The 72,089-nt window shown below is 35.8% G+C and overlaps 3 protein-coding genes across 3 annotated transcripts; 2 read left to right on the top strand and 1 right to left on the bottom strand.

Annotated features, from left to right (window-relative positions):
• The first annotated feature begins 44,871 nt into the window (after positions 1 to 44,871).
• LOC141666913 (plastoglobulin-1, chloroplastic) lies at positions 44,872 to 48,931 on the top strand. Its single transcript, XM_074473161.1, has 4 exons — positions 44,872 to 45,485; positions 47,708 to 47,903; positions 48,047 to 48,362; positions 48,633 to 48,931. Exons 1-4 carry the CDS (start codon positions 44,911 to 44,913, stop codon positions 48,635 to 48,637), a joined length of 1,092 nt encoding a protein of 363 aa, XP_074329262.1. The 5' UTR covers positions 44,872 to 44,910; the 3' UTR covers positions 48,638 to 48,931.
• Positions 48,932 to 50,610: 1,679 nt separating this feature from the next.
• On the top strand, positions 50,611 to 52,938 carry LOC141667330 (putative calcium-binding protein CML11). Its single transcript, XM_074473770.1, has one exon. It carries the CDS (start codon positions 51,034 to 51,036, stop codon positions 51,526 to 51,528), a length of 495 nt encoding a protein of 164 aa, XP_074329871.1. The 5' UTR covers positions 50,611 to 51,033; the 3' UTR covers positions 51,529 to 52,938.
• Positions 52,939 to 53,269: 331 nt separating this feature from the next.
• LOC141668551 (uncharacterized) lies at positions 53,270 to 56,963 on the bottom strand. Its single transcript, XM_074475478.1, has 2 exons — positions 56,690 to 56,963; positions 53,270 to 54,170 (listed from the first exon to the last, which is right to left on the bottom strand). Exons 1-2 carry the CDS (start codon positions 56,818 to 56,820, stop codon positions 53,711 to 53,713), a joined length of 591 nt encoding a protein of 196 aa, XP_074331579.1. The 5' UTR covers positions 56,821 to 56,963; the 3' UTR covers positions 53,270 to 53,710.
• Positions 56,964 to 72,089: the final 15,126 nt, after the last annotated feature.

Here is a 72,089-nt window from a genome sequence, read left to right as displayed (position 1 = left end):
GACTTCTACCTTGACCATAACCTCCACCCATTTCAGAGTTTCCCTGGTCATCTTTTTCATCATTATTCCCCTTCAGTGTCTTAACAGTTTTGCATTTGGACTTAATTTCTTTCTCCCCCTTTTTGGCATCAGCAGGTAAAAGAAGAGAGACAAGTAATTTCACTGAGGATTGGATTTCATCAAGTTGAGATTGCTGAGAAGCTTGATTTTTCAAAATTTCATCAATCTGAGATTGTTGCTTCTCCTGGGTTTTCTCAATGTAAGCAACTCTGTCAAAGGTAGGTTGGAAAAATCTTTTCTTTTCAAATTTCTTAGTCAGTTCTTGCTTGAGTAATTCTTCCCGAATTTTATGCACCTCGGCATGAGTTGTTGAATGTAGACCTTGAAGATCTCTAGTACTCAATGCAGTAACTCATAGCTGTGTCTTGAAATCATCATTAATTAGCATCTCATCAGCTTTTGCCAAGTGCTCAGCAAGAATTTTCTCAGATGGAACAAAGGTGACTGTGTTCCACTCCTTAGTCCACTCCTGTCCTCTAGGAGTTTCACTCCAAGGTACTGGTGCTTCCCCTGTAACAAACTTCTTGACTATCTCACTTTTGTGAACAGTTTATTGAGGTGCATGTCCTGATGGACCAGCTGTATTAGCATCTTCTTTTGTAGCAGCATCACCAGTATCATCAGCATTTGCAGCATCAGAACTTACAGAGTCAACATCCTCTGATAAGAGAACAGTATGAGAGGCTATTGAGGCTTCAATATCATCCTCTAAGTGCTGATCTGCTTCCAAGTTCTGATCAACAGCCATATTCTGATGCTCACCTATAATCTGATCATCAATGTCTAGATGCAGAGAAGGTGTTGTAGACAATTCTGGAGTTTCATTAGCATCAGTAATTGGTGTTGTTGATGGATTAATTGGAGCTGTTGGAGCTTCTAAATAGAGAACCTCAGGCACAATTAGGTTGTGAATATCAATCTCAGCACTTGTGCATGGGTCTGCAGTAGATACTGGTTCATTGACAGGAGACACAGGTGGTGTTGATACTTTATCTTGAGCAGTTTCCTGAGTTGGTGACAATGGAGGTGTAGATGCAGTGGCTTCAGCAAATGCTGGCTCTTTTGAGATCAGAGATTCTTGATCTCTTTCCTTAGCTGCTGTTTCCTCATCCTCTGAAACTGACTCAGCCATGTACCTTTGTGCTCTCTGTTTCTTGTATCTCTTTGAAGGTGGAGATTCCTTGGAAGTTTCATCTAAATACATCCTTCTAAGCCTTTTGAGAAGCTTAGATCCCTCAATTCCAGTATCCTTCTGAGAAGAGACCTTCTCAGCTTCTTTGACAACAGGTTCTGACACAGGAACATGTTCCTCACTGTTTGACTCATCTCTCAGAACAATCCTCCTTCTCTTCTGTGGTGTCTGAGATACAGTCTTTGTCCTCTTGGGCTTTGAAGATGAAGGCCTCACAGTATGTGCTGATGATGAAGGTTGAGATATCTGTGAAGGTTTGATATATGTTCTGATAGAGGGTTGAGTAGGCTGAGATGTATATGTGGTATGTTCTGATGGTTGTTGTGGTGTCTGGGATGTGTTGGTGGGTTGAACATCAGGATAAACAGATCTGTAGGTTTGAGGATCAGCATTTACCAGGATCTGTTTTACAGACTGAGGTATCTGTAAGGGTCTAACTACCTTTTTCTTAAGGTCGGCATTTACTAGATCATTAAAAGCCCGTTTTGCAAGTTTAAAGGGTGGAAATAAAGAACTGGCTAGTTGAGGGTCATCAGCATAATAAAAAATATATATAAGCTGACAGAATCTAGCAAAGTATACGACATTCCTATCCTATGTCATCCTATCCCCTATAAAGTCTAGCAAAGCACTTGCAAAATCAAAATGAGTTTGGTGAATAATAGAATACCCGATGTGTTGACTCATAATTGGAATGTCATCAAAGTTGGAACACTTATTGGAGAATGCCTTGGTGATGCAGTCGAAGAAAAAGCTCCATTCCTTTCTGATATGTGCTCATTTCAACTGTCCAAGCTTGGCCAAACTCTTCTCATACCCCAAATTGCCCATGAGCTGCTGGAGAACGGGTTCCTCCGGTGTTGAGAAAATGCAGCCTTCTGGTAAGTGTAGAGCTCTACGAACTGCTCTAGGAGTTACCACATGCTCAACATCATTTACTTCAAAAATAATGGTAGGAGTACCAGTAGCATCACCATTATCAAAATGCCCAGTCCGCCAGAACGTCAGAACTTGTTGGCTGGAAATGACTTGAGGCTGGGTTAACGCATACACAATCTCACTGTGTGCTAGAAGATCTTGCACAAAGTGCAAATCAGATGGAGCTTCGGCATGGTTTAAGATTGCAGCATAGTTGTTGGGTACAAACTTGACTCCATCTATAATCAAATCCTTAGGTGCCATGAGAAAAATTGAGAAATAAGGTTGCCTGTAAGGTGTTTGATAAAATGTCTGTATGAAAAAAAAATGTCAGGAGATGAGAGAGAATAGAAGTAAAGAAAGAGAGATAAAGTGTGAAAGTAAATAAAAGATTTTACAATCTTCTCTCTCTTTTACTTATACACGGTAGAAAAAGTAACTGTTGGACACCTGTCAGACATGCAGCAGTAAAGGATAATTAATGGGCACGGGAATACAGTAATCATTACTTATCACATGCAGTATTTCAAGGAAAAACTGTTCTACTTACCAAGTAATCCCATTAATTAAGGTAGTTCAGTTTTAATTTAAAATTTAAAACTGTTCCCACTTAATAAATTATCAGAGTTAAAATGGTCATCAGAATATGGGTAAATCAGGATTTATAAATGTATCAGAATATCAAACGAGTCAGAGATAAAATCTTGCAAAAATATAAAATTTCATTAATATATTGAGCAAATACATTCCATGAAATTTAAATTACATCAGAAAAATACAAGATTGTCCTAAGCTACAAATCCTAACATCAACAGCTTTTGTCCTAAACTAAGAAGCCTGACAAAGCTGACAGTGAAGAGAAACAGGGGGCAGAAACTATTTGTTCTTCCTACTCTCAACAAAAAGAATAGTGAGACGAATGATTCGCTCCTGCTGTCGAAGACGACGGAGATGTAGTTCTCTTCGAACTGTCAACAGATCACGTTTAATAATCTCTGGAAATTGAATCCAGAGATTGTGAGGGATGTTGTCGATAGGATATTGTTGTGCATATGTTGTGTACTTGATGATTTCATAACAAAACACCTAAGTAGATTTTACTTAGTGAAATAATGTAGCACTCAACGGATAAGAATTATAGTCCCGACGGATAACTCATTGTAGTCCCGACGGATGATGACTTATTATCCATCGAGTGAGTAGCTTATGTAATAATGAGTCTGTAGCACATTCCTGCTTACACCTTTGTATAGATTCTGTAGTAGCATATAAGTCATGTTGATTTTAACTAGATATGCAGAATAGGTTGATTAATTGTACATAGATGATGTCTTGTAATTCTGCACAAATGAATTGAAGTCAAGTGCCAAAATAGCTACCGACGGATGATTAATAAAGCCATCGACGGATGATCAAATGGCTATCAATGGATGTTTTTATAGCAGTCGACGGATGATCAATGAAGCCATCAACGGATGATAATAAAGTCGACGGATGATCATGTACTCAACGGATAAAGAATTCAAACATCAGTTGACAGTGACAACTGGTCACATGCGTCGGGATGTATGCAAATGGAATGAGGAAGCCTATTAACTGGGTAATAGAGAACAAAGTAACAAAGCATTAGACCCGATAGTTTTTATAATGATTCTATTTTTTGACTAAGTAATCTTGGTATTATATAAACCAAGAAGTAGCAAATAGAAACTAAAATCTGAGATACAAAAGGTGAGAAACATTTGTAAGCAGAATTATTAGCATTTCTCTGTATTCTCAGTAGTTCAAATTTGTAAGCAGCTGTGAGCGTTCTTGCACACAGAGTTCTCTCGATATAATATATAAATCTCTGGTGGAATTGTTTAAATCCACCAGAAAGTTTTTAAAGACCCTTGTTTTTAATTACTTATGTTTTGATTCACTTAAGTTTTTATTCTGCATTGTGCTAATCAAAACACTTATATTTGAACTCGAGTTTGAAAATTTTTATTTTAAGAAAAAGGTTCAAGAATTCCATTCAACCCCCTTTCTGTAATTCTTGCTACATTGTTAAGGGACTAACAAATGGTATCAGAGTGAGCTCTTAATCAACAAAGAGTTTAAAGATCAAAATAATTCAGCAAGATGAACAAGAAGGATGTTGGAATCAAGATTCCTTTTCTAGATAAAGATAATTACCATCATTGGAAGGTAAAGATGCATCTTCATATGCTTTCTCAAGATGAGGCCTATGTGGACTGCATAGAAAGAGGCCCTCTGTTCCAATGAGAGCTGCAACAGGAAACGAGCCATCAGTTCCCAAGCCAAGGCATGAATGGTCTGATCTTGACATTGAACAAGTCAGGAAGGATAAAAAGGCCATGAATATTCTGTTTAATGGAGTTGCTGCAGACATGTTTGACAACATTATCAACTGCAAAACTGCCAAGGAAGTCTGGGATACTATATAGATAATCTGTGATGGCACTGAGCAAGTTAGAGAAAATAAGATGCAGCTCTTGATTCAGCAATATGAGCATTTTCACAATGAGGAAAGTGAGTCTCTCACTGAATTTTTAGTAGGTTTCAAAAACTACTAAATGCTCTTAAGTTGCATGGAAGAGTCTATCAGACTAAAGACTCTAATCTGAAATTCCTTAGATCTCTTCAAAGGAATGGAAACCAATGACAGTCTCATTAAGAAACTCACAAGATTATAAGAAGTTTACTTTGAAGAGACTGTATGGAATCCTGAAAACCTATGAGATTGAAATAGAGCAAGATGAAAGGATGGAGAGAGGAAAGAAGAAAGGAGGATCCATTGCACTAGTTGTTGAGTTGGAAAAGGAGAAGGAAATGAAGATGGAAGCTGTTGAATCAACTTCAAAGGTCTGTGAGAACAAGGGAAAGGGGCTTGCAGTAGAAAGTGAAGATTCATTGAGCCAAGATGACATGGAGGACATTGATGAGCACCTAGCATTCCTTTCCAGGAGATTTGCCAAGCTCAAGTTCAAGAAGAACTTTAGAGCAGCCAAGCCAAATAGAAACATGGTGGATAAGTCAAAATTCAAATGTTTCAAATGTGGCTTGGCAGGGCATTTTTCCAATGAGTGTAGAAAGTCAGATTCCAATAAGAAAAAGTTTGAGTCTGTGGATTATAAGCAAAAATACTTTGATCTACTCAAACAAAAGGAAAGGGCTTTTATTACACAAGAAAATGACTGGGCAGCAGATGGTCTGGATGAAGATGAAGATGTCAGCTATGTCAATCTAGCCCTAATGGCCAAGTCTGATGAGACAGAGACAAGTTCCTCAAGCAATCAGGTAATTACTACAAACCTTGCACATTTATCTAAAGTTGAGTGTAATGATGCCATAAATGACATGTCTACAGAATTATATCATTTGCGTGTTACACTTAAGTCTCTTACTAAAGAAAATGCTAAAATCAAAGAAAACAATTTGTTTTTAAGTGAGAGGAATAATGTGCTTGAGTCTCAGTTTGTTGATTTTGAGAAATTAAGAATTGAGTGTAAGATTGCCAAAGAGGAATTAACTGAGTCCTTAAAAAAGGAAGAGATTTTAGGAAGCAGCTCGAGCGTGAACAAGAGGTGATTAAAGCATGGAAAATATCCAGAGATGTCCATGCTCAAATCACCAAAGTTCAAGGAATTGAGTCTTTTTGTGATGAAGCCTGGAAAAAGAACAAAGAGAAACTAGAACCTAATTTGGTAGATGGACTGCTTACAGATGTAGACTCGACGGATGATGAGGACTATCCGTCGGATAACAAAAAGTGTTATCCGTCGAATGATGAAAATTCTCATCCGTCGGTTGTGAGCAAGCCCATTAGCAAAGCCAAACTAATTAAGCTGAATGAGAAGTATGGGTCTGTTTCCAAGAACTTTGTTTCAGGAGAGTCAAGTCAAGTTAAGAAAGGGAAAAAGGCTAATGTTGGTCACATGACTGTCAAGCAGTTAAGTGACAGACTTGAGAAAATTGAGGTAAAAACAGAGACTAAAAGGAAAAACAATAGGAATGGTAAAGTAGGGATTAACAAACACAATAACTACACACCTGACAAATATGCTCCTAGAAAAATGTGTGTCAAGTGTGGTAGTGTAAATCATTTATCTGTTAATTGCAAATCTGCCATGCCTACTCCCATGTCTGTTCAGTCTCAATTTCCTAACACGAATGACATGCCTCCCATGCCTGTTAATGCTATGCCTACACAGAACATGAATGCACAGTTTGCTAATATACCATTTGCACCTAATCCTTATTATGCTGCATATAGTATGCCACAAATGCCATTTAGCATGCCTTACTGGAATAACATGTTTACACCAAGCATGCCATTTCCTGTTAGTCATAATATGCATGATAATTCTGTTGCAATGAATGGTTTCAAAGGTCCAATCCAAATGACTAAGGATGAATCTGAAATTCCTAAGTCAAATGAGATAAGACCTAAGAAACAGAAAAAGAAAGCTAACAAGGCAGGACCCAAGGAAACTTGGGTACCAAAATCAACTTGATTTAATTTTGATGTGTGTAGGGAAACAGAAAGAATCTTTGGTACTTGGATAGTGGTTGTTCAAGACACATGACCGGTGATTCTACCCTGCTCACAGAGTTTAAGGAGAGAGCTGGCCCAAGTATTACTTTTGAAGATGACAGCAAGGGTTATACTGTGGGATATGGCTTGATTTCAAAGGACAATGTCATCATTGAGGAGGTTGCCTTAGTGGATGGTCTCAAACATAATCTGTTGAGTATCAGCCAGCTTTGTGACAAAGGCAATTCAGTAACCTTCAACTCAGAAGCCTGTGTTGTGATTAATAAAAGAAGCAACAAAGTGGTTCTCACTGGTGTGAGAAAAGGAAATGTGTACGTAGGTGATTTCAACTCATCTAATGCAGAATCTGTAACTTGTCTTCTCAGTAAAGCAAGTCAAGATGAAAGTTGGCTATGGCACAAGAAGCTATCTCATTTAAAATTCAAGACCATGAATGAGCTAGTAAAGAAAGAACTGGTAAGAGGCATTCCTCTAGTGGAGTTTTCAAAGGATGGACTGTGTGATGCCTGCCAAAAAGGGAAGCAGATCAAAGCATCATTAAGGAAGAAACTTGATTCAACAATTGAAAAGCCTTTGCAACTGCTTCACATGGATTTGTTTGGACCAGTCAATGTATTGTCCATCTCAAGGAAAAGATTTTTCCTAGTAATTGTAGATGATTTCTCAAAGTTCTCCTGGACATATTTCCTAAAGTCTAAAGATGAGGCTAGTGAAATCATCATCAATCACATAAGGCAATTCAACAATCATCCTGATTTTAAAGTTAGAAGAATCAGGAGTGACAATGGAACTGAGTTCAAGAATTCTGTCATAAGAGCATTTTGTGAGGAAAATAGGATTCTGCATGAGTTTTCAGCAGCAAGGACTCCACAACATAATGGAGTAGTAGAAAGGAAGAACAGATCACTTATTGGAGCTGCAAGGACAATGCTTGAAGAATCTAAACTACCAACATATTTCTGGGCTGAAGCTGTAAATACTGCATGCTACACTCAAATAATTTCTCTGGTTAATCAAGCAAGATGCATGACTCCCTATCAATTGTTCAAGAACAAGAAGCCAACTCTAAACTTTCTTCATGTCTTTGGCTGCAAATGCTATATCCTGAGAAATCAAACTGATCAAAATGGGAAGTTTGATGCTAAAGCAGATGAAGGAATTTTTGTTGGATATGCTGTTGGTAAAGCATATAGAGTCCACAATCTAAGAACCAACATTGTTGTGGAATCTATACATATTGTGTTTGATGATAAAAAGATTGAAGGACGAAAAGATGGAGATTACCATGAGAGCCTCAAATTCGATAATGTGGAGATGGTTAGTGATGATAGTGATGATGAAAGTGATCAAGAAACAGTATCTAAGGATAATGCAGACAAATCTACTACCAATGAAGCACAAAACTCAACATTTGTCGAGTTGCATAATGCTTCATCCGTCGGAAGGCAATCTGCGTTATCCGTCGGGAGACAACCTGCCTCATCCGTCGGTACTCAAAATTCACCATCCGTCGGGTTATCAAAAGGAGCAGGAGGTCAAGACAGATCGCCTATAGAAAATTACCCTTTCTTAAATCAAAGATCCACAAACTCAGGGGGAGTTTCTAGCAATCAAAACTCAATCACACATCAAGACAACATTGAGGTCTCTTCATCTAGAGCTAATCTACCTCAACAAAGGAAATGGACAAAGGATCACCCCTTTGAGCTTATCATTGGTGATGTTTCTTCTAGAGTTCAAACAAGAAGAGCAACTCAGGAAGAATGTCTATACAGCAGCTTTCTATCAAAGGAAGAACCAAAGAAGGTAGAAGAAGCTTTATTGGATCCTGATTGGATTTTAGCTATGCAGGAGGAGCTAAACCAATTTGAAAGGAATAATGTATGGAAGCTGGTACCCAAGCCTAAAGGAAAGAATCCAATAGACACCAAGTGGGTATTCAGAAACAAGATGGATGAAAATGGCATAGTAGTCAGGAATAAAGCTAGATTGGTTGCTAAGGGCTATTGTCAGCAAGAAGGAATTGATTTTGATGAAACATTTGCTCATGTTGCAAGACTTGAAGCCATCAGAATCTTCTTAGCCTAAGCATCCCATGCCAATTTCAAGGTCTATCAAATGGATGTCAAAAGTGTCTTTCTAAATGGAGATTTGGAGGAAGAAGTATATGTCAGTCAACCTCCTGGTTTTGAAAATCCAAATTTACCAGAGTATGTCTATTATCTTCTGAAAGCACTCTATGGACTGAAGCAAGCACCTAGAGCCTGGTATGACACTTTATCAAAGTTCCTTTTGGAAAATCAATTCACAAGAGGTACTGTAGATAAAACTTTATTTTTCAAAAATGTTAATGCCTCTAGTATACTTGTTCAAATTTATGTAGATGATATTATTTTTGGCTCTACAGATGAGGAACTTTACAAAAAGTTTGCCAAATTGATGCAAAGTAAGCATGAAATGAGTATGATGGGAGAACTAACTTACTTTCTTGGTTTACAAGTTAAGCAAGTTAGTGATAGAATATTCATTAGTCAAACTAAATATATTTTTGATCTTTTAAAGAAGTTTGATCTAATGATTGCACATCTGCAAAAACTCACATGGCCACTGCAACTAAGCTTGAATTAAACACTACTGAAAAGTATATGGATATTTCAAGCTATAGAGGCATGGTTGGCTCACTTCTGTACTTAACAGCTAGTAGGCCAGATATAATGTTTGCTACATGTTTATGTGCTAGATTTCAGGCTGATCCTAGAGAATCTCACTTGATAGCTATTAAGAGAATTTTTAGATATCTCAAGGGAACACCAAACCTTGGCATTTGGTATCCTAGAGATTCTGGTTTTGATCTAACTGGTTATTCAGATGCAGATTATGCAGGTTGTAGAATTGATAGAAAGAGTACAACAGGAACCTGTCAATTTCTAGGAAACAAGCTTGTGTCCTGGTTCAGTAAAAAGCAAAATTCAGTTTCTACTTCTACAGCTGAAGCTGAATATATTGCTGCTGGCAGTTGCTGTGCACAGATTTTATGGATGAAAAATCAATTGCTAGACTATGGTTTGCAAGTTGAGAGAATTCCTATTTTCTGTGATAACACAAGTGCAATTGCCATCACTGAAAATCCAGTACAACATTCAAGGACAAAGCACATAGATATCAAGTACCATTTCATAAGGGAATATGTAATGAATGGTACTGTGGAACTACATTTTGTTCCAAGTGAGAAGCAACTTGCAGATATCTTTACCAAGCCACTGGATGAATCCACCTTTTCGAGGTTGGTAAGTGAGTTAGGTATGCTTAATTACTCTTAAATTTATCTGAGTTATTTTGCAAGTTGAAATGCAGCCAGACAGTTAATTGATTTTTCTATTCTGGATGAAATTTTTGGCTAAGTCAAAATTTACATCTCGACGGATGACCCTTATCCATCGAGTTTGGTCATCCGTCGACACACCATTTGCTAATAAAAATCAATTACTTTTCTGGAATATCTTATGTATCGAAGGATAACAGTTTATCCTCATCCGTCGAATTGTCTTAATCTGAGCCGTTAAGTCCCTGTACATTATCCATCGAGTATACTTACAGTTTGTAAGCATTACACGACGGATAATGGGTAAAATTTTTACAGCTTATTTTTTATCGGCTATTTTAGGCAATTTCTATTGGTTAATTTACTTTACTTTATTATTTTTATCAGTTATTTTTGAGATAGTATAAAAGCTTATTTCATTGCAATTGTTTTCTTTTATCATTCTCAAATTCAACTGCTCTAATTTCAAATCTCTCTCAAGTACCTACTCTACTTCTCTTCAAGCTTTTATTCTCTAAACAATGACACCTGTAGTAAAGATTATGTCTCAAACTGGGTTCATTTATGAGAAGACCAATTTCACTGCATTGGTCAATAAGGGTATTCAGCAATCAGAGGACTACCACAAGATGATGGACTTTGTGAAGAATTGTAAGCTCAATTACGCCATGCTGGAATCACCCACAATCTTCTGTGAAGTTGTTAAAAAAATGTGGACCACTGCTATCTACAACTCTACTGACAAGACCATCACTCTAACCATCAAAGGTAATGAATTATGTATCAATAGTGATGTGATAAAAGCATGTTTCAAAATTCCTGATAACAATGTGACTTCACCACACAATGACACTGATATTATCAATATGCTTAATTCCATGCATTATGCACTTCCTACTTCTAAACTGAGTGATATTAGGAGAATGGGTCTTAGGAAGGAGTGGAGTTTCATATGTGATGTAATTACTAAGGTTTTCTCTAGAAAAACCAGTAATTTTGATTCAGTGAATATTTCCATGCTTAACATGCTATACATGCTAGTTACAGATAAATTTTACAATTTCAGTGACCTTGTCCTATTTGAGTTAGGTTTTAAATTGGGTGAATTAGCTAAAAGAGGTAAAAATGTGTATTATGCTAGATTTTTCATGTTATTGGCTAACCACCTCTGTGAAGAGATTGTGCTTGAGAACCCTAACAACAAACTGGATTGTTGGGTTCAGGAGAGAAGACTCATTACAGATTTGAACAGGGCTAATCATCACAAGGATGTGCCCATGTTCTACTTTCCTGTAATGCAGGCACCTCAGGTAAGTGAGGTAAGTTCATCCATCCCTACAACTATTCCAACCTCCACTATTTCTTTGAATTCAGGAGTAGCTATGGCAACTGTGCCAATGACCAAACAGTTGCCTACCAAAGCCTCCAAACCTACTACTATTTCCAAAACCAAATCAAAGAAAACCCCCTCTGGTATCTCTCAAAAGATACCAGTTGAAAAATCCACCAAAGCCAAAGAGGCGAGTGTGAAGGAGGGTAAGTTAGGTGAGGGAAGGGGTGAACATCAAAGAAACCCCAAGAATAAGGTTGGAGAGTTGAGTGAATCCCAGCCTAGCCACACTGTAGTTTCCCAACAAACTGCAGTGCTTAAAAAGGACAAAAGCTCACTTCTAGCTGCATCCTCCCAAAAAGATGTGGTTATTGAACAAAGCTCTCAGCCAAGAGCACAGGCTAAAAGGGTTAGGGACACAAGCTCACCCCAAACTTATACAAGAAAGAAGAAATCTAAAACCTCCGGAGATGCACAGGGCACACACACAGTGCAAACTCGTGCTAAAGACACAGTCCCTACACTCTCTCAAATTCAGTTTGATGTGGCTCCAATAAATGTGGAGTCACAGCCAAAATCTCTAGTTATAGAAGCACCTCATACACCATACTCACCAACAAACTCTCTGGATGTGGATATGATACACACATCAATTCCTGATTCCTCTTCTTTAACTCTGTTGGGGAAGCCAAAATCTAGTACAATTGAGCATCATCTTTTAGATGATTTGTTGGCTCACTTGCCAATTCTTTCAGAAACTATTGTGACATCAGTGCCCCAAATATCTTCAATCAGCACAGAGTCAACAATAGTTTCTCTTCCCAACTCATTCATTTCTACTCTCTCGACGGATATTGCTCATCCGTCGAGTAGTGATTGTATCCCGACGGATAAGCCTAACAGCAGTTATCCGTCAGATAGCATTACCACTCACTCGATGGATATCACTCATCTGTCGAGTATCTCTGCACAACTTCAAACTTCAATTATTTCAAGTGCAGAAGATTTAGTGGTTGTACAGTCACTCTTAGGACTGAGAGAGGAGAGTGTCTTGAGTGAGAGGCTGGGTTGCTCCCAGATAAAAGGAGAGGAAATGAGTGAAAATCAGCAATCCATTTATTCAGGATTGGCAAAAGGGAGTGAGAGGAGTCCCACCTTAGTAGGTGAAGGTGAGGGTGTGAGGGTGGGGAGCCAGGGTGAGACCCTGATACAACAAAAGAGAGAACATGAGAGAAAAGCAGGTACAGAGGGTATAAGGGTGGATCCAGCCATTGCTCATGAGTCAATGATTGTGGATGATGCTGAAAAGGAAAGACAATTTCAGTAACATTACAAAGTTGTAATTGATAATATTTCCTTGGATGCTGACACTTTTACTCATCCTGTGTCAGCCTATCAACTGTTGGCTGCTCAGGGCAATGAGGAGGCAGAAAAGACTTTGAATCTGGTGCATACTTCAGAATCTCTACAAAGGGATAAAGCTGTTGTCAATTTAATGCCTCCTACAGCTGGTGAGCCATCTGAAGAATTTGGAGTAAATTCTAATGATGATGACTCTATTTCATTTGATGGAAGCATGAACTTAGGGGGAGATGAAGGCCCAAGTTCTATTCCAGATTTACCTGAATGGGCCTTGACAAAGGAGTCTACACCAGGACAATTTAATGTCTCCTTGGTCAAACAAATCATGTCTATCCAAAAGGCCATTCAGAAGAGCTCAAATGCTGGTACCAAGGCTATTCTTCAAGCTCACCTAGATTTTCTACATCTCATGAAGCTACAGCAGTTAAGACAGAATATGAGTGTGGATGAACTCAAAAAGGATATAGCTGACTTGAAGACCTACAATTCTGAGAAGCTGGGTTCAGTCATGCTGAAAAGAAGCTAGCCAAGTTGGAAGACAGAGTTCAAGTTATTAAAAATTCTATGGCCACCATTCTTCAAAATCAACAGTCTCAGACCAATCTTCTCATGCAACTGGCTAAAGCACAAGGCCTGACTCCTCAACTTGATGATAACAAAAAAGGGGAGAAAGGACCAAGTGAGGGGGAGAAGCTTCGGATATAAATCACTAAGGTAATTGTGCCATCAATTACTGTCTCAAAGCCACCAGTTGCAGATGGTATAGATCTAATTCAAGCAGCAACAGCCAATTTGAAAGCTGCTGAAAAAGAAAAGTTGAGTTTGATCAACTGGGAGAAGATTGATGAGGAAATACAGAAGAAGTTTGAACTTGTCAAGCAAGCAAATCAGTGTGAATGAGATAAGCATGAACTATCTGGAAAGAGGACAATCTTCCTACATCAAGTCTCCAAAGGCTGAAATGATTCTTAAACCAAGGGCAAACTACTCAAAATCATCCTTGAAAAACCCCTTGGATACTGTGTATGAGACACCCAATCCTGATAAAAAGAAGCTTCCGTCAAGATCAATTGTTTTCTATATAGATCCAACTGATTCCGCTTCTAAAAAGAGGATTGCTAAGATATTCAGAAATGGGAAGGAAATTTGTGTGGTAGCTGGACATCCTCAATTTGCTCAAGCAAAGAGAGAAGAAAAAGCCAGATTGAAGCGGGAAAAGAAGCAAGCTATTCTAGATATAAAGAAGGCTAAACAAAAGAAAGAGCAGATTGCTATCTTGGCCAAGCTACAGGCTGTGAGTTCATCACAACAAATTTCCTCTCAATCATCTGAAGCTACTGAATCAAGGAAACATGTTGAAGAACAGAAAAAATCTCCAAGAAAGAAAGAATTGGCTAAAAGAACAAAAAGGAAACTGGATATTGTTGACAAAATTGGATGATCAATTTCCTAAGGAACCCACACCAGCTACAGCTCAAGCATCAAAGTCCTCTGTGGTATTTGAAGATATAAGGGTGGTGGATCCCTACAGAAATATTCATGGTGAACCTGTTGTGCCCAAGGATGAGCCAATAGAATGGGATAACATACCAATTCCTGACTTCAGTCTACCAATCCTTAGCAAACCAAAAAGGACAAAGTCAAGGGCAGTCAAGAAAGTGAAATTGTCACCCCTCAAATCCAGATATGTAGTCAAAGCTCAGCCCAAAGTCAATAAGGGAGACTACTTGTACTTGTGTGACATCAAAGAATTTTCTGATCTAAACCTCTATCTGGATGAACTAGATGCAGTGAGAGGAATTGATGCATACAGAAACCTACCTGAAAGGTTAGTGTTCAAGTACAAAGGAGGAAAGGAGATTCAGTGGCCACTTCACAGGATTCTTCAAGAGAGCCAAGCTGTACTGATTAAAGTTTATTCATCCTTCAAGAAGAACTTTGGGTTCAATGTCACTGCAAGAAGACTAGTATTGAAGAAGATTGAAGAACTAAGGAGTGTTAGAGCTAAAGATGCACTCCCAAAGACTCTAATCATCCCATACACAAGGAGAAGAGTGCATCTAAGGCCCTACTGGCTGATGGAGTTCATAGATGACAAAGGTGTGAGAAGATTCTTCAGATTAGAAGACCAACTGAGTATCTTTAGCAATGAGACTATCTTGGAAATGCAAGAAAAGCTAAATCTCTGAGAATCTGATGAACTGGAATTCCACAGGCAGCTCCAAAATCAGATTGATGAAAACAACAGAAAGCTTGGAAGAAGATCCAGACCTTCAAGAAACTAGAAAAATCTGCTCAGGCTAGAGGTGCATCTTGAAATGACTTTGAGCTAAACTTTGCACATTTTGACTATTTGAAGCACTTTCAGTATTATCTACTTTCCTTTAAAGCTGTATGTGTAGGTTGTTTTGTTATCATCAAGTATCTCTTAATTTATGGCTACAATTCCAGTAGACATAAATTGGAGGAGATTGTTGTGCATATGTTGTGTACTTGATGATTTCATAAACAAAACACCTAAGTAGATTTTACTTAGTGAAATAATGTAGCACTCGACGGATAAGAATTATAGTCTCGGCGGATAACTCACTGTAGTCCCGACGGATGATGACTTATTATCCATCGAGTGAGTAGCTTATGTAATAATGAGTCTGTAGCACATTTCTGCATACACCTTTGTATAGATTTTGTAGTAGCATATAAGTCATGTTAACTTTAACTAGATATGCAGAATAGGTTGATTAATTGTACATAGATGATGTCTTGTAATTCTGCATAAATGAATTGAAGTCAAGTGCCAAAATAGCTACCGACGGATGATTAATTAACAAAGCCATCGACGAATGATCAAATGGCTATCAACGAATGTTTTTATAGCAGTCGACGGATGATCAATGAAGCCATCAATGGATGATCATAAAGTCGACGGATGATCATGTACTCAACTAATAAAGAATTCAAACATCAGTTGACAGTGACAACTGGTCACATGCGTTGGGATGTATGCAAATGGAATGAGGAAGCCTATTAACTGGGTAATAGAGAACAAAGTAACAAAGCATTAGACCCGATAGTTTTTATAATGATTCTATCTTTTGACTTTGTAATCTTGGTATTATATAAACCAAGAAGTAGCAAATAGAAACTAAGATCTGAGATACAAAAAGTGAGAAATATTTGTAAGCAGAATTATTAGCATTTCTCTGTATTCTCAGTAGTTCAAATTTGTAAGCAGCTGTGAGCATTCTTGCACACAGAGTTCTCTCGATATAATATATATATCTCTGGTGAAATTGTTTAAATCCACCAGAAAGTTTTTAAAGACTCTTGTTTTTAATTACTTATATTTTGATTCACTTAAGTTTGTATTCCGCATTGTGCTAATCAAAACACTTATATTTGTACTCGAGTTTGAACATTTTTATTTTAAGAAAAAGGTTCAAGAATTCCATTCAACCCCCCTTCTGTAATTCTTGCTACATTGTTAAGGGACTAACAGATATGGAGTTGAAATTCCATTAAGAAAGACATGTACTGTCTCAGTACCATAATTGTAAAACCAGCCAAACGCAGCCATTTTTGGTGATAAGAATAAGATGAGAGTGAGTATGGGAGAAAATGATAGATGTGCTGGCTGGAATGAAGTGTTGGTTTATATAACCAATGGAATGTCAGAAGACGCAAGGTAACTTTAATGATTATAGGTAGAAATAATTATATCTCGTCTCCCTAGACTGATGAGAATAAAAACAGCATTGGAAGTGAAAAACAGGATTTAATGCGCACATGAAACAAGTAAGAATTACTGTGCATAGACATGTACCATTAACCCTCATTGTATTGACTGTTAATATTTCACCCAAACCTATTCTGATTTTAAATAGCCCTGTTTTAGATGTTATCAATAAATAAGTCAAGTAAAGAACAGAGTGTAATATCAGAACTTAGACTTATATCAGAACTTAACAGTCATCAGAAAATGATTTCTGAACTCGAAAAGTAAATACCTATTTCTGCAATTCTTCACACAAATTCTGATTTCATTTCTTCAGAACTTAATCATCAGAACTTCCATCATAACTTGTATACAGAATTTATGCAATCTGACACATAAACTGTTCATCTAAAACATCATTTATCACCACAGTAATTTTCATCATTCATATGGAGTGTATGTGTGTGCAAAAAGCTAAATATCAGATAAGGATTAAAGTCTGATTTACTTCAGTACATCTTAGAAATAAGGCATAACTAAGAACTTTGCTCAAAATCCGTCATGATTCTGAAGTCTACTTTAGAATGAGTTCATGCATGAGTCCACCTCAACTGTTTTGTGCTTATTTTATGCATCTTTTGAAATTCCATTTTATAGTGGCTTCTCAGTGTAAGTGAGTCACGACTGCTTATCAGAATTTATGCTATTATCAAAATATTTCTCTAGTAATCATAGAGTGTGAAAAGTCACCAAGAAAAATATTTATTTTTGTTTGTCTGATGCATATTACTTAATACCAGCAATGCACTTGGATCTTCCCTTCCACAGTTTTTACTCTAGATCTCAAAGGAGTACCTGATTTTATTTCTTTTTCTTTTCCTTTTCTTTTGATAAGTGAGTCTTATCAGCACTTACTACATTTATCAGATTTACTAACATCAGAACTTAACAGATGAGAAGCATTATTCTAGTTTTTGACTTAGTAATAAGATAGACAAAGTAAACTTAACTAAGCTCAATATCAGAATTTGCTTGTGTCAATAGATTTCCACATAAATAATTACTTCTAACATGGGATTTTTTAGTATATTAAAGACTACTAGGTCAGCATCTAGCATATTTATCCTCATTGGATTGAATAATCACAGAAACATTCATGTCACTATCAAGTTTAGAAATTCACATCAGACAACAATCAGTACTTAAGCAATTTTCAATTAAACACAGAATACACAAAGATAGTAATATCTGTAAATACTGATCATAAAGTCTGATGCATCAGAGCAAAAGCTAAGCAGATTTAGAGAAAGAACCTGAAACCATTCCAAGTTCATTTATCAATCTTGTAAAAGTAGCTTCACACAGTGGTTTTGTGAAGATATCTGCTAGTTGTTGATCTGTTGGAACAAAGTGCAATTCCATTGTACCTTCATCCACATGTTCCCTTATGAAGTGGTACCTAATGATGATGTGCTTTGTCATTGAGTGTTGAACTGGATTACCAGTCATAGCAATAACACTTTGATTATCACAGTAAATAGGGATTTTAAAATATGTTAACCCATAATCCAGTAACTGATTCTTCATCCAAAGAATCTGTACACAACAGCTTCCTGCAGCAATGTACTCTGCTTCTACAGTTGATGTGGAAATTGATTTTTGTTTCTTACTAAACCAAGAAACCAATCTGCCTCCAAGAAATTGGCAGCTTCCACTTGTGCTTTTCCTGTCAATTTTGCAACCTGCAAAATCTACATCTGAGTAACCTATTAGTTTAAAGTCTGATTCTCGGGGATACCACAATCCCAGATCAGCTGTTCCCTTAAGATACTTGAAAATTATTTTCACAGCTGTTAAGTGAGGTTCTCTTGGATCTTCTTGAAATCTTGTACAAAGACAGGTAGCATACATGATATCAGGCCATAAAGTGCATTATCAAGCCTGTAGACATGATTTGGATATTTGGGATCTACAAAGCCTGGAGGTTGTTCAACATATACTTCCTCTTCCAATTCTTCATTGAGAAAAGCACTTTTCACATCTATTTGAAAGACAGTAAACTTTTTGTGAGTAGCATAAGCCAAAAATATCCTTATGGCTTCCAATCTAGCAACTGGTGCAAATGTTTCATCATAATCAATTCCCTCATGTTGAGAATATCCTTTTGCAACCAACCTTTCTTTATTCCATGTAATTATGCCATCACTATCAGTTTTGTTTCTGAACACCCACTTTGTACCAACAACAGATCTGTTCTTTGGTCTTGGCACTAGGGTCCAGACTTTGTTTCTTTCAAATTCATTTAACTCTTCCTACATTACTTTCACCCAATCAGCATCTTGAAGAGCTTCTTCCACTTTCTTTGGTTCAGTCTGAGAAAGAAAAGAATTATAAAGACATTCACTTAAAGTAGTTGTTCTAATTCTGACACCTACATCAGGATTTCCAATAATTAAGTCAGGTGTATGTGGTTTAGTCCACTTCCTTGCAGATGGAAGGTTTTCTCTAGAACTGGATGCTCCCCCATGATCCATGCTATCTTCATCAATATTTTCTGATGCTCACCCTGAAACTATGCTCTCTGAGTTGGATCCTTCAGAATTTAAGTTTTCAGAACTATTAGAACTTGGCTTATCAGAACTTGATAAATCAGAACTTGAAGAGCCAGTTGTATGTTCTGATGCTTCTTGAGATGTGGTTGTATCTTCAGTATACTCCCCCTGCACATGTGCATCTTCCTTTGGCTTAGTCACCACAGTTTCAATAACATCAGAGTTTGCAGTATCAGGATTTAGACTGTCAGGATTTGCAGTATCAGAATTTAGACTGTCAGGATTTGCAGTATCAGAATTTATGTCTTCATTTTCAAATCTCAGCTGATCATGATAATTGAAATCTTCAAGTCCAGTAATTTTCTTATCATCAAAAGAGACATTGATAGATTCCATGACAACCCTTGTTCTTAAATTGTAGACTCTGAAGGCTTTTGTGGAAAGTGGATATCCAACAAAAATTCCTTCATCGGCTTTTAAATCAAATTTGGATAGCTGTTCAGGGTGAGTCTTAAGAATAAAACACTTGCATCCAAATACATGAAAATACTTCAGATTTGGCTTCTTTTTCTTCACCATCTCATATGGTGTCTTTCCTTGCTGGTTAATGTGTGTTGCATTCTGAGTAAAACAAGCAGTCTGCACAGCTTCAGCCCAAAAATAGGTTGGAAGCTTTGCTTCATCAAGCATAGTTCGTGCAGCTTCAATGAGAGTTCTATTCTTCCTTTCAACAACTCCATTTTGCTGTGGAGTTCCAGGAGCAGAAAATTCTTGCTTGATTCCATGGTCTTTGCAGAACTCTTCCATTATCAAATTCTTGAACTCAGTGCCATTATCACTTCTTATTATTTTCACAGAATCTTTGTCCAATTTATCCAGTTGCTTGACATGATCAATCAAGATAGATGCAGTTTCACTTTTTGTGTGCAAGAAATACAACCATGTATATCTGGTAAACTCATCCACTATGACCATAGCATATTTCTTCTTTGCAATAGACATGACATTCACTGGACCAAATAGATCAACATGTAATAGGTGATATGGCTCAAGAATTGATGATTCAGTCTTGCTCTTGAATGAAGATTTTCTTTGTTTAGCCTTCTGACAAGAATCACAAAGGCCATCAGGAGGAAATACTGACTTTGGCAGTCCTCTCACAAGATCTTTCTTGGCTAATTCATTTATATTGTTGAAATTTAAATGAGAGAGTTTCTTGTGCCAGTTCCAGCTTTCTTCAATTGATGCTCTACTCATCAGACAGATTGTAGAACCATCAGTACTTGTTGAAATCTTGGCTTCATAAATGTTACCATGCTTGTATCCTTTCAGAACAACTTTGCCTTTAGATTTGCTTACAATTTCACAGTGTTCTTCAAAGAAATCTACATGATAACCTCTGTCACAGATTTGACTAACACTCAGCAGATTATGTTTAAGTCCTGAGATCAGAGCTACTTCTTTAATGATGACATTCCCAAGATTGATATTGCCATATCCCAATATTGCCATCTCCATAAGAAACATTTGGGTCAGCTTTCTCCACAAAATCTGATAGCAGGGCTTTATTTCCAGTCATATGTCCTGAACATCCACTGTCCAGAACTAAGATGTTTTTTTCTGTTGCCCTGCAATCACAAAGACCACTAATGATTAGTTTTAAGGACCCAGACTTGCTTGGATCCTGTGGCCTTATTAAGTTTGTTAACATTTGCAGTGGATTTTGCATCAGAGTTTATGTTAACATTTTTCTTATCAGCATTTACACTATCAGACTTTGTATCAGAACTTACACTAGAAGGAACAATGCTAACTTTCTTTAAAGAAGGTTTTATTTAATAATAATCATAGTACAGACTATGATATTCCTTACAAGTATAAATGGAATGCCATAAACTACCACAATGAAAACAAGGATTTTGTGGCTTATATCTAACAAACTGACTCTTAACTCCTGACTTTGAAGGTAAGGAGTTTATGTTCTTATTCTTCCTGCAAAAAGAAGCCTGATGGTTAGAACTTCCACAGTTATGACATATTTTTCAAGGAACATTAGGAACAGGCTTATAATCATTGCTTTTATTCACACCTTCCTTTCCATTCCTATTTTTCCTAGGTGATTGTATCCTGTTTACATTCTTAATATCTTTCAGCTTATGCTTAAGCTGCTTCTTTGTCATTAAGCCTATGTTAACTTCATTTGTCTTTTCCTGTTTTAGTTTGTCAGAAGTTAATTCCTCTTTAACTTCTGATTTCTCAGTATCAGACTTTACAGCAAAAAACTTAACAGGTTTTAACTTTGGCTTTTGTTTAACAACTATAGGATTAATTTCTACAGTTCCTTTATCATTCTTATCTTCACCATAACCTAAGCCCTCTTTCCAGTTTCCACTACTTAACAAATTCTGAGTTGTTCTGCCAGAGTTAGTCTAAGTCCTGATAATCTCTCTTTCCTTTTCTAACTCAGTTTTTAGAGATTCATTCATTTTAAGTACTTCATCCCTAACATAAAAAGCATCATCTCTATCTTTCTGAGTTTGATGGAACATGACTAACTCTTTTTCTAAATAATCATTCCTCTTTTTACAAGCAAGATTTTCAGAAGTTAATCTTTCACATGTTAAAGTTTGATCTCTATAACTAATGAACATGGTTTTAAGATATCTTCTTAACTCATTAATATCATCAGTATGAAAGGCATAAGTAGTTTGAGGTACCTTTTACTCAACAGCTTCAGGACTGCTATCAGCATTTGCCATATCAGCATTTGCCATCAAGGCATAGTTCTCCTCACTTTCAGAATCTGAAGTGTCTGTCCAGTTTTTCTTCTTTGTGACAAGAGCCTTGCCTTTGTCACTCTTCACTTTCTTGCAATCAGGAGATATGTGGCCTTTCTCACAATATTTGTAGCATTTGACATTTGTGTAATCTCCTCTGTTAGACTTCCCTCCTTTGCCTTCAGATTTTCTGAAATTCTTCTTATCAGAACTTGCACCTTTCCTGGAAAGCTTCTTTCTCTTCCTGAACTTCCTGTATGCAATCTTTGTGATTCCTTTCACCATAAGAGCTCACAGCTTCATCATCTCTTCATCAGCATCCATCTCAGGCAAGCTTTCAGTTTCTGAGTCATCGTCACTATCAGAACTTGATGACTCAGTATCAGACTTTGTGATGAGCGCTTTTCCCTTGCCTTTCCTTGAGGTAGCTACCTTGGGGGATTCTTCTTCAGCCTTAAGAGCAACTATCCTTGACTTTCCTCCTTTCCTCTTGCTTCTTTGTTCCATCTCAAGTTCATGAGTCTTGAGCATCCCATAGATTTCATCAAGAGTCGTTTCATCAAGATTATAGTTGTCTCTTATAATTGTTGCCTTCAAATCCCAACTTTCAGGAAGAGCTAACAGGAATTTAAGGTTTGAATCTTCAATATCATACTCCTTATCAACTAGTGATAAATCATTCAAGAGTTTGACAAATCTGTCATATAAATCAGTCAATGACACATTAGGCTTTGAGTCAAAGTGTTCATACTCTTGAGTGAGTATTATCTTCCTGTTCTTCTTAATCGAATCAGTTCCCTGACACCTTGTCTCCAAGGCATCCTATATCTCCTTTGCAGTCTTGCAGTTTATTACCCTATTTGACATTACATTATCAATGGCACTATGCAGCAAGTGTCGTACCTTAGCATCCTTAGCAATTGATGCAATATCTTCAGCAGTGTAATCACTCTTCTCCTTTGGTACAGACTTTGCTGCTTCACCTGCAACTACAACAGCGAGTTTGGTTGGTTTGTGAGGTCCTTCATGGATTCTGTCAAGATATTCTGGATCAGTAGCTTTCAGAAACATATTCATCCTCACCTTCCATATGGGATATTCAGATGGCTTCATTATTGGAACTCTAATGGTCTCATATCGACTGTGGATTTGAGTCTTTGGAGGTTCTTTAGTTTTGGTGGGTTTGGTTGGAGTTTCTGCTTCAGACATGATTGTTTTTGGATCTTAACTGTTTATGTGTTAACAGATAGGCTCTGATACCACTTGTTAGGTCACACACACTGTAGAAGGGGGTTGAATACAGTGTTTAGCACAATCAAATCGAATTCTAATAACACAAGTAACAGAAAACATACTTTATTCAAAGCAATAAACTCTGTTACAATATGGAACCGTCCTCTCTCAGTAATAAACAAATATCACGAGAGTTGCTAGGGTTACAATAAATAATATTCTCGATAATGATAACACTTATAGTGTAAATCCTATGTCTGTGTTATATACTACATAGTTACAAGATAATCGCTAATTGATATAGAATATAATTCTGCTTCCTAAAATATATCAATCAGATATCTTTTCTTCCAAGTATTTTATTCTTCATAGAATTCCTTCTTCATGCATATCTCTTCTTACATTTGTCTTGATCTTCTTTCCTTTCAATCAGCCGCCTTTCTTATCTGAAAGTTTCCTTTAAGTCCTGATATTATCTCCTGATAAATATCTCCTGAACCTTAAGTACTGATAACTTAAGTTCTGACTTCAGTATAAGTGCTGATTTCGGTTAAGTACTGATTTGTCCTGTTTAAGTAAGATCTGAAAACTAAACATAAATCATATTAGTCATGACATTATCAAATATATATAACAAGCTTTTCCCCTCCGTTTTTAATTTGATATTTCCCGTCAAACCGTAATTTTTTTTTAAATCCGATTTCACTGTATTATTCTACATCTCTCAACGATCGATTTGCATACCATATGTGTTATATTTCGAATTAATTTTAAAAAAAATTATTTGGTTTCTAGTTTCTATTCTAAATTGGTTTCTATTGGAGTAGCCCTATATATATATATATATATATATATATAGGTGTATGTATAAAAATAACTCACAAGCCCTAAATCATGAGGCTCGGATACCAAATGAAGAAAATATAAAGCTAATATTTGAACACAGACACTATTTGTATCTATGTTAACTGGGAAAAAACAAATGATGGATCTTATCCCATACATTAAAGCTAGTACATGCAAATTATATATAGGCTGACTACTAGTGAATGGATGCTAAAAACCAGCAACTACATTCCTATTTTGACTCCACTACCCCCACACTCCTCAAAACTCTAAACAACCAAATGACTAAGTCATATGCATTACAATGAACTGATTACAATATTTATTTTAAAACAAAACAATCAAATAATTAAATAAATAAAACAATTAAAACAAGTTTAAGATTATTTTTCCAACATTAATGACTTCAATAATTTTTCACTGCAATATATCATACTTCAATAATATTCTCATAAAATAATATTTTCAGGACCAAAGAAGTTTGCGATGGCACTCTTAACTCTGATTTGATATTTGAATTTGGGAGGCCTCTAGGATTTAGCTTCAACAGTAGAACGGATGAACTCTATATTGTCAATACTGTTCTTGGTCTATTTGTGGTCGGTCCTAATGGAGGACTAGCAAGACGTCTGGCTTCATCGGCAGAAGGCGTCACTTTTCGCTTCCTCAATGGCGTTGATGTTGATCCAATTACCGGAAATGTTTTCTTTACCAGCGCTACAACTACTTTTGACATAAAGTATAAAATAACACAGACACAACCAGGTTTTCAACCTGACGCAAGTGGACGACTACTAAAATACGACCCAAGAACACAACAAGTGACAATGTTGTTAAACAGATTATTTGTAGCAATCGGACCAGCAGTGAGTCCAGGCGGCCAGGGGCGGACCCAGACTTTGAAGTTGAAAGGGGCTAAATTTTTTTACCTCCTGTAAATATTTATGTCCTCACAATTATAACACTATATACCGCCATGGCCACATGGATCGGCTTTATTAAAATTAAATAATTTATTATAATATTTCCTTTGCAAAAATAAATTTCCTAATTTTATTGGTTATTGTGACAAGAAAATATTATTTTAAAAAACCAATTCCTTGAAGATGTTCTCAATCTTAAAAGCGTTGATACCATTTTCTTCAAAATAATAAAAAAAATCAACATAATTTATTTGATTGAAAATGTACAAATAAATAACTATTTAAAAGTCAGCTATTTGAATTACTGGTCAAATTTTGATAAATCACATATTATTGTCATTTATTTAATTATTAATTTGCTCTTAAAATAATTTATAATTAGAACATAGTTTTGATGTCAAAATTTTAAGTAAAATATTATCTATATATAAATTAAAAAAAAAAAGTATATACAAACATACTTGTGCATAGCACGAATTCCAAAATAAATATAAAAAGTACGCCAGCTATTTGTAAAAATTAATTTTAAATTAGGTTCTTTAAAAAGTCAACAAATACACCAAAAAATTATTATTTTTATTAATTAGTTTGTATAAATTAATTTTTACAATTATTCAACATACATATATAAAATTGTATAAATCATACTTAAATATCTACGATTTTAGGCTTTTAAATCATTAATATATATTCTCCTCCTAATAAAGAATCATCAACATGCATGATATTTTAGTTTAACAGGACTGAAGCCAATATAAGAGAAGATGTTAATGGTGAGTTTCTGAAAACCGTGAAGACTGCCTGGGCTTAAACATCGTTGAAGTTTTATTTACCGTTCCTGGATATCCAAACAAAATAAACGGGAATTTCACGAGGAGATTTTTGGGTGGCCGTTAATACCCACAAACATTTTTTATCAGACCACAAGGATACAGATTTAATATTTTCGGCCAGGTGGTTTAGAAAGTGGATTTTAGCCTCAATATTCTGGTCAAAATATTACTACCCTCAATGAGCAGAATGGAGTTTTACGTGTTGAATCTCGTACTGTTAATTTTATCGGAATTTATAGAGCTTAAATATGAACTATGAAGTATGATGTATGTGTTAGTGTATACTGAAAATATTTATTTGAAGTATGTACATTTATTTCTGGCCAGTTTATTTGAGAATCATTTGAATGTTTACATGTTGTCTAATATTATATATTGTGAACAATCTAGTATCAAATGGGATACAGAATATTAGATTGTTAAATACGGTTATATAATATAATAAGGTTCACAGCACAGGTGGTGTTGGACAATCCACTGGTATGGCTGTAGTATTATTTAGATTAGTTTATATTGACTAATAAATAATACTAGTATACTTTGTGTATATTGAACAAGATCAAATTTAGAATTGTTCCCTTAATATTGATTAAGAAGGAGAACTAAGATTCTATGTTATTATTAATGCTTAGGTTCTTAATCCGGAAATAGTAATTGACACGTGTATATTATTTACATGCTTTGATTTATATATGAAATAATTTTTTTGAATTATATCATTATATTTTGGGTGATGGAATTATATACATGGTGGATATTATTTATTGAACGAATCTATGTCCTGATAATATTCGGGTTAATGATGTCCCCTTGAAAGCTCAAAAAAGATTTAATTATGTGAAACCCTGCAGGTGGAATTTATTCTGGCATAATTAAATAAAGGTTGAGTGGATGATCAAGGATAAAAGATATTAATTAAATAAATTATCAGTAATTTATTTAATTAATGGACATATGATATTTTAAACATGGAGAATTTAATAAGCAAATAATATTGGAACCGAATTAATTAAATTACGGTATTAGGAAAGGTAGTGCAAATATTAATTCTTTAGTGGATTGAATTAATATTTAATTACATTGGGCTAGGCTCAAGATGTAATTAGAAGGCCCAACCTAATTATCCATGGTCCCTATTGTAGCCTATATATATTCTTATTCTCTTCTTGCTTGGAAGTGTGTGAAAACATATTGTAGCCATCAAGGAGCAAGAAGAGAGGATAACTTGAGAAGACGGAGGTCACACTTCGCTCAAGGGAATTTGGGAATACAATAGAAGAGCGTGGAATCAACCATTAACAAGGTAATCCTCTTTTCGTAATCTTTATCGTAAAACGTAGTAACACCCTAAGTCCATGGTTTCCAACAATTGGTATCAGAGCCTGGTAATGGGTTCTACGTTTTATGATATAATATCCATGTTGTAATTATATATGCGTGTATATAGTGTTTTGCTTGTATTGGTTTTGATGCAGGTTGTTAATCTACTATTATGGTCATGTATATTTTTAATTATGTGTTTGGATCCCACGTGGTTTAATCGTGGTTAATTTTTATTTTGGTTTCCACGTGGTTTAATCGTGGTTGTAATTTACACGAGGGTTGATCGTGTTAGAATAGATTTTACAAAATTAGTTTTGTATTAGATCTATTTTTTTTTGTAATTGTTCCGGGTATTTTGTAATAGTTATGTGCGATCAGAAATCAATTCCGGTAGTTTTTTGTTCCGCTGTGCGATTACATGGGGCTGCTGCGGCAGCTGGGACTGCTGGGGCTGCTGGGGGCGTCGGGGCGCGCTTGGGGCAGATTTTTTTTGAGAGCTGGATTTTTTTTCAAGGGCCATAATAGTGGAAAATTTATTTTAATTTTTTCCATTAAATTTTAATTATTGCTTTAATTTATTGATTATGTGTGTCGTTAATTATGTGTGTAATTCTTTTAAAATTGCATGTTTAACTTAATTAGGACGACATGGACATAAAATTTATTTATTACTTTAATTAAATGTTATATGTTGTTAAAATTATGTGTGTATTTTGAATGCATGATTAGACATAATTATAACAACATAGGGCCCCATTTAATTTTAAAATTCCTCAATTTTAATAAAAAAAAATTCTAAGTGGGAGAGGGAATTAATATGAAATTAAATCTCATGGTCTCCATTATTGGTTGTAGGTAATTTAACATAAAGACGAATATAAATTATATATACGTCACCCATCGTGGCATATAATTTGTGGTGTCTAGAATGTTATAGAAATTACTAGAACAAACTTCTTAAATTAATAAATTTTGAAAGGAATAAATACAGATTTTCTTTATTTCTGATTTGGGGCGATTTTGTCAAAAACGGGTTCATCGAACTTGTAAGGCTGTGGGTTTTAAGCGAGACCGATGTGACTCCTCCACTACCTAGAAATCAAACCATTGATGAATATTGAATTGAAGTATTCTATTCAAGGAAAAATTACGAATATTGGAAGGTATACACGCCACCCATCGTGGCGTACCAAGTTCCATAGATTTCGAATAATTTAAGATTTGATGATGGTATACACTTAGCTATGAAAAATAATATAGTCCACCCCAACGTGACATATTGTTTAGTAATAGGACCGAAGTAACATTTAAACAAAATTAGGTGGTATACATGTCGCACATCGTGGCGTACCAGAAGCTTATGGTGTTTAGATGTTAGTGCATTAAATTTTAATAATTTAGATCTTAATAATTAATGCACCATTATTTATGTGATATTTTTATGCATGATTCTCAGGATAAAATGGGCTTTAATCCACTATTCACCATACTTAAGGATAACAAACTTACCGGACCTAACTATATTGAATGGAAACGAAATTTGGACATTGTGTTGACTGCTGAGGAGTACAAGTTTTGCACTTATGAACCCAAGCCTGAACAGCCTGCTGCTGATGCTCCTGAAGATGAGAAAGAGTATTATAAACGGTGGATTAAGGCTGATGAGATGTCGCGATGTTACATTCTGGCAGCAATGTCGGGTGTTTTGCAGCATCAGCATCAGTCTATGGCCACTGCTTCGGATATGCTCTTTAATCTCAAGGAACTTTTTGGAGATCAGAATAGGGCTGCTAGGCAAGTAGCCATGAAGGCTTTAATGAACACTCAGATGGCTGAAGGCACACCTGTAAGGGATCATGTTCTCAAGATGATGTCGCATCTGAATGAGATAGAGATCCTTGGTGCTGAACTTGACGGGGAAACCCAGATTAACATTATCCTTATGAGCTTGTCCAAGAGTTTTGAGCAGTTCCGCTTGAATTACAACATGAACAAGAGGCAGTATAGTCTCGCGGAACTGCTGACAGAACTTCAGGCAGCTGAAGGATTATTTTGGCAGAGTGTTCAAGTGAATGTGGCTGAGAAAGGTTCTTCCTCTAAGCCGAAAGGTATTAAGAAGAAGAAAAAGGCTCAGACACAGAAAGCTGTGAAGGCAGTGGGAGTTCAGGGTGGTGTGAAAAAGCCTAAGGGAAAGTGCTTCAGATGCAAACAGTCAGGTCACTGGAAACAGGATTGTCCTCTTCCTAAGAAGATAAACAATACTGGTATGTCTCTTTCGCTAGTTACAGAAACATTTATAGCGGCTATATCTACGAGCACTTGGTGTGTAGATACATGAGCCACTGATCATGTTTGTAATTCTATGCAGGGGTTCCAACTATCCAGAATGCTTAGAGATGGTGAGATATACGTGTTCATGGGAGATGCTACAAAAGTAGCAGTAGTTGCAGTAGGAGTTATTCATTTATCTTTTGGTTCTGATAGGATTTTGGTTTTGAACAATTGTCTTTATGTACCTTCTTTTAGAAGGAATTTAATTTCGGTTTATAAACTTGCTTTAGATGGTTATAATGTTTGTTTGGATCGTAATGTTTCTATTATGATGAATAAACGAATTATATATTCTGGTACATTGCAAGACAATTTGTATATAATTAATCCTAGTCAACCTGCACTGCAACTGCAATTTAGGGAATTGAACAACACATCTTCTAACTCTACTAAAAGAAAGGAACCTTCTAGTTTGAACCAAACATACCTTTGGCACTTGAGATTAGGTCATATTAACTTAAGGAGGATTCAAAGACTGGTAGTAGACGGGCCTTTAAGCTCATTGGCAGTGGAGCCATTCCCAGTTTGTGAATCCTGCTTGGAAAGTAAAATGACTAATAGGCCTTTCAAGGCAAAAGGGAATAGAGCCAAACAACTGTTAGAATTGGTTCACTCTGATTTATGTGGACCCATGAATATCCAAGCAAGAGGTGGTTATGAATATTTCGTCACTTTCATTGATGATTATTGTAGATATGGGTACGTTTATTTGTTGCACCGTAAGTCTGAGTGCTTTGATAAGTTCAAAGAGTACAAAGCTAAAATGGAGAAGCGACTTAATAAAAGTATCAAGTCACTACGATCAGATCGTGGTGGCGAATACTTGCTTGGAGAATTTAGGGAATATTTATCAGAAAATAGGATAGAATCCCAGTTAACTGCACCAGGCACACCCCAGCAGAATGGTGTAGCAGAAAGAAGGAACCGGACTCTTTTAGAGAGTGTTAGATCGATGATGAGTTATTCGGATTTACCCAAGTCGTTTTGGGGACATGCCTTAGAGACAGCAACTTATCTTCTGAACTTAGTACCTTCTAAGTCGGTTCCTAAAATCCCCTTAGAATTGTGGACCGGGTCTAAGACATATTCGAATATGGGGTTGTCCAGCACATGTGCTGAACAAGAACGCGACTAAGTTAGAATCTCGTACAGAAGTAAGGTTGTTTGTAGGCTACCCCATGGGAACGAAAGGATATTTATTTTATAGTTCGAAGAATCGGGATGTCATTGTTAGCACCAATGTAAGATTCTTAGAGGAGGAATATATAATGAATCACAAACCCATGAGTAGTGTCGTTTTAGAGGAACTAGTGGGAGGGACAAATAATACCCATGAAGCTGTAGTACAAGTAGAACAACCACAACATAATGTACAACTTGTCACTAATACCGCACCAGTGTCTCGTCGTAGTGGGAGGGTTGTTCAACAGCCTGATAGATTCATGTTTTTGGGTGAGTCTTCAGACTTGGTCTCTGGTGAACATGATGATGATCCCCGTACATACGAAGAGGCAGCACAAGACAAAGATGCAGATCTTTGGCAAAAGGCGATGGAATCTGAGATAGAATCAATGTATTCTAATCAGGTCTGGGAGCTCGTGGAACCACCCAAAGGTATAAAACCTATTGGATGTAAGTGGATCTACAAGAAAAAGAGGGGATTAGATAAAAAGGTGAAAGCCTGGAAAGCAAGACTTGTTGCGAAAGGGTATACTCAGAAAGAAGGTATCGATTATGAGGAAACCTTTTCACCGGTAGTCATGCTTAAGTCAATCCGTATTCTTTTATCTATAGCAGCTCATCTCGATTATGAGATTTGGCAAATGGATGTCAAGACAGCTTTTCTTAATGGAAGTCTTGAAGAAACCATCTATATGCAGCAACCAAAAGGATTCATTAAGGAAGGCCAAGAGCATCTGGTATGTAAGCTTAAGAGGTCTATTTATGGACTTAAACAAGCTTCTAGAGACTGGAATATTCATTTTGATCAGGCAGTCCAGTCATATGGATTTGATCAAAGTCCAAGTGAATCGTGCGTGTATAAGAGAAGTGAAGGTAATGCAGCGGTTTTTCTAGTACTATATGTAGATGATATTTTACTCATTGGAAACAATGTTGAGATGTTGTCATCAGTAAAGGCATGGTTGTTCAAACAATTTGACATGAAGGACTTAGGTGAAGCGGCATACATCCTTGGGATCAAAGTTATAAGGGATCGCAAGAAAAGGATGTTGGCTTTATCTCAAGAGCCCTACATTGATGAAGTATTAGCTCGTTTTAACATGCAGAACTCCAAGAAAGGTTTTCTACCTTTTAAGCATGGAGTTGCTCTATCTAAGAAGCAGTGTCCTTCGACACCTAAGGATATAGAGAGCATGAAAGCAGTTCCTTATGCTTCAGCATGTGGAAGCTTAATGTATGCTATGTTATATACGAGGCCTGACATCTGCTTTGTTGTAGGCATGGTTAGTAGATATCAGTCGAACCCAGGTCAGGAACATTGGAGTGCAGTAAAAACTATACTCAAGTACCTGAGAAGGACTAAGGAGTATATGTTAATTTACAAGGCCTCAGATCTATTTCCTTTGGGATATACTGATTCAGATTTCAAATCAGATAGGGATAAGAGGAAATCAACCTCGGGATATGTTTTTACTTTGGGAGGTGGAGCCGTTATATGAAGGAGTGTAAAGCAGAAATGCATTGCAGACTCCACCATGGAGGCCGAGTACGTGGCGGCCTCTGAGGCTGCCAAGGAGGCTGTATGGTTCAGGAACTTCCTTTTGGACTTAGATGTGGTACCTAATTTGCCTAGGAGCTTGACGGTGTATTGTGATAACACCGGTGTTGTGGCAAATTTAAAGGAACCGCGAGACCACAAAGCAGCTAAACATATTGAACGTGAGTATCATCTCATACGAGGAATCGTAAAGCGAGGGGATATAGTTGTGGCTCACATATCATCAGAAGACAACCGAGCAGATCCTTTCACAAAGAGCTTGCCAACCAAGGTTTTTGACAAGCATGTGGAAGCGATAGGAGTCAGATGGATGGACACATAGATTTTTATGTAATAGTGGATTAAATAAACACTGATGTACACATAGAATATTTTGAGTATAAGTGGGAGATTGTTAGTGTATACTGAAAATATTTATTTGAAGTATGTACATTTATTTCTGGCCAGTTTATTTGAGAATCATTTGAATGTTTACATGTTGTCTAATATTATATATTATGAACAATCTAGTATCAAATGGGATACAGAATATTAGATTGTTAAATACGGTTATATAATATAATAAGGTTCACAGCACAGGTGGTGTTGGACAATCCACTGGTATGGCTGTAGTATTATTTAGATTAGTTTATATTGACTAATAAATAATACTAGTATACTTTGTGTATATTGAACAGGATCAAATTTAGAATTGTTCCCTTAATACTGATTAAGAAGGAGAACTAAGATTCTATGTTATTATTAATGCTTAGGTTCTTAATCCGGAAATAGTAATTGACACGTGTATATTATTTACATGCTTTGATTTATATATGAAATAATTCTTTTGAATTATATCATTATATTTTGGGTGATGGAATTATATACATGGTGGATATTATTTATTGAAGGAATCCATGTCCTGATAATATTCGGGTTAATGATGTCCCCTTGAAAGCTCAAAAAAGATTTAATTATGTGAAACCCTGCAGGTGGAATTTATTCTGGCATAATTAAATAAAGGTTGAGTGGATGATCAAGGATAAAAGATATTAATTAAATAAATTATCAGTAATTTATTTAATTAATGGACATATGATATTTTAAACATGGGGAATTTAATAAGCAAATAATATTGGAACCGAATTAATTAAATTACGGTATTAGGAAAGGTAGTGCAAATATTAATTCTTTAGTGAATTGAATTAATATTTAATTACATTGGGCTAGGCTCAAGATGTAATTAGAAGGCCCAACCTAATTATCCATGGTCCCTATTGTAGCCTATATATATTCTTATTCTCTTCTTGCTTGGAAGTGTGTGAAAACATATTGTAGCCACCAAGGAGCAAGAAAAGAGGATAACTTGAGAAGACGGAGGCCACACTTCGCTCAAGGGAATTTGGGAATATAATAGAAGAGCGTGGAATCAACCATTAACAAGGTAATCCTCTTTTCATAATCTTTATCGTAAAATGTAGTAACACCCTAAGTCCGTGGTTCCCAACAGTATGATGTAAAATGACTAGCATGAGATTTTCTAGCTAGCAGAATAAACGAGTACTTGTTATGTCTCGCAAAAGACAGAATCCACAAATACAATCTCCTGCGAGGATTTTGTGAAAATACAGGAGGACATGGCACAAATGCAAATTTGCAAAACTTAATGCGCTCCCAACCGGGTTTCAAGACCGTGGCAGGAAGCCCCCTATCACTGGTAATTGAGAAAGCTCTCACTAATAGGACTTTGAAAACGTCATCACTCGGCCATTTCAACGGTTCATCCGATCATCTCGCATTTCTCAACATATTTGACGGTCGAATCACATTCTTCGAACACTCGAAGATCACCCGTTGCCAATTCTTCTCCACGTGTCTAAAAGGTACGGCGCTCCGTTGGTTTAGTAATTTGCCTCCTCGTTCCATCGACTCCTGGTCTACGCTAAAGAGAAAATTTCAAGCTCGTTTCTTCAACAATTACAAAGACAAAAAAGTCACAGCATCCCTCATGACTATGCATCAAAGATCGAATGAAAGCTTTCATAGTTTTTTAACTCGCTTCAAGGTGGAAATAGAAAAAATACCATATCTCATAGAGCAAATGACCGTAAATTTCTTAATGGCGAGCATCGAAAAATCTCGACACGGCCTGCTCCTCCAGGAGATATTCGAGAAATAGCCAAAAACTCTGCAAGCAAGGTTTCAGATTATTGAACATCGAATGATGCTACATGAGGCGATGATTTGTATCCAGTCACCACGACGCTCCTCGAGACATGAGCGCCGTCCCAACTAAAACCCAAGATCACCACAACCAGAGCGTCGGCGTGATAGTGGTCGATTTCCGAGAAGTATAGCAATTGATTACCCGTCGAAAGACATAAAAGAAAAGGAATGGCAACCTAACCCGCGCCCCGAAAAAGAATTCACCAAGCTTAATGCTGATAAGGTAACAATCTTAAATGTGTTAAAAACACAGCCAGACTATCGCCCGCCGAGGATAATGAAACCCGGTAGACCTTTGAGCTCAAGGTACTGCGACTACCATAAAGATACAGACCACACGACTGAACAATGCTTCCAATTGAGTAACCTCATCGAGGGAAAAATTCATCGAGGACAGTTAGTCCATTATGTTGAACAAGAAAGCACACATCAATATGACCAGAGACATGATGAGGATAGGGTCATCTACATAATATTCGGAGGTATAGCGGCAGGTGGCGCATCAAATAACTCTCGTAAAATATACACACACGAGGTGCTCAACATAAATCCCTCATCGGTGAAACACCCATGCGCGAACCCTACGCCAGTCATATCGTTCTCCGATGACGACTACTACAGTACTACCCAGGCCTCATCGAGGGCTATCAAGATGCTCTCATCATCACGACTCGTGTGGGAAGTAACACTGTCAAGAAAATGCTAGTTGATAATGGGAGTTCCGTGGACATATTGTATCACCATGCTTTTGCTCGAATGGATATCGGAGATCGCAGACTTTAAAACTGTTGCACTCCACTATATGGTTTCACTGGAAATGAAGTTCACGTGGTACGCGCCTCTTCTAGTTTTAACGCCATCCTTGAAAGAAATATGTCCTAAGTCCAATCATGTATGAGGATTTAGGAATAACTTTTATGTAATCTGTTTTGATTTCATTGATATTAATAAAAGACTTGTTTTGTTTTTATTACGGGCTTTATCTATTTAAGTGTTTAAATAAGATATACCATAGTTTAGAGTAAAGCTTTTTATGGATTATGATGAGATCATAATAGTGAGACCTAAAAAGATGATAACTCTAAACTTAAATAGTTCCTGGTCATAGGATTACTAACTGGTAATTAATAATCCGCAAAGATCGGTACATACTATGCTTGCTTCATTATGAAGGATGTCTGTTCTCATAGATATTTGTGTGGTGACACTATAGCTAGTATGTAGGTGCTTATTATAGAATAAGTTCACTGAACATGACTCGCACAGCTGAACAACTGATGGAGTTCACTCACGTGTCAGCAGTTGTTCACATAGTGATAGTTGTACAAGTATCCTTAGACTTGAGGTCATCATAGTCATCTTGTGTACACTGAACTATGCTTTGGTTTAGTTCTTAGTCTCCAGGGACAATTATTAGGGCTCTACTGGGTATAGGAATTTGTACACGAAGATAGTGTATGATCAATAAAGGATCTACCCCTTCCAGTGAAGGAAGCGAATGTTCAAGGCTGATCCACTTATGCTAGTTCAGGAATCTCTGGCCAGAGTGAATGAAATTAGAAAGGAGTTTCTAATTTGCATAGAACTAAGCATAGTAAATGGTAAGCAAGTGATTGAATTAGATAGGCTTGACACGAGATCCATGCCTTGTATTTAATCGGGACATTATAGGGTAGAAGGAGTTTATTGTACGGTAACTATTCACTGAATAGGTTCTTGGTATTCTAAGCAGTGAATTCATATTATCCGGATAGTCGCGATATGCTGAGAAGTATCCCTCACGATGTAGAATAAATGTGATTAATTAATTAATCAAATTTAATAAATTAGAGAATTTATATAAATAATGATAAAATAGTTTTATTATTATTTATTTCTACTACCGGCTTAATATTGAACCTACAGGGTCACACCATAAAAAGAGAATGATTTTATGGTGGAGGAATTAATTAATAATGGCTAATAATTATTTATTTGTGAAATAAATAATTAATTGGCAAATTTAATAATTGATTAAATGAGATTTAATTGATTATAAATTAATTAAGAAAAGTTCTTAATATTATTAATTAAGGATTTAATTTTTGGAAATTAAATCAAGAGAGAGAATTATTTCTAAAGTGTTTAGAAAAAGGATTAATAATTAAAAGGTGTTTTAATTATTAATGAGAATAATAAATGGGATAATAATAATAATAATATTTATGGAAAAATTTCAGCTGAAAATTTTGCCTATAAATACACTATTATAAACCCTATTTTTATTTGAACCCCAAAAACCCAAAAAGTTTGGAAAACCCAATTCGCTCCACCTCCTTCCTCCTCCTTAACATCGTTTTCTTGGTGAATACCGGTGGAGTGCTTCACACTTGAGGAGCAACTGCTAAGGATCTCTGATCGTTGTCTCCGAATTATTTTAAAGGTTAGATTCGATCCCTATGTTTTTACCACGATTTATATACTTTTTTTTGGATTTTATATGTGTAAAAGTGTTTTGCCATGCCCCACTGCATTTAAAATCCAACATTGGTATCAGAGCATAGGTTGTATGCATATAGATCTGTGGTAAAAACTTCAGAATTTTATGTGCTTGTATAAATTAATTATGATTTTTACAAGTTATATCATGAATTAATTTTGTCTGATGAGAAATCGTTTCTCAGAATAATTTTGAATGTTGATCTGGGTTCTACAAGTGTTGTAGATCGTCTGGGTATATTTTTCATAATTTTATGATGTATAGATTTTTTATTATGAATTTTTGAAGTTCTTACAATTAAATTCGTAATTAAATAAATCATATATATATATATAAATTGATTGTAAGTATGTATATATATATGTACTGCATCTGTTTTCTGTTGTACATCTGTTGAATGCACGGAAGAGAAGACTCAGGTCTGGCGGCACGGAATTTCATGGGCGGCGGCGGCGGCTGCTTTAAAATAAAAAAAAAAAAAGGGTGTCGCGCATTCCGGGAATGCGTTACACCCCTGTGGCGCATTCACGGAATGCGTTACACCTTTTAATTGGTTAAAAGGGTTGTAACGCATCACCGGAATGCGTTACAGGGCTTGTAACGCGTTCCTGTAATGCGTTACAGCCCGACTCTCCACATTAAATTTGATTTTCTGGGAGTTTCGTAACTCCGTTTTGGGCGTGCAATATACCGTTGGATTCGTTTTTCCGAGACGGATCTAATGGAGTGATTAAATTTTAGTTTATATAAAAGTTTTGAACTGTTTATATTTCCGAAAGTGTTTTAAAGCTATTTTTAACAGTTTTAACTGCTTTTAAATGCTTCATGTGATACATAGAGATGTATAATGCTTAGACTAATGTGCTAGATGATATAACATGCCTACCTTGATGTTTATTCATGTTTATATATGTGATATATGCTTATTTTATCATGCGATGATAGATTTAGGTGAACTTAAATGAACATAAGGCGTTTGTTAGACAACCTAGTATAGTGAAATTGTTTCATAACCTTAAGAACAATATTATGAATACAATCATGAGATTCTTGTGTTTATGAAACACGTAATTGAATATGAATTTTTGATATGAGAGAAAGGATGATTCTGTCAACAACAGATTTCTATCTGTAAGAAAGGGTTATTAAGTGACGCCTCTTGACAATGTTCCACCCGATCTGGGAATCATCTGATTATTGATTATTGATTTGAAATATTTAATTTAAAAGGAAGAATCTCTTTATAATATGATTATGATTGTAACATAATATAATCCCTCTAAAATTAAATAATATCAAGTAGTAATTGGCCAATGATACAATGGGATTGTGTCGGTCATAGCCTTCCAACATGATAGAAAAGTAGTTCTTATTTTTGAATCATTGTCGGTTCGTGCTACAGCCGAGGGCTTTGATTTCGAAATAAGAAATACTTGTCTATTACATAGAGATGTGTACATTGAATAAGAATCTAAAGGTCGGTATGTGCTACAGCCGTGGGCCTTTGGGGACTGATTCAATTGTACGGAATGTTGGGTTTGACTTGACTTAGAATATTGAGTTTGTCGTGCCACAGCCGAGATTCAATTATTCAAGAGGATAAAGTTTGATTAGGGAATAACATTAGATGTAATTGACAAGAGTTGTCTGCCTATTGAACATTACATGGCGTTTCGTGCCACAGCCGGGGTTGTGTAATGGAATGTAGGATCCCTATTCCCACTAGTATTATGAATGCTTAATTTTTCACGTAGGGGGTTGAATAAATTAGGTAAACTAGTGGGAGCCACTTATGAATAAAGACCCGATTCATATAGTGTTTTGAAATGAAATCGATTATTTGCTAAGTGTTGTTATGTGTTTATCATTTACAGATTTACTTTGTACGTTATGTCTTCTGCACTATCACTCAGGAGCATATTGGATGCTCACAAATTGACTGGTCCTAATTATGCTGACTGGCTTCGAAACTTGAGAATTGTTCTCAGGATTGAGAAGCTGAAATACGTGATTGACTCACCTAAGCCTACTGAACCTGCTAGTGATGCACATAATGATGAACATGTTGTGTATCGTAAGTGGATAGATGATGCAAATGTTGCTCAATGCATCATGTTAGCTTCCATGCACATTGAGCTATAGAAGCAACATGAGCATATGGATGCTCACACTATCCTCATGCATCTACAAGAGTTGTATGATGTGGCGGGGAGGACAGCTCGATATGAGATATCGAAGGAGTTGTTCGATTGTAGGATATCTGAGGGATCATCTGTGAATGACCATGTACTTAAGATGATCAATTTGATTGAACGTCTTGGACAACTTGGTTTTGCCATGGATGGGGAGCTGAGCCAAGACTTGGTCTTGCAATCACTTCCGAGTTCGTTCTCGCAGTTTGTTGTGAACTTTCACATGAATAAGTTGGATGTCAGCCTGCCTGAACTCCACAACATGTTGAAGACTGCAGAATTGAATTTTCCCCCTAAGAAGAGTTCTGTTCTTCTAATTGGTGAAGGTTCCAATCCTAAGAAAAGGAAGAGGAACTCTTCCAAGAAGAAGAAAGTAGGTGAAGAAAAGCCGGTTCCACCAAAAGCTGAAGACCCCAAGAGCAAAGTTGTTTGCTTTTACTGTAACAAGGTGGGGCACTGGAAGAGGAACTGTAAGGTTTACCTTGCAGAATTGAAGAAGAAGAAGGGTAGTGAGACTACCGCTTCTGATTCAGGTATGTTCATGATAGAAGTGAATATGTCATTAAGCCAAATTTCTCCTTGGGTATTAGATACCGCCTATGGTTCTGAAATCTGCAATTTGTTGCAGGGACCAAGGAAAAGTAGGACTCTTGAGGAAGAGGAGGTGATTCTACTGATGGGAAATGGAGCAAGAGTTGCTGCTGAAGATGTAGAATCATTTCATTTACATATGCCTACGAGCAAGACTATTGTTTTAAATAATTGTTATTTTGTTCCCTCGATTGTGAGGAATATTATTTCCATGTTAGACTTGGCTGGATTTTCATTTATTATTGAGAATAATGAATAATCTATTCTTAGAGATAATATTCTTTATGGACGTGGTACTTTAAATAATGGTCTGTATAAATGTGACATAATTTACTTCAGATTGAACAAACTAATAAAAGAAAAAGGATGATGAAAATCTCACTTCATTGTGGCACTGCAGTCTCCATTTAGTAGACATGGAGAGAGGGCTGCAAATTTGCTAGGAATGGTACACACAGATGTATGTGGACCAATGTCTACGCAAGCCATGGGTGGATTTTCATACTTCATTACTTTCATAGATGATAGATCTAGATTCGGATATGTGTTTGATGAAATACAAGTCTGAAGCCTTTGAAAAGTTCAAAGAGTATAAGTATGAAGTGGAGAAACAAACCAAACATAGTATTATAATTCTTCGATTAGATCGAGGTGGTGAATACTTGAATGGAGAGTTTCTAGATTATCTCAAAGTAAATGGTATAGTCTCCCAGTGGACTCCTCCAGATTGGTATCTGAAAGGAGAAATCGAACTTTGTTAGACATAGTTCGGTCCATGATGAGCTATGCAAATCTTCCAGTATTCCTATGGGGTTATGCATTGGAAACCTCAGCATATTTACTGAATAAGGTGCCTTCCAAATCTGTTCCTCAAACTCCGTATGAGATATGGAAAGAAAGGAAACCGATTCTTAAACACGTTAAGATTTGGAGATGTCCACCTTATGTCAAGAAAGTTGACCCAGATAAGCTGGAATATCGATCCGTAAAATATAGTTTTGTGGGATATCCTAAAGAGACTTTAGGGTATTACTTTTACACCGATCATCGGGTGTTTGTATCCAGACATGCTACCTTCTTGGAAAAGGAGTTTATCCTTGAAGGAAAAAGTGGGAGCAAAATTGAACTTGATGAAGTTCAAAAAGCGCAAACTACTACGGATCAAGTGGAAACACCTGTTATGACTGAACAACCTTTTGTGGAACAGCCCATTCATAGATCAGGGAGAGTGTCTCGCCAACCTGAGAGGTATTATGGCCTTGTCATTGAGAATGACAATGAGTTGTCGATCATTGATGATGACGACCCTGTGACCTATAATGAGGCTATGAGTAGTGTTGGCTCAGAGAAATGGCAGAGTGCCATGAAATTCGAAATGGAATCTATGTATACGGTATACGAAAGAATGATTGGAGCAGATGGCCAGGTGGAGACCTATAAGGCCAGGCTTGTGGCAAAAGGATTCAAACAAAGGCAATGGATTGACTTTGATGAAACCTTTTACCTGTAGCCCTGTTAAAATTAGTTCGGATTTTGCTTGCGATTGCTGCTTACTACGACTATGAGATCTGGCATATAGCCAGATGGTTTTCTTTCCAAGGGAAATAAAAGCCTAGTGTGTAAGCTACTGCGAACCATATGTGGTTTAAAGCAAGCTTCTCGAAAGATGGAACATTCGTTTTGATGAGACAATCAAAGAGTTTGATTTTATCAAAAACGTAGATGAACCATGCGTTTATAAAAGGGTTAGTGGGAGCGCGGTATCATTTCTTGTATTGTATTGAAATAGAGTTGACACACATAACAACATAGCAGACCCACTCACAAAGCTACTTTCTGAAAGTCACTTTGATCGTCATAAAGACTAGATGGGTATTAGATACCAGAGTGATTGGTTTTAGTACAAGTGGGAGATTGAAAGGAATATGTCCTAAGTCCAATCATGTATGAGGATTTAGGAATAACTTTTATGTAATCTGTTTTGATTTCATTGATATTAATAAAAGACTTGTTTTGTTTTTATTACGGATTTTATCTATTTAAGTGTTTAAATAAGATATACCATAGTTTAGAGTAAAGCTTTTTATGGATTATGATGAGATCATAATAGTGAGACCTAAAAAGATGATAACTCTAAACTTAAATAGTTCCTGGTCATAGGATTACTAACTGGTAATTAATAATCCGCAAAGATCAGTACATACTATGCTTGCTTCATTATGAAGGATGTCTGTTCTCATAGACATTTGTGTGGTGACACTATAGCTAGTATGTAGGTGCTTATTATAGAATAAGTTCACTGAACATGACTCGCACAGCTGAACAACTGATGGAGTTCACTCACGTGTCAGCAGTTGTTCATATAGTGATAGTTGTACAAGTATCCTTAGACTTGAGGTCATCATAGTCATCTTGTGTACACTGAACTATGCTTTGGTTTAGTTCTTAGTCTCCAGGGACAATTATTAGGGCTCTACTGGGTATAGGAATTTGTACACGAAGATAGTGTATGAGCAATAAAGGATCTACCCCTTCCAGTGAAGGAAGCGAATGTTCAAGGCTGATCCACTTATGTTAGTTCAGGAATCTCTGGCCAGAGTGAATGAAATTAGAAAGGAGTTTCTAATTTGCATAGAACTAAGCATAGTAAATGGTAAGCAAGTGATTGAATTAGATAGGCTTGACACGAGATCCATGCCTTGTATTTAATCGGGACATTGTAGGGTAGAAGGAGTTTATTGTACGGTAACTATTCACTGAATAGGTTTTTGGTATTCTAAGCAGTGAATTCATATTATCCGGATAGTCGCGATATGCTGAGAAGTATCCCTCACGATGTAGAATAAATGTGATTAATTAATTAATCAAATTTAATAAATTAGAGAATTTATATAAATAATGATAAAATAGTTTTATTATTATTTATTTCTACTACCGGCTTAATATTGAACCTACAGGGTCACACCATAAAAAGAGAATAATTTTATGATGGAGGAATTAATTAATAATGGCTAATAATTATTTATTTGTGAAATAAATAATTAATTGGCAAATTTAATAATTGATTAAATGAGATTTAATTGATTATAAATTAATTAAGAAAAGTTTTTAATATTATTAATTAAGGATTATATTTTTGGAAATTAAATCAAGAGAGAGAATTATTTCTAAAGTGTTTAGAAAAAGGATTAATAATTAAAAGGTGTTTTAGTTATTAATGAGAATAATAAATGGGATAATAATAATAATATTTATGGGAAAATTTCAGCTGAAAATTTTTCCTATAAATACACTATTATAAACCCTATTTTTATTTGAACCCCAAAAACCCAAAAAGTTTGGAAAACCCAATTCTCTCCACCTCCTTCCTCCTCCTTAACATCGTTTTCTTGGTGGATACCGGTGGAGTGCTTCACACTTGAGGAGCAACTGCTAAGGATCTCTGATCGTTGTCTCCGAATTATTTTAAAGGTTAGATTTGATCCCTATGTTTTTACCACGATTTATATGCTTTTATTTGGATTTTATATGTGTAAAAGTGTTTTGCAATGCCCCGCTGCGTTTAAAATCCAACAATCCTAGGTCGGACGACAATTGCCGCCTTAAAAGTAATCACATATATCACTCACCTGAAGATAAAATTTCCCACGGAGTTTGGAGTTGGGGAGATTATTGGAGATTAGGTAGTAGCACGTCAATGTTACATAAACACCGTTGTGCCAAGAACCAAAGAAGAAGATAAGTTGGAAGTCACTCAGATCCTCGATATCGATCCCAGGGAAATGATCGACATTCTCGTGAGTAACTCAAGCTCACCAGTTAATGACATGGAAGAAATTGAAGTTGTGGTAGGAGACCCCGACAAGAAAACTCGCGTAGGAACTTATCAAAAGACCCAGATCCATATTCCTCTTAACTTTTCTCACCCATGTTAGCTAGCAGAAACTTTCTAGAGGTTAACCCAACTACATTAACCTGCGTAATACCTTCAGCCCGTAATTATTCTGCAAAGAACCCGCTGATTCATCAGCTTTGGAAAAAGCCATTTTGGTATCATATAGACCATCTTCTACATCTTTGTCTACCACAGCTTTAATGTATTTAAACATCTCTACGCCAAATTCTTTCTCTTCCTTATCAATCTTGTTTTTAACATTGGACTCCGATACGCTCTTTTTTATATTACCATTCTCGTCCCTTAAACCTTTCTGCTTGTTAGGAGCACCATTAAAATTAGGTAATCTACTAACTCCTAATCATGCCCCCCCTAAACCTTTCTTTTCATTAAGACTCATTTTTATCTTAGAGCCTAAACCCCTCTTCTCCTTAGCGTTGAGAATGATTGTACCAGCCTCCAATTCTGAAGTTATTTTGACAAAACGAAATTTTTTACCCTTTTTATCCCTCTTTCTAGGTAGAATTATATCCAATGTAATTCCAGTATCCTTGAAACAATTTCAGATCTCCCTAGCTTTACACTCTTCCAGAATATTATATAAAAAAATCGTAAATCTTGAGTTTGAACTTTCCCTACTCAATTACTTCTTCCTCTGTACTACCTGCCAATCCCCAGCTTCCGCTTTATTCTTGCTATTTTCAAATCTTTCCTACTTATTTTGTAATGCTTGAGCATAGGTCTTAGTCATCAGCGAACTTCCCTTTTCGTCTTGAGCTTTTTCTGAACCTTTTTATTTCTCTCTCCACTCCAATCCTCCTCTAGCTCTCAAACTTCTCCAATGGATCTGGTTAAGAGCTTCTGTAACTGCATATTTATCTCCTTTGGAAAAAAAATTGCCTGTCTTTTTATCCAAAAGATCCTTGTGAGCCCAAACAAAATCCTTGAGAATTCGCTTTCCATTATCTTCTTTGACCTTTCTGATTGCTTCAACCTGAATCTCGCTCTTAGCCGTCTTGGATTCAATCGCTTCAATTCTTCCGTTTGAATTTTCTTCCCATTGCTAGAACCCACAAAGTCGTTATCTTTGGAGAGAAAAACTGCTTCCATTCAAGATCTTCAAATCTGAACACAAATATGTGAATTGATTTGTGTAGTTATTTCTTGTTATAATAATTGCTTTTTTAATCAAAGGTTGGAATTTTGAAAAATTGAAATATGTATATGTTTCACATGTTACGGCTTTATGTAATTTTGGCCATATATTGTAATTTTTGTGTCGTTTACTCATTTATGACAATTTATGTCATTTGTTTTAATTAGTTAGGTTTCATGGCGTCTCTAGTTTTTGTAATATTTTATTTTCTTAAATTTTATTTACTATATATTTTTTATGCAATTAAATAAATTAAATTCTTAAAATCAAAATTAAATATAGTAATATATGCAATTAACAAATTGAAAAATTAAAAATAAAAGGAAAGCCTCCAATATTTTGGTCCATTCAACTTGCCTGAAAATCAAGAAAAGATGTCTCTCCTCCCCACCACACCTCTCACCCTCCCTTTCAAAAACCCCACTCTCGCCGGAAACCACCGTCTCTTTCCGACCAACCACCGCACCCTCTCTTTCTCCACCACCCCATCTCCCTCCAAACTCCAATTCACCACCGCCATCCGCTTCTCCCGCCCTTTTCCCGACGACCCAATTTCCGGCGACGACGATGAAGAGCCGGACAGAACCACCCCTCCATCTATCGTCGATGAGTGGGGTGAAAAGTCCGACCCGGATCCAGAACCCGCTACCAAACTGGCTGATTCAGACCCACCCAAAAATGATGATGAATGGGGTGTGGCAAATGAGGAGTTTGTTGCTTCAGGGAATGGTAGTGCTTCTGTTGAAAGTGGTGGTAATGATAAGAGTGAGAAGTTAGAGGAGTTGAAGAGGTGTTTAGTCGATAGTGTTTATGGGACTGATTTAGGTGTTAAGGCTTCTAGTGAGGTTAGAGGGGAGGTTTTCGAGTTGGTTTCGCAGTTGGAAGCGTTGAATCCGTTTGCCGCGCCTACGGATGCTGTCGTTGAGCTTGATGGCAACTGGGTTTTACTGTATGTACTACATTGTTAATTTTACCATTTATTTTGGTTTCTTGATGTTCACTTGCATTTGAATAGGCATTTGATTGCTTGAGCTATGTTATGGTTTAATGTATATGCAAGGGGTTATTTGTTAATCATGAGCTCGAGTAGTTTATGGAGACCGGATTGAGTCAGACTCAGATAATAATTTAGCCAAGTTCTAATATTTCGAGTAGTTTATGGAGACCGGATTGAGTATCAAATTACTCCACTTGTGTGTCTTGAGAGCCTAAAAGAGCTTTTAGTTTATGTATATAGTTAACTAGACCCTTACATATTTGGAATCTATTTTTATTTTGTGTATATGATCTGAGTTTAGCTGTAGTTGAGCTTATAACGTTTCAGTTTATGTCTAGTTATGCACAACAATTTGTACATTTAATTCTTGTTCTCGAGTCAAGCTTGAGTGTATCAATCTTTAGTTGAGTTAAAAGTGTATGCGGCTATGGAGCTCGAGCTTTGTATTGTTCAGTCAAGCCGAGCTCAAGCTCGACAGTGTTTGGCTTGGCTCGATCACACCCCTAGGTGTATATAATTGCAATCTGCAAGTGAAATGTGAGGAAAGATGATACTAGGCATTTTTTAAGTAATTTTTTTCATAGTTAATTTTAAATATGTATAACAATTTTTTTCATTTATCCATTCATGCATTTATATGTACCTATTTGTTGCAGTGGTATTTAAACAAGTGTAGCACTGTAGCACTGTAACAGGTGTGACGAAAGCAGCTACGTTTTACTTTTAAGTTCACATAAGATTTCTAATACCTGGAAAATAATTACTTTCACTCTAAATTGTGAGGTTGAGAGGGATGGTTTCTTGAACAGACTGTTGTAGGAGTTCAATACTCTGGTCAATTTTTTCATTTATTGAGGGATTTTGTTTAAAGATAAATTGACTAGTTATTATTTGCTCATGTGGCATGTTTGGGGATATAATGTTATGCGGAATATAACTTCTACACCTAGTTTAGAATCTTTAGATCTAGCATGTGCCTCTCACAGAAAGCAAATGCGGGAAAAAGACCAATGTTTTTTTAATTTGCAAATGCTTAATTTGTATAGTATTTAGGTTTTAAAAGTTTTGAGGAGTTTTCTTTAAAAAAAATTGAGTGTTTGAAGATTTATAAAATTATAGTGCTGGTAGGAGTAATTATATAATTATGTAAAAGATTTTGGTCTGTTCGTTGCTGTTTTTGTTACCTATATTTTGAAATCCGTATGTATTCAGATTTCTGACATATGTTTGGTGTACTGTACAACAAACTGGGTTTTCTGAGTTTTGATATTTGGGACTGAATATTGCAATCTTTGCCACCTTCACTTAGGTTTTCTGAACAGCCTCCCCTGTTCTTATGTAACAATTTCACTGTACCAGTTAAAAAATTCTATTACAACTTTATATCTTGACTCTCGCAATATGACATCAACTCACAAAGATAATCACTGCTAAGTCTTTTACAAAAATAGCAGATCATGGCTTCAAATAGCAAATCTTTTAAGGGAGACAAAGAGGATGGTGGGAACGAGTCAACAGCTACCTCTACTTTATCTTAATCATCAGGCTATCTAAAAAAAATCGTAGCACTGTATAAATTAGTGGAACGTCAGTAAAGACATTAGTTTTTTTTTCACTTGAAGGAATCATAAATTGTGACATGAAAATAAATTGGAGCAGATAACTTCCCGAGTTCTAAAAATTCTTAGGCAGAATTCCAAGTATCTAACTTTCTGTCCCTAGAGGTCAAATGATTAACACTTTAGTTGTTGCTTTAGAAGATTGGTAGTTAATTATTCGACTATTGATTAGGCACTAAGCTTTAGTTAGGGGTTTCTTAGATATCTATTCAAATATCAGTTCTTTGATAAGCACAGTTTAGATCACTAAGATCATTTGTCTTATATCCGAGTAAGAGCCAGTTGTGCAGAACAAGGTGGCATCAGTATTTGAGTATATTTTGGAGTATATTACCAATTATCATTGTATATGCAAAAGTGGATGATGACTAATTTAGCAATTAGTTTGTAATGTATCAAAAATATACATTAGTCACCATCAATTAGTGGTTGGTTGGTTGGTTGATTTTCATCACTAATGTTAGTATGTTACTAATTACTTATGCTATGTTGTTTGTAATATAACGACTCATTAGTTGATTATAGTCAATGTTAATTCGTGGTGTTATGCATCAGGTACACAGCATTTTCTGAGTTGCTGCCTCTTCTCGCAGCAGGCACAACTCCTTTGTTGAAGGTCGATAAAATTTGTCAATCAATTGATACTAGCAACCTGACCATTGATAATTCCATAACATTGTCAAGCCCTTTTGCCTTTATTTCCTTTAGTGCATGCGCAACTTTTGAAGTTCGAAGTCCTTCAAGAATACAGGTATATGAATTATAGTTCAGAAAATATATATAAGGTTTAATTTGTAATAACCTTTAAACATTGACTAGTTTAAGTGATAGGTGTTTTCTATAGTAGATGTCTATGACATTGAATTGCAGCTTATGTTCACTGAAAATATGTAGGTTACATTTAAGGAAGGTTCCTTTCAACCTCCAGAGATCAAGTCGAGTGTAAGTCTTCCGGAGAATATAGATATTTTTGGCCAGACAATCAACTTGTCACCTGTCCAACAGTCTCTCAATCCTCTTCAAGAAGCGTTGGCAGGTATAGCACGTGGTATTTCAGGTCAGCCTCCACTCAAGATTCGCATCCCGGGTGAAAGGACAAATTCTTGGCTTCTTATCACATACCTTGACAAGGATCTTCGCATTTCCAGAGGGGATGGTGGCCTATTTGTGCTTGCTAAAGAAGGAAGTCCCCTTCTAGACCAGTTATCAGGTACGTCGTTGCTATCGTTTAAGGTTATACAGCTTTTCAAATTTATTGGCGACGGAGTAGATGAACAATAATTAAATTGCCACATCTATGTGATCTGACTCTAAAAAAACCTCTAAGATTGTCAAATGGAGAAATAGAAGCTGATTTTGAAATTGCAGAATGAATTATATAATTAAAGATGATGTATATATGAATTTTGACATTTCAACTTTGAAGACGGTAGAAAGCTTTATCTGAGATGTACATTATCTTTTTTGTTCTCGTTGCAAGGTTGAAACTATTGTTAGTCTCTGCTGGCATGCTGTTCACCAATTTCTTTGCTAAAGTAGATCCTGTCAAGAGAAAAGGATGAGAAGATGGAGATCCATTGAGATTGTCACTTAAGTAACACCGTATATGATATATATTGCGCGGAGTGCCTGAATCTAAAATCTCTCTATTTTGACATAATATAATTCAACCTTTTTGTAGTTACCTTCCTTACGTTGTATATAAAAAGAAGTAATTTGTCCTGTTTTATCATGGACTAGAACTGTTTCTGAAGATTATATATGCAACTTCTCTGGCTAGACAGATGGTGTACCAGAAACTGCTGCATTTCTTTATTACAAGTTTCCTGTATGAGTTTGCAACATGGGTCTGGTTGGAGGTGTGTATTTGCCAGTTGTTAATGTTATCATAAGATATAAGACAAGAGGTTTGTAATATAAAATATAATGAAGAACATTTGGAAGATATAGAAAATAAATGGCCATGTCGATTAGGTTTAAAAAGAAAAGGAATGGCCATGTCGTGATACCACTGCCACCGTCCATAGCGGTGTACCAGAAAGTTAATTTGTAGCCTAGCTTCACGGAGTCCCTCCTCCCTTCAGCTTTTGCACTTTTTTTGTATCAAATGTTATTCATGTCTTAAATGTGTACAGGAAAACCTCTATAAATTAATATTAATATTGTTGGAATCAATTAATTTTATTATTTTTTAGAGAGATATTAGTTAATTGTTAAATTAGTAGTTTATTAATTTATAAAGGGTTTTCGATATTAGACAAAATTAAAGTTTGATTATATAAATAGAAATGAGATAAATTATCATAATTTATGTTTCATATCTAATTTCATGTTTAATAGTTATGAATTCAACGAAAAACGTTAATATTTTGTGTATATGTTGTAATTTGATTCTAAAATATTACGTGGATACAATGTTAAATACGATACGGTATTTAGTGACTTTTGAAATAGGTTGAAAGTAACACTTATATTTTTCGAATGTAAAAAGAAAGGTCATGACTCCGTATGACTCGTGATCAAGTTTGAACAAGATTTAACGTTTACAATAAAATAAATAGGTAAATAACTATTTTTAATATAATTGAAAAATATCTTTTTATAATTATTAAGAATTATTAATTTATGATATTATTGGGCTTATATGTTTGTACTGAAATTTTCAAAAAATCATTATCTTATTATTTAATTGATATTGGCTATTTTTTGAAATGCCCCTAAGTCCAAATGGCCGTCCTAATGTATCATGCTTAACTTTCGGATTTAAATGTTAATTTGAATCAAATGATTTTATAGATTGATGTGATAATAAAATAGTAAGAGACGTGGCAATCATAAACTAAGGGGGCGTTTGGTTCATTTCGGGAAAACGGAATGAAATTGAGAAAGGAAAAGGAGAAGAAAGAAAAATAAAGACCCAGAATTGTTTTACGTGTTTGGTTCAGATCCGGAAACGGAATAAAAATTTACATGATTACATTTATTTTTGATTTTTTAATATTAAACAATATAGTCAAATATATTTATATTATAACAGTATAATATATTAACATTATAATAAATAAACAAATTTAAATATTTAATAGCACAATTAACTTTTTTACTAAATTAACATAAAAATTTATATCAAAATTATTTTTAATTTATAAAAACTAAATTATAAATCATTTTTAATTTTTAAAATTAATTTTGCATACTAATGTATTTTTTGGTCCAAATTTAAATTATAATTGAAATAAGAAAATAAAAGTGAAAAATGGTGTTCAAATAGCTAGTGGGAGGTGGGGAATGGAGTTTGAGGAATAGGGATAAACCAGCAAAAAGGGAAAGGAAATGATTGTTTATTCTTTACCTTTACCTTTGTTGAATACCTTGTACCAAACGCCCCATAAGAGAAATAGGCATGAATGTAATAATAAATTACTAGTGAGTTGAGAGGAAAAGGACAAAGAGTTGGAGACTACCACTAGTTAGTTCCAATTTCTTGATCCGAATAGTACGTCAACGTTATGCTGCTAATTTGTAGGATCATCCATTGAACCAACATATATACATGTCCCAGAGAGAGTCATTGGAATTGTTTTATTTCATTTAATGGGGCTACAAATCCATTACCTAGTGTGAATAATATCGCCTTCCCCACTCTTCTTAAATCATCAACACTTCATTCTTTCTTGATTCTAAAGGCTTTCAAGAGTTAGAGGTGGTGAAAGCATCCACCATTGTTATGGTACAAGAATACCACGATCATGCTGATGCGGAAGTTTTGTGCACAAATAAATACCACCATTTTATAATGGCATTGTAGAGCCATAGCTTGTGTTGTTCAGGGAGATTTTTTTTTTATTTTAGTGTAAAGGGTGTTTTTGTTTTTGCATAATATGGGCACTGACAAGGATAAGTCCAAATTGGATGATGAACAAATTACTGAACTCCGTGAAATATTTCGCTCATTTGACCGGAATAAAGATGGTAGCCTGACTCAACTCGAACTCGGCTCGTTGCTACGATCGCTTGGATTAAAACCTAGTCCTGATCAGCTGGAGACGTTGATACAGAAAGCTGATACAAATAGTAATGGCCTGATTGAGTTTTCAGAGTTCGTGGGATTGATTGCACCCCAACTTTTGCCTGAAAAATCTCCGTACACTGAGGCTCAATTAAGCCGGTTGTTTAAGATGTTTGATCGAGATGGAAATGGATTTATTACGGAGACTGAATTAGCTCATTCAATGGCGAAGCTTGGTCATCCATTGACAGAGGAGGAGCTGACAGAGATGATCAATGAAGCTGATACTGATGGAGATGGAAGGATCAGTTTCCAGGAGTTTTCACAAGCCATTACTTCAGCTGCTTTCGACAATTCTTGGATTTGAATGTGCTGCATTTTTTACATTTCAGGTACGTAATTTGTAATCTTTGGTAAAAAAAAAATCCTCTCTTTCCTGTGATCGGTGGGATGTATAGCACGAGTGTTTACAGAAGTAAGTAGAGATTCAGCTCTCCGTACATCAACCCTCTATTACCCTAATTCCGAGTGAGATATACTAGGTAAAAAACTGATTTGAGTCGGTGAGATTGCTCAAAATCAAGCTTATATGTGTTCTTGACCCCTGCAACTGATTATTTATGGATTGGTTTTAAATAATTTCTCCTCTTAAGAATTTTTTTGAAGTTTGAATTTGAAGTCGGCAATGTTTTTTCACATCCTTGATAGTAAAAAGATCATCTATCTTTGTCATAAGAACGTGTATAATTGTAAAAATCTAACTAGCACAGTAAGCTATGAGATGAAGATGACAGGTTATCTTAAAATGCACTTGCAGGTTTTACAGCTAAAACTAACACCTATGGTGCCTTTCTCACTTAAATTTGGTGATTTGATGCATTTTTTGTTTCAAGCCTACTGTATATCATATATATTCATTAGAGCCAGTGATTAAATCAGCTCACCAAAATGAACCAGTATTGGTATATCCTGCATAAGAATATATGAACTGCTGCAACAATTTCTGGTTTTACATATTCATTTCGCCACACGTTAAGATTTGTCTGGCCAGAACATCGCCCAGCCGGTATTACACAAAAATGTGCATCAGAATCTAATAATACTCTACTATTGTCTGTCTAATTTTAACAACTCTTCGACATGGAGTGTTTCAACAGCTGTCGGAGCTGAGGTTCTTGAAACAGAGTTAAGATTAGGTAAATACAGATGGGAAGTCCTAAACAAGACACAACTATTTTAAATTTGTAGTCACCAGTAGAGTCGGGAATTCTCACCAATGCAGAACTGTCGAGACACTGGAATACTGGATGACCAAGCCCACACAAGTATGAAGAAGATGAATACATAATATATGACACTGCTGCCATGGCGAATAAGATAAAAACTAGATAATGAAAATGATGGTTGATGGTGTAAGAGAGATATGAAGTCCTGGGTGTTCATTTGAATGCTTCACGCCTATTTCTTTTTTGATTTAGCATCACATATCCAAGAAATACGCACGAGAACCATAGAACTGTGACACCAGCGAATACAATGGCCGGCAGGAATACTTGTGCACGAAACGATGACTTTGAACAAATGGCTAAAGGACCAAAAAATTAAGTTAGGAACTCTTGAGTCTTGCTAGCCCAGAAACAAGAATACGAGCAAACTAACCTACAGGATGATTACCCAAAAGCTGTAACAATTAAAAATTGACATACTATAGCCAGGAAACAAATGTGATCAAATCATATGTGATCAATGTTGGGTACCCGGCATTTTCCTTATTTACTGTCATGTGGATCAGAAATGTTCAAAATCACGATCTTTATATGACTACGGTGGTACGATTTTCACTGTATCACAAAAAAATCGTCCCCATGGCCTTCTACCAACCTACAATGTAAAATCACCTTTAATGCATTTTCACAAGTAATATTTTGTAATTTTGACCGCGGTAGCTAACATCAAGCTCAGACTACGCAGTTGCGATCTTGAAAAGATAATTTCATAAGCTGCATATTTCTTCCTGTTCAAATATTTTAAGTAAAAGAATAACATGAAGTTCAAAATGAATTCAATCAATCACTAAAGTTTCCCTCTTTACCCTCAGTAGTCAGTAGTAAGCATCACATGACACTTAAACTAGTGATATGAAATAACATAGGCATAGTCTACACAATACAATCAATGACCAATGTAGATTTTCGTTTCATACAAAATTCTATGAACCATCCTTTTTCATTATTCCGGAACTAGACTTCCCATCAGAGCTTGAAAGAGTGACCATATATACAAAATTCTATGAATCTATAACAGATACATAAATGATAAAACAAACTTGGCTAAAAACTTGATAAATCAAAGTTTCTCCATTAAGATGGTCTTTACTGCTAAAAGAAAAGGCAGAGAGGCTATAGAAAATGTTTACGGAGCATCTTCAAGCAACTACTACCTTTGTCTTCATTGATGACTCCATATAACTAGTAATGACATTTCCTTGTAAGCAGCAAGAGTATATATTGCAAGTCTACTAAAAAAGGGAAATAGAGATTTTGCATTCCTCAATTGCGCACCATCCACTCCATTATGTCCCTTCTCATAGCCCCCTCTAATCCAAAACTTACATATTTTGGTTTAAACGCTTGAGGGCCAGAAATGGACATTTGTCTGTACTGGCTGTTAATTCCAGGCATCATCATTGTAATATAAGGGAATCGCCTACGCCACATGGTTCTCGTTGAGCTAAATAGATGCTTACCAGACTCTCGAAACCCATTTTTCAAACTACATATTGTGCGGCCTCCAAGAGTCTTCTGGTGCGACGAGTTGGTTAGTTGTTTCGTCACAATTGTATTGGGCTTGGCATAATGGTATAGCTGTGGACCACGGATCTCAGCTGTTGGTTTCGCTTTGTCAAGCCATCGGAGGATCCTATTTCCTATGTTCCGCCCAACTTCAATATCTCTTTCTTGGATATGCTTGTGAACTCTTACAACCATATCAAATACATCCCGTGTTCGCCTGGGACGCATAACAGAACAAAATTAAACACACTGGAATCCTTTATGACCAAAGAACTAGCCATGACAGTAAATATAATGACACAATAGACTTTTTTTCCTGATCCTAAAAAGAATTAAGAGCATGGATCCATGTAAGAATAAGAACATCTAGTGCATGTTGACGCATGCCCCATAGTGTCTCTTGGTAAGGGTCAATTATAGAAATTTAATACTCACAGACTGTAACTACACTGAGGTTCCAATCCTCGATCTCTTACCAACAATAGATGAGAGGCTAATCATTCTTGGACCAAAATGTACTTAAGGCAAAAGAATTGCAAGACCAAGTACCTACAATCTTAATGATTTTACAAGAGAAAACAAATTGTAAAAATATATGCCCTGGGATGAAGGAAAGATAATTAGATAATTCGACAGCAGTCTGTCATGAACTGGTTGTTCCTAACTGTCTACTTGATTATTTTTGATGTTTTTTATGTTTAAGTGATAAAAAATGCATAAACATCATAGGAACTGATAGATTTAGCAGATTTTCTATAGAAATTAAAGAGATTAGCACAAAATTAGGCAGAAAGACTTGTGGAAGAAGTTCCATTTAAATATCATCATAATACATAAACTGATATTACAAGGCTGAATAACTAACTGTGGAGCTCTGTTACAGTAACTAACTCCTGAAATACTGATATGACACAAATACTCTTACTCTTACTAATATATTATACTAATAAACTGCAGTCATAACATAGTCTTACATATCTAATGTTTCTGGCTAAGGACACAGAAGAACTAATACAACAAGCACATCTAAATGATAACCTTAATACAGGATATATAACAGACACTAGCCTATCTATTATGAACCGTATGTCAGTATAAAGGACACAAGTATGTTGTCAGAAACATAGCTAACAATTAATGTTAGTACTCATATCCAATAAATAAACTTTTCAACTTTTTAGTAAGAGAAAAAGATAGCAATAAATGCTTATTATAGCCGATTAAAAGAAATTTTTACATACGTCTAAAACATATCGGTAAATGTACTAGTTTCTTTCAAACTGGAACAGCTTGCAATCAATTACGGCATGGTTCATATATTATAAAGACACTTGCAATCCATCTAAACCCTAGTTTCGTCTTAAATTATAATTATTTTCAAAGAAATTGTGCTTTGCCGACCCCACTACTTGCTTTATAGTTTATCCTATTTTCTCTGGTTTATTCTATTTGATCTTCAATTCTTCATGAAACATCATTTTTGAAACGATTAATGGCCAAATTCCAATATTTACATAACCATTCCAAATTTTAATATTTACAAAGAGGCTGAATATCTGTCCTATTCGGCAGAACCTACGGCTGCTTCGTCCCAAATAGTAATTTCAATCAAGTTGTGCACTTTAGAGCATGTGCAACTCACATTTATAAACAGGTAGCATATGCATCCTTCCAAAAAACTTTTAACCAAAACCATCCCAATTTCTTTTCTTCTACAGTGACATTTGACAGACGCTTTCCTAGCACATAGAATTCACGAGGATACATCCTCATCTCCATGTATTCGGCAGTATAACGCTTCAGAAATATGCATTAATCCCTTTAAGTTAAAACATATTCTTAAAATTCCTAAAACAACGAGGAAAAACTGATTGGCCTTTTAGTTGGATACATAGATTTTAAAAATGACTTTCCTCGAGGATATATAATGTGGTCAAGGACCTTCACACCTTCAATCAACAAGTAAAAGTATCATACATATTCACGTAAGGTACGGCATGAACAAGAGAGAAACAATAGTACATCTTTCTAGGAGCAGTCAGCCAATCAAGTAAAGGCAGGTGACATATACTGTATGGCTGAAAGTTAACAACCATAATACAAAAGGAAGTTGTTGTAGACATGGTTGAGAGGGAAACCGGAAACCCATTGGTGAAATGGGGTGTCGGACGATATATTTAACCTGGTGGTCAACACATTATTCATATTATTTCAAAGATGAATCATGATTTATTCGGCTCAGGTAAGTGGCGATAAAGATGATTTGCATAAATGGTTTTGCAGTGCCTTCCCCAAATTTACACATCTTATACTCCATTACAGCAATCTGGTCCATTAGAAATTTCAAAATACCAACAATACATTTTGCATTTTCACCTCTACAAACTAAGTCAAACTGAATGCAATACAGAAATGCCCCAAATTGTACTTAAATCATGAAACACGCAATTCTCAACATAAAATTTGATCTTCCCATCAAAGCTTTAAATTCTTGTTTACGAAAACAAATCGAAAACTAACATTGATAATCACGACTTGCATTCAACCAAAGATCATGTTTTTCATAAAATCATACAAAAAGCTTCAACATTACATAGCAAAGCTAATAATCATCCAATCAGACTCAAATAAAGCAAATAAAATAAATTTTGACGAGGTAACTAAAAAAAACCCCACATAAAAATACAACAACAATAAAGGTGAAAAAAATCAAATAAATAAATACAATGATAATACCTGTGCACAAATTGACGGGCCCTAGGGTGTTGGATAGGTATGACACGACGTTGAATCTTAAGAGCGATCTTATAAGTTGGTTTAAGCCCTAAAAAATAAGCAGTTGCTAACGCTATTTCCCATAAAACCATCCTTCAATTCAGATACTAATTAAATTTTAATCTTCTGCAATTTGCATTTGATTCAATTTTTCTCAAATTTACGGGACGAGGAGTGTGTTTATGGATCGTGTATAATTTGTGTCCGATTTGGTAGGGTATTGGTAGGTCACTGCTGCCGTCACACAGGCTCATATTGTTTAATTTTTTCTACTCCAAACAGCGAAAGCCCATTGGATACTTTACTTTGTTTTATCATTTATGAAAGCCCGTTTGGTTTCCAGTTTTCTTCCTACAATTTGTTTTTTTAAAACGTATTTTCCAGAGTTTGCGTTCTTTTTTTTTACAAATGCAAAAATCTTTCATTAATTATAAATATAGTACAGCCGGGATAAATCCCAACTGTTGATATAACCAGGTGGTAAAATAAATAACATACTAAAAATAATTAGATGATTTGTTTCCTGATTGTTTAACACATAGAATTTAAAAAATCTTGAATCTAAAAACGAAATCAAAGAAATCCCAAGCGATCCAAATTACATCAACATCTCTGAAAATAACATCACAATTGACCATATCACATAAAAATCATTGTTAGCCCAATATTTAGAAGCACCAATCGCATAAACTGAGATTGGAGAAACGACACCACATCTATCTACATGTCGGACACCATTTATAGACATGTCGAAGGCACCCCAGCTATCGACGTGCCGAATATCAGCTATATACATACCAAAAGTGTAAACTCGTGAAGGATGAACAATCTTTGATTATGAAAGGTGAGCTCTTAGCCGTTTAAAAATAATATAAACTGTCAAAATTCTGTCAATTATCCGTCGTGATTTAATTACAGACTGTAAGTATATCTGATGGATAATATTCAGAACTTTAACGGCTAAGATGTAAACTGTAAAGCATAATGTAATGTAACATGTAATGGAGGAATTATAACTCAACATGAAAACAGAAACTGATAAACAATATTAAATTGTGAAGCACAGGAACCCTGCAGATGAAGATAGGATAAACACAAAGAACCAAAAGATGCAATTGACTCTTTAAGTCCTCAAAATAGATCATGGGAGGAAGTTCATTGTCATGTTCAAGCAGCCATGAAGAATAAGACATCATAGGACTTTAAGCATCAGTTACATGAATTGATTTCAAGTGTTACAGATCAAGTGTTCAGTGAAAGAAGTAATGGATATTCACCAATCTGTATCAGCTCAGAAACACAAGACAAATTGAATTAGGTTCTCTCAATGCTAGTTATTTGTGAACCAGACCAGTGCACCAAACATCAGTATTCAGGAAGGGATTTTAATTCAGTTACAGAAGAAAGTGTTGATACAGTGAAGAATGGCAAAACAGAAGTAAAAACATTCTAAGGCAGAGAACTCATCACTCTAGTCGCCATAGAGGTGTAAGGACTACTGCAAGGTCGCCATAGAGAATTACTCTAAGGCAATACAGTGGTCGCCATAGAGAATCATTCTCAGGCACCACAGTGGTCTCCATAGAGCACCAACTGGTCACCATAGAGCAACAACATAGGTTACACAGAGCAGTCACCATAGAAGCTTGTACAAGGGGATACATTGGTCGCCATAGAAGTAGAAATCAAGGAATACACCGGTCGCCATAGAACACTTGTGAATGTCCAGTGAATCAATACAACAATTCTAAGATTTGTGTGGACACAACAATGTCACCTATCCAATGAAATTGAATGTCTACATTAGCAGCAAAATGAATACAATTCATTTTAGTCATCTTCTTCAGCAATACAGTTTAGTTTACGAGAGCTCCATTAAAGCACTTCATTTATTAAGCTTGTAAACATATTGTTATGCTGCTGAATTTATTGTAGCTAATCAATTTATTGATTAGATTATAGCAACCTCGGGTATTATATTAATAAAACAATATATTCCTCGAATTATTTTGTGTCTAATTTGATTTCGTATTTTTAACGAAGAACTTGTAAATCAATCGAAAATATTGTAGGTATCGTATTCACCCCCCCCCCTTCTACGATACTTTGGGACTAACATAGACAATTCGACGGATGAGAATAAAGCAATTATCCGTTGGGTATAAAATAATCCAGAAAGGTAATTGATTTTTATCAAGCTATTCTATTTCGACGGATGATCAAACTCGATGGATAATGAACATCCGTCGAGATGTAAATTCTGACTTAGCCAAAATTTCATCTAAAACAGAAAAATCAATTAAGTTTCTGGCTGCATTTCAACTTGTAAAATTATCAGAAATAATTTAAGAATAATTAAGCATACCTAACTCACTTACCAACCTAGTAAAGGTGGATTCATCAAGTGACTTGGTAAAGATATCTGCAAGTTGCTTTTCACTTGGAACAAAATGAAGTTCCACAATACCATTCATCACATGTTCCCTAATAAAGTGGTACTTGATGTCTATGTGCTTTATTCTTGAATGCTGTATTGGATTTTCAGTGATGACAATTGCACTTGTGTTATTACAGAAAATAGGAATTATGTCCACTTGCAGACCATAGTCCAAAAGTTGGTTTTTCATCCATAGAATCTGTGCAGAGCAACTACCAGCAGCAATATACTCAGCTTCAGCTGTAGAATTAGAAACTGAATTTTGCTTTTTACGGAACCAAGATACTAGCTTGTTTCCTAGAAATTGACAGGTTCTTGTTGTACTTTTTCTATCAATTCTACAACCTGCATAATCTGCATCTGAATAACCAGTTAGATCAAAACCAGAATCTCTAGGGTACCAAATGCCAAGTTTTGGTGTGCCCTTGAGATATCTGAAAATTCTCTTAATAGCTACTAAATGAGATTCTCTAGGATCAGCCTAAAATCTAGCACAAAGACAAGTAGAAAATATTATATCTGGTCTACTAGATGTTAAGTACATAAGTGAGCCAACCATGCCTCTGTAGCTTGAAATATCCACAGACTTTTCAGTTGTATTTAATTCAAGTTTAGTTGCAGTAGCCATGGGAGTTTTTGCAGATGTGCAATCCATTAGATCAAACTTCTTTAAAAGATCATAAATATATTTGGTTTGACTAATGTATATTCCATCACTAACTTGCTTAACTTGTAAACCAAGAAAATAAGTTAGTTCTCCCATCATGCTCATTTCATACTTACTTTGCATCAATTTGGCAAACTTTTTGCAAAGTTTTTCATCTGTAGAGCCAAATATAATATCATCTACATAGATTTGAACAAGTATACTAGAGTCATTAACATTTCTAAAGAATAAAGTTTTATCAACAGTACTTCTTGTGAAGTGATTTTCTAAGAGAAACTTTGACAAAGTATCATACCGGGCTCTAGGTGCTTGCTTCACTCCATAAAGTGCTTTCAAAAGATAGTAGACATATTCTGGAAAGTTTGGATCTTCAAAACCAGGAGGCTGACTGACATAGACTTCCTCCTCCAAATCTCCATTCAGAAAAGCACTTTTGACATCCATTTGATAGACTTTGAAATTGGCATGGGCTGCATAGGCTAAGAAAATTCTGATGGCTTCAAGTCTTTCAACAGGAGAAAAAGTTTCATTAAAATCTATTCCTTCTTGTTGACAGTAGCCCTTTGCAACCAATCTAGCTTTGTTCCTGACAACTATGCCTTTTCCATCCATCTTGTTCATGGATACCCACTTGGTGTCAATTGAATTCTTTCCTTTAGGCTTGGGTACCAACTTCAATACCTTGTTCCTTTCAAATTGGTTTAGCTCATTTTGCATAGCTAGAACCCAATCAGGATCCAACAGAGCTTCTTCTACCTTCTTTGGTTCTTCCTTTGAAAGAAAGCTGCTATAAAGACATTCTTCTTGAGTTGCTTTCCTTGTTTGAACTCTAGAAGATGCATCACCAATAATGAGCTCAAAAGGGTGATCTCTAGTCCATTTTCTCTGTAGAGGTAGATTAGCTCTAATTGAAGAGGCCTCATCATTGTCTTGATGTGTGATTGAGTTTTGATTAGAAGAAACTCCCCCTAAGTTTGTGAATTTTTTATTTGAAGAAGAGGTTCTTTCTGTAAGTGATCTGTTTTGATTCTCAGCTTCTCTCATTGTTCTGACGGATGATGCACTTTGTATCTCGATGGATGAAGCTGATTGTCTACCGACGAATGATGCATTATGCAACTCGACTGATGCTGAATTTTGTGCATCATTGGAGATAGTATTTTCTGCATTATCCTTAGCCACTGTTTCATGATCACTATCATCATCACTGTCTTCACAAATCATCTCCACATTGTCAAATTTGAGGTCTCATGGAAATCTCCATCTTGCAGTCCTTCAATCTTTTTATCATCAAACACAATATGTACATATTCCATAACAATTTTGGTTCTTAGATTGTAGACTCTATATGCTTTTCCAACAGCATATCCAACAAAAATTCCTTCATCTGCTTTGACATCAAACTTTCCAAGTTGATCAGTTTGATTCCTTAGGATATAGCATTTACAGCCAAAGACATGAAGAAAATTTAGAGTTGGCTTCCTATTCTTGAACAATTGGTAGGGTGTCATGCATTCGGCTTGATTAACCAAAGAAATATTATGAGTGTAGCATGCAGTGTTTACAGCTTCAGCCCAAAAATATGTTAGTAACTTTGATTCTTCCTGCATAGTTCTTGCAGCTTCAATAAGAGACTTGTTCTTTCTTTCCACCATTCCATTTTGTTGTGGAGTTCTAGCTACAGAATACTCATGCATGATCTCATTTTCTTCATAAAATACTCTCATTATAGAATTCTTGAACTCAGTTTCATTGTCACTCCTTATTCTTCTAACCTTGAAGTCAGGATGATTGTTAACTTGCCTTATGTGATTGGTGATGATTTCACTAGCCTCACCTTTTGACTTTAGAAAATATGTCCAAGAGAACTTTAAAAAATCATCCACAATTACTAGGCAATATCTCTTCTTTGAGATAGACAATATATTTACTGGTTCAAACAAGTCCATGTGAAGTAACTGTAAAGGTTTTTCAATTGATGATTCAAGCTTCTTTCTAAATGATGCTTTAATGTACTTTCCTTTCTGGCATGCATCACATAATCCATCCTTTGAAAACTATACTTGAGGAATACCTCTAACCAAATCTTTCTTGACTAGCTCATTCATGGTCTTGAAGTTTAGATGGGACAGCTTCTTGTGCCATAGCCAACTTTCATCTTAACTTGCCTTGCTAAATAGACAAGTGACAGATTCTGTATTTGATGAGTTAAAATCAGCTATGTACACATTTCCTTTTCTCACTCCAGTGAGAATCACTTTGTTGCTTTTCTTGTTGGTCACAATACTGGCTTCAGAGTTGAAAGTGATTGAGTTGCCCTTATCACAAAGTTGGCTGATACTCAACAGATTGTGCTTGAAACCATCCACTAGGGCAACCTCTTAAATGATGACATTATCTTTTGAAATCAAGCCATATCCCACATTATAACATTTGCTGTCATCTTCAAAAGTAATACATGGGCCAGCTCTTTCCTTGAACTCAGTGAGCAGGGTAGAATCTCCAGTCATGTGCCTTGAGCAACCACTATCCAGATACCAAAGATTCTTTATATTTCCCTGCACACATCAAAATTAAATCAAGTTAATTTTGGTACTCAAGTTTCCTTGGGTCCTGCCTTGTTAGCCTTTTTCTTTGGTTTCTTAGGTTTGACCTCATTTGACTTGGGTATTTCAGATTCATCCTTAGTCATTTGAGTTGGACCTTTGAAACCATTCATTGATGAAGAATTATCATGCACATTTTGATTAACAGGAAAAGGCATGCTATGTGCAAACATGTTATTCCATTAAGGCATGCTAAATGGCATTTGATGCATACTAAATACAGCATAATATGGATTAGGTACAAATGGCATATTAGCAAATTGTGCATTCATATTCTGTGCAGGCAAAACATTCATAGACATGGCAGACATGTTGGTAAACGAAGGAGGTGCAGACATAGGAGTAGGCATAGCAAGTTTGCAATTAACAGACAAATGATTAACACTACCACACTTAACACATATTTTTCTTGGAGCATATTTATCAGGTGTGTACTTGTTATATTTGTTAATCCCTACCTTCCCATTTATGTTATTTTTCCTTTTTGATTCTGCTTTAACCTCAATCTTATCTAATTTGTCATTCAATTGCTTGATAGACAGATGACCAACATTAACTCTCTTTTCTTTTCTTACTTGACTTGATTCTCCTGGAACAAAGTTTTTAGAAACTGATCCATATTTATCATTCAACTTAGCTAACTTAGCTTTGCTAACTGGCTTACTAACATTCGACGGATGTGGCTCATTGTCTTTCGACGGATAATCTTTTTGATTATTCGACGAATAACTTTCATCATCCGTCGAATGCACATCTGTTGAAAGTCCTTCAACCAGATTGGAATCAAGCTTCTCTTTGCTCTTTTTCTAGGCTACATCACAAAAGAATTCTATACCTTGAACTTTAGTAATTTGAGCATGACCATCTCTAGATTATTTTCATGTCTTAATTACTTCATGTTCTCGTTCAAGCTGCTTCCTTAAAATCTCTTTTTTCTTTAAGGATTCAGTTAATTCATCCTTAGCAGTTTTACATTCAATTCTCAATTTTTCAAACTCAATAAATTGAGACTCTAGCATATTATTCCTCTCACTTAAAAACAAATTATTTTCTTTAATTTTAGCATTTTCCTTAATGAGGGATTTTAGAGTTACACGTAGATAATATAGCTCAGTAGACATATCATTGATGGCATCATTGCATTCAGATTTAGTAAAATATGCTAGGTTAGTGGTGATTACCTGATTGCTTGATGAACTAACTTCTGCTTCATCTGACTTGGCCATTAGAGCTAGGATGACATAGCTTGTTTCTTCATCTTCATCCAATCCATCTGCAGCCCAGTCATTCTCCTGTGTGATGAAAGCCCTTTCCTTTTGTTTGAGCAGCTCAAAATATTTTTGTTTGTAATCAACTGGCTCAAACTTCTTTTTACAAGAATCAGGCTTTCTACATTCACTGGCAAAATGACATGTCAAGCCACATTTGAAACACTTAAATTTAGATTTATCAACCATGTTTTTGTTTGGCTTAGCTGCTCCAAAATTCTTCTTGAATTTGAGCTTGGAAAATCTCCTGGATAAGAATGCTAGATGCTCATCTATATCATCCATGTCATCCTGGCTCAACTGTTCTTCATTTTCAGCTACCAGCCCTTTACCCTTGCTCTCACAATCCTTTGAATTTGATGTAGATTCCACAGCTTCAACCTTCATCTCCTTTTCCTTCTCTAGCTCAGCAACTAGTGCAATGGATCCTCCTTTCTTCCTTCCTTTTTCCATCCTCTCATCTTACTCTATTTCAAGCTCATAGGTCTTTAGAATTCCATACAGTCTTTCCAAGGTGAATTTCTTGTAATCTTGAGAGTTTCTTAAAGAGACTGTCATGGGCTTCTATTCCTTTGGTAGAGATGTAAGGAATTTAAGGTTTGAGTCTTTTGTTTGATAGACCCTTCCATGCAACTTGAGAGCATTCATTAGATTTTGAAATCTACTAAATATATCAGTAAGTGATTCACTTTCTTTACAGTGAAAATGCTCATATTGCTGAATCAAGAGTTGTATCTTGTTCTCTCTGACTTGCTCAGTACCATCACAAAAAATTTGAATTGTGTCCCAAACCTCTTTAGTTGTTTTACAGTTTATGATGTTGTCAAACATATCACCATCAACACCATTAAACAGTATATTCATGGCCTTTTTATCTTTCCTGACTTGCTCAATGTCTGGATCAGACCATTCATGTCTAGGCTTTGGAACTGATGGTTCATTCCCTGTAGCAGCTCTCATAGAGACATGGGGACCTCTTTCAATGCAGTCCACATAAGCTTCATCTTGAGAGAGAAGATATAGGTGCATCTTCACCTTCCAGTGGTGATAGTTGTCTTTGTCCAGAAATGAAATTTTTACTCCAACATCCTTTTTTTCATCTTGTTGATTGTTGTGATCTTTACACTCTTTGTACTTCAAGAGCTTGTTCTGATACCAATTGTTATTCCCAAACAATGCAACAAGAATTACAGAAGGGGGGGGGGGTTGAATGTAATTCTTGTTCCTTTTTAAATTTTAAGATTGTTCTTACTTAATATATATATAACAGTGTTTGATTTTGCAAGAAGTACGGAATAAAACTTAAATTGAAATCAAAACACAAAGTAATAAAACACAAAGCTTTAAAACTTTCTGGTGGATTTGAACTTATTCACCAGAGAGATATATTAGTATGAGAACTCTGTGATGCCTGAATAGCACACAGCTGCTTACAAGTGAACTTACAAAATTACAGAGAAATGCTTAACAGATATAGCCTATCCATCTCTCTGAAAAATAATGCTTACTTAGTTATTTGTTCTACTTGCTACTCTTGGTTTATATATCAACAAGTTACATAGTAGTAAGACAAGACAATAAAACAAAATTATATCTAGTCTAACTCCATGTTGCTACATTACTCTATCCAGCATATTTGAATAACTTTATATTTGCATGGAAATGGTAATGCTTCTTTGTTCTCTAGATCCTGCAATTAGGCTGCCACATTCCATTTGTAAACACCCGACGCATGTGACTGTGTTGTCACTATCAACTGCTAAATTGAATATTATCATCCGTTGGGATTACTTTGATCATCCTTCGGGAGCCTTGTTGATTATTCGTCGGGAGCCTTTGTAGATCATCCGTCGGGAGTCTTTCTGCCACTTGACTCTATTTCACTTATACAGAATTACAATACATCTTATATTTATAATTAGCCAACCTATTCTGCATATTAATCTAGTAGTCAACATGACTTAAAGAATCTTACAGTGTCTACTCAAATAATACATTGTTGTTTGCAGAAATGTGTTACAATACTTATTGTTGCATAAGCTACACTCTCGATGGATGTTAAATTATCATCCGTCGGGACTATAAAGTTCATCCATCGGGACTATATTAAAACATCTGTCGAGTGCTAAAAAAACACTAAGTTAAATCTAGTAAGGTGTTTTGTTCAACTTATCATCAAGTTCACAACATATTTCTAACAAGAAGATGTGCACCTTTCAGATGAGGATAAAGTTGAGTCACCAGCCAAACTTGCATCACCAGTCAAAGATCATTTGCCATTTCTGCAGAAAATTTCTAGGAAAAAAATGTCATTTGAGACAGGGGGAACATATGAGTGGTAAAAATCAGGAAAAGTTTATGTAACATTTCAAGAGGACAATAAGGCACAAGAAAATTTTCATGCCAACTCCTGGTTTTGTACCTTTTATGCCACCTAGAGGAACAACTCCAGCTGCTACACCACATGGGTCTGATCCCATTATTGCCACACAACAGAGCAACAATTTTGGACCTAGCAAGAAGACCACTGCTTTAACTCCCAGAAGTACAAGTTCAACAGCAAGTATAATGGTTGTGACATCAACTCAACAAAATTCCAGTGTTGGACCAGTTAGGAAAGCAACAAGGCTCAGTTAGAAGAATGCAATCAAGAACCTTCAATTTTTCTTCCACAAAACTCTTCTTTTGGCTTAATTATCTCAGTCAATATCTCATTTGCTCTACCACTAACACCATCATCAATCCACATAAAGAAATTGCATCCATCTTCTTCATGTGTTTTCAATCACAACATTATAACAAGTATAAAAATTATATTTACAACTACTCATCAATTTTTTAGCTTAACTTAGGTTTATCACATGTTAGAAAATGTCGACCAGGATTCTTTGATGTCCATGATGTACGAACTCGAGCTCTCTTACTACAATCACATAACCCGGTATTGTATTCCCATGCACTCGAACTTTTCGACATTTGCAACATAGGGTTTTTATTGTAAAAGATTTTGTGAGTGTGTTTGCAAAGGTAATTGAAAAGATATTCCCAAATTATGGAGTTTTCTGAAGTTATGCTTCAAGAACCCTAATTTCTAATATTACAGTGAGATATGGATACATATATACTTGTATTTCTCTTTCAATATAGCTGTTACTAGGTTACGTGTATTGAACTTCCACGTTGGCTTCAACTATTGCAGCCGCGTAAGAGTCAAAACTTATTCGCAAAAGGGTTAACGACCGTGTCATTACTGTCAACTTAAGTGGTACAAATGAGTCGCCAAAAAGATTGATGAAGATTTTGATATCTGCCCATTTATATGAATTTTTAAAATATTTTCCCGAGATATGCTATTTTCTTAAAAAAATTAAAACAAAAATTTAAATTCGTAGATATACGACCATCCTTGCAAGGACGTATCATAACTTTGAAAATTGTAATATTTTATTTGTTAGGAATATATGTGCATTAGTTTGATGATATGTTTAACAAAACACTTAAGTAGAAATTTAGTGTCTGTAGCCTCAACGGATAAGACCACTTTGGCTATCCGTTGATGGTGTAGCTTTACTTAGAAATAAGTCTAGTATTGTAGCATATTTCAGTCTCTGTATTTAAAATGTAATTCTTAGAAGTTGAGAGAAACTATGAGTCATGTTGACTACTAGATGATATGCAGATAGGAAGGCCAATTGTAAATATTTCATGCCTTGTAATTTTGTATAAATGAAGTGGTATCAACGGATGACTTAAAGACCTTCAATGGATGAGAAGCTAAGCTTCAACGGATGTCTCTAAAAGCTTCAACGGATAACATCCTTCAACGGATGAAGTCATCAACGGATGAAAGCTTCAACGGATGTTCTGCTAATTAGCCGTTGATAAGTGGTAGTTGTACCTACAAACAGAGGCACATGGGTTGTCAGAGAAAACTGAGATGTGGTAGCCGAATTTCAGGATCAACAGAAAAAGCAGCCGTTCTTCTTTAGTACAAAGATGCAATAGTCAACAAAGTACTTGATTGAACAGGAAAAGAAGCAAGTGAAGAACTTATTTTACTATTGTAATTTTATATTGTTTTTCACTTGTACACTTGGTAATATATAAACCAAGAAGAAGCTAGTAATTAGAGAGAGATTTTCCAGAGCTGTTAAGAAATATCTTGAGAGAAAATTCATCTAGTTTGTACTAGGATGCAGCTGTGATCAACATTATTGAACACAGATTTTCTAATATACCATCTCTGGTGGAACAACAAATCCACCAGAAAAGTTTTTAAAGTTTGTTGTGTTCTTTACATTTTGTGTTTGAATATATATCTGTCTGCATTAGCTCAAAGCAATTCATACACTTGTTCATCTAGAACACACTGCTTTAATAAACTTCTCAAAACTTGAAAAAGTTTTGAGATTTACATTCAACCCCCCTTCTGTAAATCTCATTGTTAGTCCTCTAGGAATAACAATTGGTATCAGAGCAAGCTCTTGACACACAAAGAGTTTAAAGATCTTGGAATCTAACAAAGATGAGTAGGAAGGATATTGGAGTAAAGATCCCGGTTCTTGACAAAGACAGTTATCACCACTGGAAGGTGAAAATGCACCTTCATCTACTCTCCCAAGATGAAGGTTATGTAAACTGCATTGAGAATGGTCCTCACATTCCCCACAAAGTAGCCACAGTTGCTACGGCCACAATTGCTGTTGGTCAATCCATTCCAAAACCTAGAGCAGAATGGACAATGGAAGACACAGAAGAAGTCCACAAGGATAAGAAGGCTATGAACATTTTGTTTAATGGTCTTGACAAGGACATGTTTGATAATGTGATAAATTGTTCAACTGCCAAAGAGGTTTGGGACACAGTTCAGCTGCTGTGTGAAGGTACAGAACAAGTAAAAGAGAACAAAATGCAGCTTCTCATTCAACAGTATGAGTACTTTCATTTTGAAGAGAATGAATCTTTAAATGACACATTCAATAGATTCCAAAAGCTGTTGAATGGACTGAAGCTGTATGGTAGAGTGTACCAGGTGAAGGATTCAAATCTTAAATTTTTGAGATCCTTACCAAAGGAATGGAAACCCATGACTGTTTCCTTAAGAAACTCTCAGGATTATAAGGACTTTACTCTTGAAAGATTATATGGAATCTTGAAGACTTATGAACTAGAGTTGGAACAGGATGAGGTATTGGAGAGGGGGAGAAAGAAAGGAGGTTCAGTTGCATTGGTAGCTGAAAATGAGAAAGCATGCAGAAAAGAAACTGTGAGATCTACATCAAGCTCCAAAGATGGTGTAAGAAATCCAGAATCAGACAAGGGTAAAGAGCAAGTTGCTGAAAATGAAGACAACTCCAGTCAAGATGACTCTGATGGTATTGATGAGCATCTTGCATTTCTGTCCAGGAGATTTGCAAAGATGAAGTTCAGGAAAAACACTAGAGCCACTAAACCCTATAAGAACATGGTGGACAAATCCAAGTTCAAGTGTTTTAATTGTGGTATAAGTGGACACTTTGCAAGTGAGTGCAGAAAGCCAACCTCTGAAAAGAAGAAATTTGAACAAGTAGATTACAAAAAGAAATATTTTGATCTGCTCAAACAGAAGGAAAGAGCTTTCATTACTCAAGAAAAGGACTGGGCAGCTGATGGAGATGAAGAGGATGAAGATGTGGATTATGTCAACCTTGCTCTCATGGCTGATTCTGAAGAAAACGAAGTTAGTTCATCAAGCAATCAGGTAATCACTACTGATTTAACACAGCTTACTAAAGAAGAGTGCAATGATGCTTTCAATGACATGTCTACTGAGTTGTATCATTTGCGTGTGTCTCTTAAATCTCTTGCTAAAGAAAATAGTAGGATCAAAGAGAACAATCTGTTTTTAAGCAATAGAAATACTGTGTTAGAAAATAAGTTGATTGACCTAGAGAAAACCAAATTGCATTGTATATCTGTTGAGAATGAACTAGCTGAATCTGTTAAAAAAGTAGAAATACTTTCCAATCAATTAGAGAAAGAGCAAGAGGTGATTAAAGCCTGGAAAACATCTAGGGATGTAAGTGCTCAAATTGCCAAAGTCCAAGGAATTGAATCATTCTGTGAAACTGCCTGGGATAAAAATAAAAAGAAACTGGAATTAATTGATGGACTGTCAACGGATGTGGAATCAACGGATGATGAAAGTTATCCGTTGAAGGAAGAAAAGGAACATCCGTTGAAGGTTCCTCAATTAAAACAGGCAGATGTTTCTAAAAGAGAAAATCTAAAGAAACTCAACAAAAAGTTTGGTTCAACTTCAAAGAACTTTGTCAAAGAAGAAGCAAGCACATCCAAAGATGTCAGAAAGGTGAATGTAGGGCACATGACCTTAGAACAGTTAAACAATAGGCTCAAGATGGTTGAGGATAAAAAGGAATCCAAAAGGAAATCCAACAGAAATGGGAAGGTAGGAGTTAACAAACATAACAATTACACACCTGATAAGTATGCTCCTAGAAAAAGCTGTGTGCATTGTAGTAGTGTTAATCATCTATCTGCTAATTGTAAATCTATTAAGAAATCTCCCATAACTGTACCCTCTTCCATGCCTAACATGTCTGTATCACCTCTACATGCTATGCCTGTTATGTCTCAACAAAATCCTTATGCACATTTTGCAAACATGCCATATTTTAACAATCCTTATCTTGCTGCATTCAGTATGCCTCAAATGCCATACAATATGCCAATGTGGAATAACATGTATGCACAATCCATGCCTAATAATTCTATAAATGTGCTGGATAATGTTGTGACTAACCCTACACCTCAACCAACCACATCTAAGACCAAGGTTGACTCAAACTCACCTAAGTCTAAAGATGCAGGAGGAATGAAGTCTAGGAGAAAGGCTAACAAGAATGGACCCAAGGAAACTTGGGTACCAAAATCAAATTGATTGATTTTGTGGTGTGCAGGAAAATAGAAGAAATCTATGGTACTTGGACAGTGGCTGTTCAAGACACATGACTGGAGATTTCTCCCTGCTCACAGAGTTTAAAGAGAGAGCTGGCCCCAGCATAACCTTTGGAGATGACAGCAAAGGGTTTACTATGGGATATGGCTTGATTTCAACAAGGAATGTCATCATTGAAGAAGTTGCATTAGTTGATGGTCTCAAGCACAACTTACTGAGCATCAGTCAACTATGTGATAGAGGGAATACAGTTTCCTTCAATTCTGAAGCCTGTGTTGTCACTAGTAAGAAAGACAACAAAGTGGTTCTAACTGGAGTTAGAAAAGGAAATGTGTACTTAGCTGACTTCAACTCTACAGATGCAGAATCTATTACTTGTCTCTTCAGCAAAGCAAGTTCAGTTGAGAGTTGGCTATGGCACAAGAAGCTATCCCATTTGAATTTCAAGACAATGAATGATCTAGTCAAAAAGGACTTAGTAAGAGGAATTCCTCTTGTTGAATTCTCAAGGGATGGTCTGTGTGATGCTTGTCAGAAAGGCAAACAAAGGAAAGCATCATTTCAGAAGAAGCTTGAAACAACAATTGATGAACCATTACAGCTGCTACATATGGATTTGTTTGGACCAGTCAATGTATTGTCAATAGCAAGAAAAAGATATTGCTTAGTGATTGTAGATGATTTCTCAAAGTTCTCATGGGTCTATTTTCTTGGATCAAAGGCTGAAGCAAGTGAAATCATTATCAATCACATCAGGCAAGTCAATAATCATCCTGACTTGAAGGTAAGAAACATCAGGAGTGACAATGGAACTGAGTTCAAGAATTTGACATTAAGGCTGTTCTGTGAAGAAAATGGAATCATGCATGAGTTCTCAGCTCCAAGAACACCTCAGCAAAATGGGGTAGTTGAAAGAAAGAACAGATCTTTAATTGAGGCTGCCAGAACAATGCTTGAAGAATCAAAGTTACCAACATATTTTTGGGCTGAAGCTGTTAATTGTGCCTGTTTCACTCAAAATATTTCTTTGATCAATCAAGCTAAAGGCATGACTCCTTATCAGTTGTTCAAGAAAAGAAAACCAACTCTAAACTTTCTTCATGTCTTTGGATGTAAATGTTTTATACTGAGGAATCAATCTGACCATAAAGGGAAGTTTGATGCAAAGGCTGATGAAGGAATATTTGTTGGTTATTCAGCTGGAAAATCTTATAGGGTCTACAATCTAAGAACCAACATTGTTATGGAATCTGTGCATGTTGTGTTTGATGATGAAAAGATTGATGGACTAACAGATGAGGAACATTATGAGAGACTCAAATTTGACAATATTGAAATATATTGTGATGATAGTGAAGAAGAGATTGATGGAGACGACACTTCAAAAGGAATACAAAATTTGCTCCTGGATAATGCACAAAATTC

This window comes from Apium graveolens, chromosome 6 (genome assembly GCF_009905375.1).
Source record: "Apium graveolens cultivar Ventura chromosome 6, ASM990537v1, whole genome shotgun sequence".
Lineage (NCBI taxonomy): Eukaryota > Viridiplantae > Streptophyta > Magnoliopsida > Apiales > Apiaceae > Apium > Apium graveolens.
This window is presented reverse-complemented; position numbering and strand designations above follow the sequence as displayed.

Bases quoted from the DNA above. Each gene is read 5' to 3' on its own strand.
- LOC141666913 (XM_074473161.1), top strand. From the start codon at position 44,911: ATGTCTCTCCTCCCCACCACACCTCTCACCCTCCCTTTCAAAAACCCC. The intron at 45,486-47,707 runs GTATGTACTACA...GTTATGCATCAG, and splicing joins GATGGCAACTGGGTTTTACT to GTACACAGCATTTTCTGAGT. The intron at 47,904-48,046 runs GTATATGAATTA...GAAAATATGTAG, and splicing joins GAAGTCCTTCAAGAATACAG to GTTACATTTAAGGAAGGTTC.
- LOC141667330 (XM_074473770.1), top strand. From the start codon at position 51,034: ATGGGCACTGACAAGGATAAGTCCAAATTGGATGATGAACAAATTACT.
- LOC141668551 (XM_074475478.1), bottom strand. From the start codon at position 56,820: ATGGTTTTATGGGAAATAGCGTTAGCAACTGCTTATTTTTTAGGGCTT. The intron at 54,171-56,689 runs GTATTATCATTG...TATGCGTCCCAG, and splicing joins GCCCGTCAATTTGTGCACAG to GCGAACACGGGATGTATTTG.